Source organism: Chenopodium quinoa, unplaced genomic scaffold (assembly GCF_001683475.1).
Source record: "Chenopodium quinoa cultivar QQ74 unplaced genomic scaffold, ASM168347v1, whole genome shotgun sequence".
NCBI classification, from domain to species: domain Eukaryota; kingdom Viridiplantae; phylum Streptophyta; class Magnoliopsida; order Caryophyllales; family Amaranthaceae; genus Chenopodium; species Chenopodium quinoa.
The window spans coordinates 324,327-396,415 of NW_018745063.1; the positions used below are offsets into that span (position 1 = coordinate 324,327).

General features: G+C 35.8%; 2 protein-coding genes across 2 annotated transcripts; both read left to right on the forward strand.

The window, feature by feature from the left end:
* Positions 1–21,112: 21,112 nt before the first annotated feature.
* LOC110709290 (uncharacterized mitochondrial protein AtMg00860-like) lies at positions 21,113–22,012 on the forward strand. The gene is made up of 2 exons (XM_021887505.1): positions 21,113–21,217; positions 21,449–22,012. Exons 1-2 carry the CDS (start codon positions 21,113–21,115, stop codon positions 22,010–22,012), a joined length of 669 nt encoding a protein of 222 aa, XP_021743197.1.
* Positions 22,013–23,372: 1,360 nt separating this feature from the next.
* On the forward strand, positions 23,373–29,118 carry LOC110709291. Its single transcript, XM_021887506.1, has 2 exons — positions 23,373–23,672; positions 28,936–29,118. Exons 1-2 carry the CDS (start codon positions 23,373–23,375, stop codon positions 29,116–29,118), a joined length of 483 nt encoding a protein of 160 aa, XP_021743198.1.
* The last annotated feature ends 42,971 nt before the right edge of the window (positions 29,119–72,089 follow it).

The window sequence follows — 72,089 nt, forward strand, 5'->3', positions numbered from 1 at the left end:
TCATCTATTTATATGATGTTGTTTAATACATTGATGTGATTGGATTCCACTTTCCCTAGTTTTAGTTATTTGCTCTTAGTAATATTTGGTTTAATATCTTTATATCTCACAACCTTTCCTAGTAGTCTAGTTGGCACAAATTAATACACTTAGTCCTTTTGGGTTCGACCCTTTACTTGCCACTAACTAGTTTTGTGTAAGTTTAGGTATTATAAATTTCTAATTTGGTTAGGGTTAGTAGTCACAACGACCTACTTTTACCCGCGATCAAATTTTGGCGCCGTTGCCGGGGAAGCGGCTTGTTTAGCGTCTATTTTTGCTGTTGTTAGAGTCATTTCATTTGCTTTCCTTTCTTTTATTTTACTTGTTTAATCCTACTTGTCATTGCTAATCGTGTGCTTAGCTTTGTTGTATTCAAAGTGAGATATGGCAAGACAAGAGGATGACCTTCTTTTTAGAGAGTTTGGAAACCCGGAAATCTATGAGCTCACGAGTGGTATACTTCTCCCGACCACCGAGACTAATTTCACAATCCATCCACAATATGCTAGGATGGTGCAAATTAAGCAATTTTCCAGAGGCGTAAGTGAAGACCCCATTGAGCATTTGGACCGATTCCTTGAGTTATGTGCAATGATGCAAACAAATGAAGTGAGCCAAGATTCCATTCGTATGCATCTCTTTCGGCAATCTCTCACCGGAATAGCAAAGAAATGGCTCAAGCTTTTGAAGCCCAACTCTCTCACCACATGGAAGGAAGTTGCAAAGGCCTTTCTCAAGAGGTTCGTTTCCGATGAGCAAACCGCAAAAATGAGGAGGAAGATAGCTTCCTTTGAGCAGGAACCGGATGAAACTCTTGGGGAAGCATGGGAAAGGTTTAAGGATTTGATTAGCGTTACTTCGGTTTTGGTATATATTGTGTTAGTGTTGAATAAGCTTGGGGGAGATGGCATTATTGGTATTTTTGTTTGATATTTTTTGACTTCTTGAGTTTTTTTTTAGTTTTGATATTGTGTTTAATCTCCCTTCTCTAGGCTAAACGTTTGGATAGGGAAAGGGGGTGGAAGATATGAGTTGATATTGGATGAATGATGATGGTTGGATTGAACTTATGCCATATATTGATGAAAGACATGATTTTTATTAGCTTGGGATTATTGTTGCACTCTATTTGATGTTTTCTAGTTTAAATGCATGAAAGTTATTTGAACTAGATTAGGATCACCTCTATTTTAATGATTGCATGAGAATGAGTTATTAAAGTGGAGTTTTTATTGATTGTGCTTCTTTATTCTCTTGATTTGATTGTAACTAATAGGATGCATGAGAATGATCCTTATTAGTGTAGACCTCTTTCATTGATTTGCCTAGACTATTGCATGAGAATGAATTGTTTAGGTAGAATCTTGTGTTCTTTGGCATATGTTTCATGATAATCACCATTATTCTCCTCTTTCTAATCATATTGGACACCCCCGTATCCCTAGTGTCATTTTCTATTGATTTTAATCATCATTTTCTTGCTTATTTGTAGTTTTAGTGTTCTTACTCAACAAAACCAACAAAAACAATCCCCTTTTCACTCTTGCATTAGTGATATTTGATGTTGAATTAGTGTGCTTCCCTAGTGGTTCGACCCTTTACTTGCCACTAACTAGTTTAGTGTAGGTTTAGGTACTATAAATGATTAATTTGGTTAGGGTAGTAGCTTAACAACCTATCTAACCCGCGACCAAATTTTGGCGCCGTTGCCGGGGACTAAGGTGTTCATTATTTTGTGTTGATTAGATTAGCTAGGTTCTTGTATATTATTTGATTTTTGTTTTCTTTTCTTTGTTCTTTGTATAAAAATGGCATGCTTATCTTTTCCTCAATTTGATGGTGAACCCTTCTATGCTTACTTTGAAAGACTAGATGGTTTCCTTAGTTACCATAGGTGTTCTCTTAGTGATGCTTGTGGTATAGCTTATTTAGGCATGAATGAGTATACTAGGGGAATGGTTGAGGACATGAATAATGGTAGATTTTGTCATTTGTCTATGCATGATGCTTGGGATTTCTTCACATGGCTTGCTAGGGATTCTTTAGATAGAGAATTTCATGTTTCTTGTTTTGATTCTCAATGCCAAGATTCTTTTAATTTTTGCATGAATTCTCTTGATACTTCTTATGTGCCTTGTGATGATCCAAGTATGCAAATTGACACCTTTCCCCCTTATGCTCATTTTGATGAGGTTTGTGCTAATTTTGATGATGTGCAATTTGACTTTGATCATGAACCTCAACCTAATAACATTGATGCCCAAATTCTCTCTTAAATGCAATATCTCACCCAACAACTCCAAGAGCTTCAAGAGGAACAAAAATTAAGAGAAGTGAGGCTTGCCCAAGTGATGAGTGCTATGTTTGATTTTGATGGACGTGAGGCACCTCACTTGGAGTGTGAGAGTGTTGTTGAGGATGATGTAGGGCAAGGGTGTGAAGGTGAGGGGAGATTTTCTTGTGATGAGAGGATTTTTGAGGATTTTGATCCTTTTCCTTCCCCATTTGAGTTTGAATGCCATCCTTCTCCTTATTCACCCCCTTTGAGAGCTTCCCTTGGTGAGGATGTGAGTGAGCCATCTTAATGTTTGAATGAGGGAGTTCATGAGGATGATGATGGTGAGTTTGAGAAATCAAGAGAGATTGAGAGTCCCTTGAGTGATGGTGGAAGAGTTGTGAATGAAGAAAATGTTGATTTTGAGGATTCCAACCCCCTTCCCCATCTTGATGAGTCTAACTTGCATGTTTGTGACCCTTCTATCCATGAGTCTTTGGAATCATTTGAGGTTATGGCTAGTATGTTCATTGAAGGTGTAAAAAATCATTATAGCCTTTTGAGAGAGTTCATTGTCAATGCTTCATGGGAAAGGGATGAGTTTGAGAGAAACCTTTATCCTTTCATGCATGGTTTAGAGACTCTAGGCTTTGAGGATCTTGAGGGATTTGTTGTTCATCGTTGTGATAGAGAGGAGGATGAGGTTGTTTCTATTGGAGAGTTTTTGTTTGAGGGAGATGTGAGTCATGAGTGTTCTTTTGAGGATTCTATGATTGATTTTCATGCCCTCATTGGTGATGTGAGGCTTTGTGAGACCCTTGTTTCTCCTCCCCTACCTCATGTCCCTTTCTCAAGGAAATTTGACCACATCTCCTACTATCCCATGTTCCTCCCTTCTTTTGTCAAAGAGCCTATTGAGGACCTTCTCTTGTTTGATGAGACTTTTCCTTTTCATCCTCTTATTATTGAGGAAATGGGTGATTGTGCCACCCAAAAAGATTTTGAGTAGGTTTTGCCATTTTATTCTTTTCCTTATTTTTCTCCTTCTTTCTCTTCTTATTTTCTTGATTTTTATTTTGATTTTTCTTCTTTCTTTTGGCATCATCCTCCTCACTTACGTGCAATAATCTTGTTGCACGTCCTCCTTCCTTAATTTGCCTACTTGTTATCATATGAAATGTGTAGTAGTGCATTTGATAAGCTCTTGCGTTCGTTGCAATATTATTTACTTGAGTGGTCTCTCTTGGACGTTAAACAAGCCTTTCTCGGGAAGTAAACCGAGGTTTTTATTGCTTTCATTTTCTTTTCTTTTTAGATTAGATTTTCTCTCGTGGAAATGTTTGTGTGCCTTTTGCTAGGTAAATAACTTGATGTACACTTATGCATTGGTTTGGATCGAGAATTAAGGAAGTTTAATGCCTATTTTTGCTAGCATATGGAAATCGAGATTCAATTCAAGAGGAAATTGGCTTTGAAAGGTTAAATTGGTTCATTTGCGGGTAATTACACCCACCAATATCCGGTAAAATCTTTCCTAGCTCTTTCTCTAATGGTTAGTGACTCGTTGGACTTGTGTTGGTTTGTTGGATTGATTTATTTCTTTTCCCCTCCCATGGATTATTTTGTTTATATTTGAGTATATTGTCTCACTCAAGCTTGGGGGGAGGGTATTCTATCATTTTTGGTGGGATGTTGATTCATTTATGCCATGCACTTGAGTATATGCATTTCCATGTCTTTTCTTTTATTTTGAAAAATCCAAAAAGATTTTTGTTTACTTTCAAGGTAATTTTGGCAAAATGTGTTTTGTTTGTTCTTACTTTGGACATTTTGTTTTGGGACTTGAATCCTTGAATGTTTTTCTTCCTAAATGGTAAATGTATGCATGGTTTGAGAGTGTTATTAGTTGACTCTAGGATACTATATGCTAAGGTAGTCGGGTTAAGAACTTTTAGGGGTCCATGAAGCCTTAGTTCACGGGAATGTGGTAAGATGGAGTTGCTCTCTATAGTGGATTTGAAACACTTGGTTGGTATTTGTTTGATTATAATCCCTTGTGAGCTTCATTTGTTCTAGCCTTCATCACCTTGTTGAGCGGCTATTTAGGATCCTTGACTATGCATGTCTTAATCCTTGTTTTGACCTCTAACTCCCAAGATCGTGACCGAGCCACTCTAGGGGAGGAAAAGGGCACCTTTTCTCATTTTTCTTTATCTTCTTTTTATTTTGTTACAAATTTGGTTTTCTATTTTGCATCGACCTACTTATTAACCAATTTGAGCCTAATGTTTCCAGCTCTTGTTTAAACCGCGTTACAAACCTAATGACCTATGTTTACCAACCCTTTTAGTTAGTGAAGCATTGACATGTGAGGTTTGAGTTTTGAGAGTGTTGAAATTGAACAAGACATTTTGTGAATTGGTTTAAGTACGATATTGAAAGTTGAGCTTGAAAAGAAAATGAAAAAAAAAGGTTTGAGAAGAAAGATGCAATTCAAGAAAATCATATGAAGTTTCAAGAAAAAGCCGTCCATAGTAAATAAATAAAAAAAAGGCAAGGACATCAAATAAGAGCTATAAAAAAAACACAAAAATATTTTAGTTTGGTTTCGTTTTCTTCCCTAATATAAGCATTGAGGACAATGCTTCGTTTAAGCTTGGGGGGGGGGGAGGGAGCGTTACTTCGGTTTTGGTATATATTATGTTAGTGTTGAATAAGCTTAGGGGAGATGACATTATTGGTATTTTTGTTTGATATTTTGTGACTTCTTGAGTTTGTTTTTGAGAGTAGGCCACTCTTTTGCTTCACATAGGAAATATCACCAAAATTTTAAAATTTTTACCCCTCCTTAACCCTTAGCTTTATGTTACAACCCAATAAAAGACCCTTAGTCTTTAGGGGGTTGGGTCAAAGAACGGTGGAGGGAGATAGACTTCAAACCTATGGAGAGAGTATGCATAGTTTAGATGTCGGGATTACCTTCTCAAAGTTTTTCATTTCTTTACCTTTTTTCCGGTTCCTTCGTGGAATCATGAGAAAATAGCTTAAGGGTTGATTTGAAGCTAGTGGAGAGAACGCGGCCCGATTGGTTGGGGCTAGGGTGGATTGTGTCCCCATTAGTTCTCTATGCTTAGCATATGTTATGTTTCAATCAACCATTGACATCTTGGAACGTGCATATATTTGTCTATTTAGAAAGGTTTGCATTCATTGGTGCTTGTTCCTATCTCTCGTCCAAATATGAACTTTGTGTTTTCTTTCTCTTTTTATGTTTCTTTTTCTTTTCTTTTTATTGCCTTGCCTTGGTTTTTTTTAGAGTTGTGGGTTAAACTCTTAGGACACCCTCATGAGAGCACACTCGTCCTCTAGGGCGATCTAGGGATTTAAAGGTTTTGTCTTTAGTTGCTAAAATTGACCGTGATTCCTACGAAAGTGAGTTAGTGTATATTCTTTCTATTTTTAGCTTTTCTTGCATGAATAATTCACTCTCCTTCTCCCGTGTTTCATGTTAATTTGCTTGAGCACGAGCAAAAGGTTAGCTTGGGGGAGTTTCATAAGTAAATTTTATGTCACCTTTAGGGTGTTTATTGAGTCGCTTTTCGGCTTATTTTCCAATATTTTAACTTTTTTTATCCTTTATTTCTATTATTTTCTTATTCTTGTCTTTTGTCTTTTATTTGAGTGTTTTGGTAATTTTTATTGTTTTTGTGTTTACTATCTTTATTTAATTAGTTTTAGTTTTTTTTCTTATTTTTATTTTATTTGATTTTATTGTTTATCTTTATTTTTTTTAGTCTTTAGTTTTATTCTTTTGTCGTAATTTTATTTTAGTTTATTTAGTTTCTTTTTATTATTTATTTTCTTTTATTTGTCTCGGTTTCATCCTCGGGTTTGTTTATGTGTAGGTTCGAGTTCGAGGTCCAAGCAAATTTCCCAAGCCTTTTTCATCCTCCTAGCTGCTCCCTCAATTCACCAAAACACCACGCACACCAGCCCACAACCCCCTACGACCACCATTCACTCAATAACAACAACAACAACTCAACTCAGCGCACCCAAACCACCTGAACCACCAACACCACCGCAACAACCAATTCCCCTGCTCCCTCACTTCACGCAACAAAAACAACAACCCAAATCACCACCAACACCCCGCAACTCCAATCAACCACCACGCAGCCACCCAAACCACCTGAACCACCAACACCACCGCAACAACCAATTCCCCCGCTCTCTCACTTCACGGAACAACAACAACCACCCAAATTACCACCAACACCCCGCAACTCCAATCAACCACCATGCAGCCACCTGTAGGGAATATTTCAAGCGCTAACCCCTAGCTTGAACCCTACTGTGATCATACATTAATGTACGGTGGCTTCCAATGGGAAAGAAGATAGAGCAAAAGAGTCGCCAACAAGTTTTTTAGGAACTTATAAACCGTTCACGAGGTGAAGGTTACACCCCTTAACGATCCAAGAGATCGTCAACTCCATAAGGTCTTGAACCAAATAGGGTTCGGGGATGAAGGTACAAATCCAACCTAAAAGAGATTGAACATGCCCAAATAATAGGCCTCTACTTTATTCAGATCGTATTCATGTGCGCTTTCTGACTAACATGCAATCAATAGGATTAACCCTAAACCTGTTTATCTATGTTGGTTGAATATTAATGCACAAATAAACTATTATTGGCGATCACTTGAATTATAATCAAATTAACCTTAAATAAGATTATTAATTATCTTATTAAGCGTGATTACAAGTACCAATTTCCTTTAAACATGCATAAAAAGTGTGATCAAGTAATAACAATAAATATAATCAAGCAACATAATAAATAATCATAATAAATAACAATTATAACAATCATAAAATTATAATCATAATCAAAACAATTATAAAAATAATCATGAATCATGTTAAAGCGTAATAATAATAGCAAGACCTAGGCATGATACTAACAAGATTAATAACAAACCCTAGCATGTCACTAAACAATAAAAATCAAAGCTTTAGCCCTAACATGATACTAACATGAATATTAGGAAAGAAAATAGAAGGCATCATAACAATCATACTTAATATTAAATTTACCCTAGACATGATACTAGGAATCATAATAACAACCTAAGCATGAACTCTATATCATAACATCAATAAAAACCATTAAAGTACTTACTTTGATGCCTCATACCTCTTTCTAATAACAAAATACACGCGTTAGTAACTTCAAGGAAAATAATAAACAAAACAATTAAATTAATAATTGAAAGAGAGATTTGGGACCAAACCCTCAGAAATTAAACCTTTCACGTCTAGGACGAAGGCAACTTCGAATATGGCTAGGTGTATCTAAATATAATGAATGCGGAATTTTTATATTTGAGAGAAGGCTAGTTTAAAAAAGAGAGAGAGAGAGAGTAATCAAGAGAATCTTGATGAGAGTTGGTGAGAATTTGTCCATCAAAACGGAGTTTTTACGGCGTTATTTATAAAGAAAATCAGCCAAAAAGATAAAATTTCAAAAACAGAGTTCTGACGCAAAAAAGGGAGTTGGAGCCAGACGCTGACCTTAGCGCCAGACGCTAAGGTTGGCGCCAGGCGCCAAGTCTAGCGCCAGGCGCCAAGTCTAGCGCCAGGCACCAATCGTAGAGTCAGGCGCTACAGCTGGCGTTTGGCGCTGACTCAGAAATCAACACGTTTTCTTAAAATCAGATTAAAATTGCCGTACAGGAGGATAAAATCGTATTTTCCTTAAAAAATTTTCTTTGATTCTAATTAAAACTCTAAAAAGTCAACAAAAGTCAACTTATCAATGCTAATTGAATTAGGAATGAAAAGAACCTTCTAGAAGAATCTAAAAGACTAAAACCATTCCTAATTGCATTAGTAATGATAAATCTGTATTAGGCCCTCCTCTAGATCATTGGGCCGCATATAAGGCTCAAACCGGGCCCAGTTCAGTAAATTGACCATAACTTCCTCAATATTCATCGGAATTGGGCTTATAATATATCGTTGGAAGGCTCTTGTCAAGCCCCATCCAACTACACTACTATTGGACCCATATCATGGACCAACCAAACTGGATTGGCTTTTTTCTTAAAAGAAAAGAAATTAAAACTATCCGCAACACTAGACTTTCCACACTTTCACTTCATTCGATTATGATTCGACGCAAAAGGTACTCATCACTGGGTTTGGTTTTGGGGAGACACAAATGGGTGTCTATAGAAGCCCCCACTTTGACTGAGTTTGGAGAAACACAAGTTTCAAAAAGGAAAGTCAAAGTATCGATAGGGATGGAGAATGATTCAGAACGTTCTGCGATCCTAAATCACTCTTGTAACGCCGATACCTGCAAACTAGCGTTAGTCAAACAGATAAGAGAGTTAAGAAACGCGAATCTTGCTCCGTCGAGCACACGTCTCTGAAAGTAACCGATTTTGTACTGTATTCTGTTTTGATGACCTCCTGCCAAGAGAATGTCATCCCTCTTGAAAACTGCTACGCTTGTAATTGCTTCCAATATTGAAGATTGCTTCGCTTGAAACGATCCTCTTCCGCTTTGATAATACTCCACATCCAAGGGAATACTATCGAAGATTGCTTCGCTTGAAACAATCCTCTTCCGTTTTATGACCATCTTCCACGTCTAAGGGAACATGATCGAAGACAATTTCGCTTGAAATCACCTTCAGTTGTTTTTAACAACTCTCCACAATCTAGGGAACGTCATCTCGTTGTTTCAATGTTCACTCGTCTCTGAACAAAGAGCTTCTTTTTGTTTATGTTCACGCGCCTCTGAACAAAGAGCTTCTTCTTTTTTTGGATATGTGCACGAGTCTCTTAGAAAAAGAGCTTGAAAGAAATGTCCACACGTCTATGAACAAAAGAGCTTTTTTTAGATATGTCCATACGTCTCTGAACAATAGAGCTTGATAATAGGATGCCCACGCGTCTCTGAGCAAAAGATCTTGAAAGAAATGTCCATGCATCTCTAAACAAAAGAGCTTTGGTCGATATTCCCACGCGTCTCTGAACAATAGAGCTTCTCTATTTTTTTTAATATGAACTTCTGAATGATGTGTCCACGCGTCTCTGAACAATAGAGCTTGATAATAGGATGCCCACGCGTCTCTAAGCAAAAGATCTTGAAAGAAATGTCCACGCGTCTCTGAACAAAAGAGCTTCGATGATAATATTCCGAAGAAAAATTTCCGAAGACCAACGCTTTCCGAACTCTAAAGCTCGCTTGAACTTTGCTTCCGTTATGCCCGTACGTTGGCGATTTGCTGCTTGTGAACCATTATGTCCGTGATAAGCCATTGCTTAGGAGCTTTAAGCTAAGTGAGACGATCTTTCGTCAGGTCGATCACTTATTGCGACTATAATCAAACCGACTACTTAATCATGTCAAATTGCTCATAGGGGCTAACTGGCGTGCCAAGGAACCCGAAATTGCTGTATGAGGTCGAAATCACCTTTCTGAGAGGCTTCGAGCTCTGTTGCTGCTGAAATATCTCTGGCGCCAAGAATTGTCTCTATCGCCAGACGCTGGGATCTAGCGCCAGGCGCTGAAACCTGCTGCCAGACGCTAGATGTTGTCATCTGGCGCTGGAGTAGGGTCTTCCTTATTCTGCTGCACATGTATTTATTTTTTACTATAGAACTTTGATAATCTCTTTAGTTATCTTAGGGTTGACCTAAGTTTTAATGTCGCTTGACTCATTGACTTGACACGACTCAAGGTATAAACTTGACTCTCTGTGACTGACTCAAGGTTGACTCGACTCGAAGTGAAATGACATGTGTGACTCATGACCCGTGTGTGCATTGTATTATGATTGTGCGACTCAAAAATTCTAAAAAGCAAAAATTTTCCATCATTTTTGAGGAGGGTACCGATTTTCTCCCGAAAAAGAAAGACGCAAAAAAAAAAAAAAGAAAAGAAAGAAGCGAAGTTTTTGAAGGTGCATGTTGAATGAGCTTAGTCAAATGTTGTTTCTCATAGTACAAGGATGGTAACATCTTAGACTATCCTAGTTGACTCGATAATGAAAGTATTTAGGTAACTTAGGCACGGAGGCTAAGCACTTCATACTTCGATATGCAATGATGATTATGAGTGATGTTGGGCATTTTGACATGACAAGGCATGCTTCAGTGTTATGTTAAGATTTCATGACAAAGGGTTCCTAAGGGAAGTATATTTGGTCATGTATCTGTGCGGTGTGTGAAAGTGATACAAAAGTTAGGCCGCAAAGGCTAATTGTGTAGGAAAATATATTGAAAAGAGTCAGATGGTGGTGACTCTTTAAGCTAGGTAGGCTAATGATGTAAGGATCAAGCCCCCCAAGTCTAGCTCTAAATGAATAGGGATGAGCATAGGGGATCCCTTGATATGATCATGGTGTGAGTGTGAATGAATGCATGTTTATTACGGCCGCACCTCAATGTGAGGTTGCCTACGTATCTGTTAGGAATCAGGCCGAACGTAGCTCTAGCCGAACCTCGCACAAGTGTGTGTATACCTTAAAAAGGTCTTTTTAAGGGTTGTAATGTGGTTAGCCTAAAGGTTGAAGAAGAAGGGGAAAAAAGGCTCAAGACCCTAGATAAGCCCCCAAGGTGTGCAACCTTGCTTTTGAATCTTTACTTTTATGCTTGAGTTTCTACTCTTTTTTTTTAGCTTTTTCTTTTGGTTTAGCATTTATCTTATTTTTTTATAAGTGTGGGCAATCTCGATCATGCGGTCTATCACTCACTTGGCATTCATGTTTCTCAGGCACAGTACCGAGCACTCGATAAGAGACGTAATCCGAGACGTATTTGTATCAAAGACATGTTCATGTCAAAGACATTCGAACACTTGCCCTTTTGTACACTTTTATTATTATTTTTGCTTATTTTTTTGCTATTTTAATCTTTTGAAGTCATTCAAGATTTTTTTGATATTGAAAATTATATAAGTTGCACACCATCCCATCCCAAGGTTAGGTAGATATGGCTTGAAAAATGAAGGGTCTATCGTTAGACGAGGCTCAAAGTGGTCAATGAAGAAAGGATTATAAATTTGAAGGGTGAAAGGTAATATGATGTGGTTAGAAGGGGTGCCTTAAATCATTGGTATACCTTGTGCTTAATTCGACATAGTTTTTTTTATTTTTTTTTATTTTTTATTTTTTTATGCAATATAATGAAATGATCATATGTAAGAGAATAAATGCTCATTTTATTAAAAAGGGAAAAGAAAGAATCTACAAAATTAATCCAAGGGAAAAGAAAGATGCCTATGCTAGACTTATTGGGGAAAGGATAAATAAAGAAAAAAGATGTCATGAAATCTCGTCGTTGAAGCTCGCTTCTTGTCTTGTGCTGTTTACTTTATCATCACTCGCTCTTATTGTTAACTGGAGGTATGGGAAGCTTGTTATTATCAATCAAATGTTGGATAGCCTCCTTTAGCTTCGAACATCTCTCAGTAGCATGACCCCTACCTTGATGGTACTTGCAGCGCACATTTGGATTCCAACTAGGCAACCTCTTCTCAAGCGGGGGATCTTGAAGAGGTCCAATAGGAGTAATGAGTCCCTTGGCGTGGAGTCGATCGAAAGCGTCATCGTAGCTAATTCCAATAGGGGTAAAATCCTTTTTCAGTTGCTTTCTAAATTCTCGATTATCCATGGCTAAGATCTCATTAAGGTTGAAAGTACCAACACTGTTACTAGAGTAGGTGTTTTCGGAAGAAGAAGGATAGTCGTTCTTCTTCCCTTTACAGCCACTGTTACTATCGTTACTAATCTTGGCCTTCTTGTCGCGCGGAGGAACATGGAGGAGATTTGAAACATGAAGTCTTGAACACGATCCTTGAGGGCGAGACATTTTTCGGTAGTGTGACCGCGACCTCTATGGTATCGACAATAGGAATTTGGATCCCAATTGGGAAAACGTTTTCAGGTGGAGAGTCTTGACTGGGACCAATGGAGTGAATATGACCTTGATCGTGAAGACAGTCAAAAGCTTCATTGTAAGTCATTCCTATTGGTGTGTATTCTTCAATGGTCCGTTTTGCTCGTGGCTTAGGAGCATTGAGTTCTTCATTAAACCCTTGGCGAGAATTTTGTTCGATGGCCATCACCGATTTGCTAATCCTTCTACCACGTTCAAGAGCATGGCAATGACATCTTGCAGTTTTCGAACGTCCTCTTTTAGACTTGACGAGTCTTCCCTGGTATTATCTAAGAAAAGACTTTCATCCTCCCCAATCATGGCCACTTCATCGAGAGAGGTTATATAAGTTGTCTCGATCATGGGCTCTCCTACAGGTGTGATGAGAATTGATGGATCGACGGATGCTTGATCTTCTTCGATGGCTAGAATTTCGGAAGTTTCATTGTTATCGATTAGATCTTGAATAGCTTCTTTGAGTTTCCAACACTCCTCGGTGTCGTGACCCTTTCCTTGGTGATATTTGCAGTGCTTATTAGGATCCCATTTTGGTGACCTGGCTTCTGGAACTGGATCTTTGATGGGCCCTATGGGCATGACTAGTCCTTTATGGTGTAGCTTTTCAAAAGCTGTTTCATAACTCATACCAAGTGGAGTGAACACTCTTTTTGACCTTTGGATTCGCGATTTAGAGGCGTTCGTAGCATGTACCTCATTAATGGGAGAGTAAGAAGAAGGATGGTCGTTCTTCTTTCCTCTCGCACTATTATCTTTGAGAAGATCATCTTCAATGTCAATGTCTATATTATACACAGCCTTGAAAGTATTCAAGTTGTGTTGGTATTTTAAGTGCTTTGAATACTTCCCTTGGAGATTCTTGATAAACATCCTCACAGATTCTTTTTCGATAGGAGCCTTGACCATATTAGCGGAAGTTTCCTTCCATTTGTTGAAGAAAGAAGTGAACCCTTCGTTTTCTTTTTGTTTTAACATCTCGAGTTGTCTGTGGTCTGTTTCGTCTTGAATGTTACATTTATATTTATCTATGAAAGCATTTGTTATGGACTCCCAGGTGGAGGTTTTCCCTTTCTCAGAGAGAAAAGAACCATTGCTGGCAAAAGGTCTCGAGAGATAGTGAGAATAGAGAGGGGAAAACCTTCTTATCGATACCCTTAATGCTCATTATAGTTTTAAAAGCTCTTAGATGGAAGTAAGGGTTATTTGTTGCCTTAAATTTAGGAATGTCAGTGGCGTTGAACTTATACGGAAGAAGTTCCTTGTCCAGCAAGACCCCTTGTGAACTAATTCCCTGAAATTTATAGTCACTAGATAGTTTGCTCAAACTTTCTTGCATTAGGTTTATTTGTTGTTGCTTCACAGGGTCATCAATTTTGAGGGTTAAAGCCTTTAACACCTCAGTCACGTCATTCAATTGATTCCTAAGTTCATTGACCTCTTCTTGACTTGCCATTATCTTTTTAGCCTTCCTCTTTTAACGAATTGGTTTATCAAAAAGTGAGACTTGAATAAAGAGATTGTCCTTAATTAACCGCCCTTCTCTCCTCGACCAAGTACTGTGGAAAAGGAATTTGGGGATATTCATTGTTAATTATTTGAATCAAACTTTATTCAACATGCAATGGATGGAGGAAGTGAAGAAATATTGGAATAGAATGTGAAGAAAAATGATATAGATGGAGGGATATGAAGAATTAGGAATAGAATGTACCCCCAACTCAAATGACGGAAAAAACCGACTCATGCATGAACCTAAGACATGGTCATGGTGATATGTACTCAAAGTGCGTGCTAAGACTAGTGAGTGTAGGTGACATGTTGAGACTCGTGTCATGACCATGTGGCTAGACTATGTGATTAGACTCAATTAATGAATTAACAAGGTATTATTGATAGTAAAATTTAACCGAATAAATTAGTAAACTGGTTAATTAGACACACAGTGATGACTCGATCAATAATCCGAACTGTCGTTAAAACGACAGGACTGGCGCCTCTCTTTGCAGTGTGGCGCCAGACGACGGAACTGTCGCCAGGCGCTACACTCCACAGAGTGGCGCTACAGTTCAGACTTTGGAGCCATTGCTGGAGCTTCAATCTGGAACTGTTTTCGGTGTTATTAATCAACAGGGGTATGCCTAAAGTCGTACTAGGTCAATTCTGGTTAAAATATTAGACTTTATTTACTCAAATTAATTAATTAATTAATTAATTAGGTAAAGCTCTTTAAGTCATTAATTTATTTAATCTCAACACAAGTCAAACAAACGGTTAAGAAAAACATGGTATATGCACAACAAATAATGCACAATTAGTCAAGTAGGCACAATATGATGTACCCTTTGTTGCTCAGAGCGTTCAATCAGGTAGTTGGAGCATGAATTCCCAGAGGGTTATGTTCATATTTAGAACACATATGGGTTTTATAAAAGTGAGAAAAACTCAATCAGGAAGTAGGATCGAGCAAACAATACGAAAAACTGGTCGAAATTAGAACGCATATTTCTGGCTCGGTATTGGAAGAATTTGGCGCTAGCAAACAGAGATTGGCGGCGCCAGGCTTTAGCTGTAGCGCCTGGCGACAGAACTGTCGTTTGGCGCTACAGTTAAAAGTCTGGCGCTAATACTCTGGTCGCTGACGCAAATTCCAACATGCCTCAGCAGCTTTCTGTGCTCGATAAAATTTTCCATTTTTCGCGCAGTGTTATTTGGGTCCTAGTTGTGAAAGATAATTCTCAAATTTCCTACGTGTAAAATCCTATGTTTTAACTCATTACGGATGGTCTTTCCAATGAGATCTTTTTTATGCATATGGGAATAATGTTAATCAAAATTACGCACATGAAATACTTAGAACGTTTCGAGTCTCATCCACTCATTCTAAATCAATGCCAAAATAAATTTTAGGAACTAAAATAGAAATCCTCCCCAGTGGAGTCGCCAAAAACTGTAGGGAATATTTCAAGCGTTAACCCCTAGCTTGAACCCCACTGTGATCATACACTAAAGTACGGTGGCGTCCAAAGGGAAAGAAGATAGAGCAAAAGAGTCGCCAACAAGTTTTTTAGGAACTTGTAAACCGTTCACGAGGTGAAGGTTACACCCCTTAACGATCCAAGAGATCATCAACTCCATAAGGTCTTGAACCAAATAGGGTTCGGGGATGAAGGTACAAATCCAACCTAAAAGAGATTGAACATGCCCTAATAATAGGCCTCTACTTTATTCAGATCGTATTCATGTGCGCTTTCTGACTAACATGCAATCAGTAGGATTAACACTAAAACTGTTTATCTATGTTGGTTGAATATTAATGCACAAATAAACTATTATTGACGATCACTTGAATTATAATCAAATTAACCTTAAATAAGATTATTAATTATCTTATTAAGCGTGATTACAAGTACCAATTTCCTTTAAACATACATAAAAGGTGTGATCAAGCAATAAATATAATCAAGCAACATAATAAATAATCATAATAAATAATAATTATAACAATCATCAAATTATAATCATAATCAAAACAATTATAAAAATAATCATGAATCATGTTAAAGCATAATAATAATAGCAAGATCCTAGGCATGATACTAACAAGATTAATAACAAACCTTAGCATGTCACTAAACAATAAAAATCAAAGCTTTAGCCCTAAAATGATACTAACATGAATATTAGGAAAGAAAATAGAAGGCATCATAACAATCATACTTAGTATTAAATTAACCCTAGACATGATACTAGGAATCATAATAACAACCTAAGCATGAACTCGATATCACAACATCAATAAAAACCATTAAAGTACTTACTTTGATGCCTCGTACCTCTTTCTAATAGCAAAATACACGCGTTAGTAACTTCAAGGAAAATAATAAACAAAAAAATTAAATTAAATAATTGAAAGAGAGATTTGGGACCTGTAGGCGTCGCTCGAAGTGCCCCTACGTAAAAGCATGTGGTGAATATGCTTGGCACTCATAGGAAGTGGGATTTGACATAATACGATTAGGGACACATAAAGTAGGGAGCCTCCAACAAGTTTTTAAGGAACTTGTAAACCGTTCAAGGATCATAAAAAGGCAACCACGATAAGGGACAACGATAGGCAACAATGATTGACCCGTGAAGGTTACACCCCATTCATAATCCATGAGATTACTAACTCCATATGGTTCGGAACCACGAAAGGAGGATCGGGGATGATGGTACGAAGTGAGTCATGGAGTCACATTCGCCTGTATTGGCCTCTACTCGATTCTTATAGTGACAAACATTCCTGCGATCTCAAAGGCATACAAACAAAATATTTAATTCGCTCCAAACTATTATTAAGCTAAATTGGTTGAATATTAATGCAACACGTAATTCTAAAATATTTGTGACCACTTGAATTAATTAACAAGGTTAAAAAAAGGAACCTAAACCGGTTGTCCAAATTATCTTATTAGGCGTGGTTGTCAATTACATATTCCCTTTAAACATGCAATGTGGTGATCAATAAATATAATAGAATATACATTAATATTGGAAACAATTTAACCATAACTCCAACAATATAAAATCGTTTGAAAAATAATAGAAATAAAAGGAACATAATTATCACCTTGCTTCTGTTTGTTTGCAACTACAAAATAATAAACGAGTTAGTAACTTTAAGGAAATAATAATAAAACAACAATTAAATTAAATTAAATAAAGTAGAGTTGATTTGGGGCCAAACCCTCAAACAATCTTACCTTTCACGCCTTGGCTTAAGGACAAAACCACGAGTAAAGTATGGACTCCTTGGAGTACTTGAGGAAGGAATTTTGAAATAAGAAGGGTAGGCTAGTGTTTAGGCTAAAGTATAGAAGAGAGAAAAATAGTGAATTAATTGGTGCTCCGTACATCAGAAATAAGGGGGTATTTAAAGAGAAAATGTGCTGAGGGAACACACGAGACCCTAAAATAATAAAAACCCTAAAAAAGTATCCCGCGAAACAGAAAACTCTACCGCGACACGGGAAGTCCCACCGTCAGACGGGAAACATTCCCGTGACACGGTGCAAATTTAGAGTGACGCGGGAAATTTTTAGTAAATGGGAAAGAAAAAGCGTTAAGGGTTTACGCGGAAAGGACACGAAAATTCCCATGTCACGGGAAATCCCACCGTCAGACGGGAATGGATCCCGTGACACGGTGGGTACCTTCCGTGGCGCGGGAATTTTTAGCCCGCTTTTCCGTCTAAATACATTTTTAACCCTAATTTCGTTCAGCATTTCAAGTGCCGTTTTATAATTTCAGGCTTTTTTCTGATTTATTATTATTTGGGCTAAAATAGGAAAATAAATAAATAAAATAAATAGAATGTTTGGGCCAAAAATAAATAATAAAACAATAAAATAAAAAAGGTTCGGGCTGAAATTAAATAATAAATTTGGGCTGAAATTAAAACTATGCTTTTACCAAACATCAAGACTAATCCATGGACTGTTCAAAAATACGAATTTAATCAAATACGATTTTTTAAGCACTCTCGGGATTAAATACTGAACCCGACCAATAGTGGCGGTAAAAGGTTGTTCATCATCGGGTTTGGTTTTGGGGAGACATTTTTAGGTGTCTACAGGACCAAACCCTCAGAAATTAAACCTTTCACGTCTAGGGCGAAGGCAACTTCGAATATGGCTAGGTGTATCTAAATCTAATGAATGCGGAATTTTTATACTTGAGAGAAGGCTAGTTTAGAAAAAAGAGAGAGAGAGAGAGAGTAATCAAGAGAATCTTGATGAGAGTTGGTGCGAATTTGTCCATCAAAACGGAGTGTTTACGACGTTATTTATAAAGAAAATCAGCCAAAAAGATAAAATATCAAAAACAGATTTCTGACGCAAAAAACCGAGTTGGCGCCAGACGCTGACCTTAGCGCCATACGCTAAGGTTGGCGCCAGGCGCTACAGCTGGCGTTTGGCGCTGACTTAGAAATCCATGCGTTTTCTTAAAATCAAATAAAAATTGCCGTGCAGGAGGATAAAATCGTTTTTTCCTCAAAAAATATTCTTTGATTCTAATTAAAACTCTAAAAAGTCAACAAAATTCAATTTATCAATGCTAATTGAATTAGGAATGAAAAGAACCTTCTAGAAGAATCTAGAAGACTAAAACCATTCCTAATTGCATTAGGAATGATAAATTTATATTCGGCCCTCCCCTAGATCATTGGGCCGCATATAAGGCTCAAACTGGGCCCAGTTCAGTAAATTGGGCATAACTTCCTCAATATTCATTGCAATAGGGCTTATAATATAGCGTTGGAAAGCTCTTGTCAAGCCCCATCCAACTACACTACTATTTGACCCATATTATTGACCAACCAAACTGGATTGGATGTTTTCTTAAAATAAGTTTTCTAAAACAGAGAGAAGAGAAAAGAAATTAAAACTATCCGCAACACTAGACTTTCCACACTTTCACTTCATTCGATTATGATTCGACGCGAAAGGTACTCATCACTAGGTTTGGTTTTGGGGAGACACAAATGGGTGTCTACACCACCCAAACCACCTGAACCACTAATCACCCCCCGTAACAACCACCAGCCCTTCACCCATAATCAACCACCAAACTACAACCTAATTACTCACCAATTAATCCACGCAACTCACAGCAACCCAAACTCACAGAGCAGCCAATTCGCGGCCACGCAGCCCTGTCAGAAAGCGCACAAATTGTAGTCCAAAATCAGAGTTGAGGCAGTAGCTTTGCGCGACCTGTGCGTGACTTATGTGTGGGCGCGCAAATGTGGGTCAATCACGAGCTTTTCACGTGATTTTAAAGAAAATCGGACGGCCACGATTCCTTCAATTAATCCAAAGGCCGAGATTTGGTGATGCTAGATGATGATAATGTTGATGAACGGTGATTATGATGATTGTTTGCTGATTGATAATGGTGAAATGAAAGCAGCAATTTTCGAAGAAGAAGAGAGAGGGGGTCTGTTGGTTTTCGTGGGTTTGGACGGGTTTAGGGGGTTTTGGGGTTTCTTTTTCCTTTTCATTTTCTTTTATTTTATTTTATTGTAGTTTTGTTTTTTTTTGTTTTTAGTTTAGTTATTTTAATTGTTTTATTTCTTTTTAATTTATTTTATTTTTATTTAACTTGTATTATGAATACCCCTTTGGGGTTATTTTCTCACAGCTTTCAATCAACATTTTTTGAGATTGATTCGATTAGTTTAGCCTATATTTTCTCTCTCTTAGGGTTAAATTAGGATTTTCTCTCTTTAGTTTAGGAGTAGTGTAGAGAGAGAAAGCTTGGATTTCCATAGAGTTTTTGAGAGGTTGAAGAAGCAACTTTGTGGAACTTCTTCTCATCTATTCAATGAGTATTTTCTAACTTTATCTAATCTTTATTTCTTTGCTTAATCCTTAGTTTTTGCTTTTTGTTTGTTGATTTGAGTAGATTAATTAGTTTGTTTGTTTAATCTTGTTTTTATTCTTATTTTACCTTGTTTTCTATGTCTTTCTTCATTATGTTAGCTTAGGTCTTGTTCTAGGGAATTGGATGAAGGTTATATTAATGAATTGAATGATTGATTCTGATTAGTATGAAATTGTTTCTTGATTATTGTGTATGGGTGATGCTTTTATGGATTAGAATCTTTCTAGCTAATCGATTCTATGCTCTTAATTGTGTTTTCAATCAATTATGCGAGAGTGAGTTGGTTGAGAGCCCTAATTCTTCCATACCTTTACTAGGCTAGTTGCACGAGAGTGAATTAGTTTAGTAAGATAATTAACATGCTTAATTGTGCGAGAGTGAGTTAAATGTGTTGATGTTCCTAATCGAGATCATTTTCATCTATTTGTATGATGTTGTTTAATACATTGATGTGATTGGATTCCACTTTCCCTAGTTTTAGTTATTTGCTCTTAGTAGTATTTGGTTTAATCTCTCTATAACTCACAAACTTTCCTAGTAGTCTAGTTAGCACAAATTAATACACTTAGTCCTTTTGGGTTCGACCCTTTACTTGCCACTAACTAGTTTAATGTAAGTTTAGGTATTATAAATTCCTAATTTGGTTAGGGTTAGTAGTCCCAACGACCTAGTTTTACTCGCGATCAAAAGTCTTGTTTGATTCAGGGGCGTCGCATTCTTTTATTTCAAGGAAGTTGTTGGGAGTCTCGGGTTAGAGAGTCCTGAGTCAGTTTCTCTAGATGTGTCTATTCCGTCTGGGGAAGTGAGGAGTTGTTCGAGGTTGTTTTTGAGTGTGCCTATTTCCATCTCTAGGGTTGAGTTTCTGGCTGATTTGATCGAGTTTGACTTAAATGACTTTGATGTGATTCTAGGTATGGATTGGTTGGGAAAGTATGAAGCAAAAATTGATTGTGCGGCTGAAAAGGTCACCTTGACTAGCCTAAGTAAGACCAAAGTGGTGTATAAAAAGGAAGGGAAAAGCTCGGGGTTGAGAATTGTGTCTGCAATGAAACTATAGAAGCTGGTTAAGAAGGGTTGTCCTTTGTTTTTGTGTAGTGTTCAAGAGGTTGAAAGTGAGGAAAAGAAAGGTGAAGAGGGTATTCCTATTGTAGAAGAGTTTCCAGATGTGTTTCCGGATGAGATTCCTGGTATGCCACCAGTGAGGGATGTTGAGTTCACTATCGATCTAGTGCCTAGGACTGGACCTATTTCTAAGGCTCCATATAGGATGGCTCCAGCTGACTTGAGGGAGTTGAAGACGTAGTTAGATTATTTGGTGGAGAAAGGTTATATTAGGCCTAGTTCATCACCCTGGGGAGCTCTAGTATTGTTTGTGAAGAAGAAAGATGGAAGTATGAGGTTGTGTATAGATTATCGAGAGTTGAACAAGGTGACAGTGAAGAATAAGTATCCATTACCAAGGATCGATAATTTGTTTGACCAGTTGAAAGGAGCAGGGGTATTCTCAAAGATAGATTTGAGATCGGGTTATCACTAGTTGAGAATTGCGGAGCAAGATATTGCAAAGAGTGCTTTCAGGACCCGTTATGGTCATTATGAGTTTGCAATTATGCCATTTGGCTTGACCAATGCACCTGCAGTGTTCATGGACTTGATGCATAGGATTTTCAGGCCATACTAGTACAAGTTTTTAGTGGTGTTTATTGATGATATTTTGATATATTCAAAGGATGAAGAAGAGCATAAGAAGCATTTGAGACAAGTGTTGTCATGTTTAAGAGAGCATCAGTTGTATGCCAAGTTGTCTAAGTGTGAGTTTTGGTTGGAGAAAGTAGCATTTTTGGGCCATGTGATTTCCAAGGACGGAGTTTCAGTGGACCCAAGCAAGATTCGAGCTGTGAGTGATTGGCCAACCCTAAAGAATGTGTCGGATGTAAGGAGTTTCTTGGGTTTAGCAGGCTATTACAGAAGGTTTGTGAAGGATTTTTCAATGATCGCGAAGACCATGACAAGTTTGATGAAGAAGGAGCATAAGTTCTCATGGACCCAAGAGTGTGAGGAGGCATTTAAGATCTTGAAAGAAAGGTTGACCACAACACCTGTGCTGGCTTTGCCGAAAGGGAGTGATCTATATGACGTGTATAGTGATGCATCGAGGTTGGGATTGGGATGTGTGTTGATGCAGAATCAAAGGGTGATTGCGTATGCCTCGAGGCAGTTGAAGGTTCACGAAGGGAATTACCCAACCCATGATTTGGAGTTAGCTGCAATAGTGTTTTCCTTGAAGACTTAGAGACATTACTTGTATGAGGTGACTTGTAGGATTTTCACGGATCATAAGAGTTTGAAGTACATTTTCACCTAGACGCACTTGAATGGGAGACATAGACGATGGTTGGAGTATATGGGTGATTATACATTGGATATTCAATATCATGAAGGAAAGGCTAATGTGGTGGAAGATGCTTTGAGCTGAAAGTCAGAACATACGGTGAATGTGATGGTAGTCCCAGATCAGTTGTGTGTGGAATTTCAGAAGTTGAACTTGGAGGTGATGGAACATGGTGGAGTGGCAAGGATGTTGAATGCCTTGGTGGTTCAACTATCCATTTATGATGATATAAGGGATAGAAATTGGAAGATGAGAAGTTGAAAGCAATCAAGAAGAAGATTGATGAAGGGAAAGTGTTGGATTTCACCATTGGTAATGAGGGAAGTATTCCTTTTAAGGGAAGATGGTGTATACCGTAGAATCGTGGTGATTTGAAGCAAAGATTGATGGAAGAAGCCCATAATTCTCCCTATTCAATGCATCCTAGAGGGGATAAGTTGTATAAGGACATGAAGAAGACATTTTGGTGGCCCAATATGAAGAGAGAAGTGGTTGAATTTGTGGCTAAGTGTTTGACATGCCAGAAGGTGAAGATTGAGCATCACAGGCCTCAAGGAAAGGTCCAATCCTTGGAGGTGCCCAAGTGGAAATGGGATTCGATTTCTATGGATTTTGTGGGAGCCTTGCCAAAGACCAAGGCAGGGAATGACACTATTTGGGTAATAGTGGACAGGTTGACGAAGTCAGCAGCGTTCATACCCATGAGAAGTACTTGGACCATGGATCAGTTAGGAAGAGCTTATGTGAAGTTTGTGGTGAAGTACCATGGGGTACCCACGGATATCATTTCGGATAGAGATTCAAGGTTTTTGTCTAACTTTTGGCAAAGTTTGCAAAAGGCGATGGGAACTAAGTTGTTAATGAGCACAATATTTCATCCTACGACAGATGGTCAGACAGAAAGAACGATTCAGACATTAGAGGAAATGTTAAGAGCTTGTGTGATGGAGTATCAAGGGTCTTGGGAAGACCACTTGGATTTGATAGAGTTCTCTTATAACAACAGTTACCATGCAAGCATTGGGATGGCATCGTTTAAAGCTTTGTATGATCGAAAGTGTAGAAGCCCAATATGTTGGAATGATATGTAAGTGAAACTATGGTACTTGGACCAGAAATGATTGAGGATATGGTGAAGCAGGTCAAGTTGATCCAAGAAAAGATTAAAGCAGCCCAAGATCGATAGAAAAGTTATGCTGATTTTAAAAGGAAGGTAGAGGAATATGAAGTAGGAGAGAAAGTTTTGTTAAAGATTTCACCCATGAAAGGTGTGATGAGGTACGGGAAGAAAGGGAAATTAAGCCCAAAGTACATAGGGGCTTATGAGATCATTCAGAAAGTGGGAAAAGTGGCTTTTAAGTTGGATTTGCCTAACGAGCTTGAAAGGGTTCACAATGTGTTCCATGTGAGCCAAATTCGAAAGTATATTCTTAATGTGACACATGTGTTACAACCAGAAACCATTGAGATGGATGAGAATTTGACTTATGAGGAAAGACCAGTAAAGATTCTTGACTCTAAGGTCAGGAGCACAAGGAACAATGATGTGAGCATTGTGAAAGTATTGTGGTCAAATTAGAAAACTGAAGAGGCTACATGGGAAGCTGAGGCTGATATGAGGAAATATTACCCAAAACTGTTTGTCTAAGGTTAATGGTCGAGTTACGGGGGCATAACTCCTCTTAAGGGGGGTAGAGGGCGATAGAGTTTCGCGCGTCTACTTTTCGAGTCATTTTTGAGTGATTTCGAGTCTTATTTAAGTTTAGTTGGAGTCTTGAGTCAAGTTAGGATGTGCATGAACCAATAATTTAAAAATAATTTTCGTTTCTTATGGCTAAGTTTCGGGTCGAAACTTATTTTAAGGGGGGTAGACTGTAATACCCCGTATCTTCGTATGTATTTTCCTAATTAATTATTGTTTTCTAAAAAGGGTATTTTAGTAATTCAACTTACTATTTAAATCTTTGAGCCAAAATGATATTTGAATTTCGGCGCCAAAAATATTTTGAAAACTAATCATTATTTTGGATAAGATTTATTATCCATTATTCTATTTTAAAAACCGGATTATTTATATATTTCGGATATTTTAATTAAGGAAAAAGCTAAATTTTATTATTATTTTAATAGGTCCAAAAATCCCAATTAATTAGCTAATAATTTCGGATTTTCCTATGTGAAAATCTGATTTATATTTAGTTAAATTATTTGGTGAATATTTGGCATTTTATTATTTAATTTTTTATTATAATAAATATTATTTACACAATTATTTTTAATTCCTTAAAACTAGCAAAAATTTATTCCTAAATACTAAATAGGAGGCCTGAAAATATGAGATTAGGAAAGCTCAAAAATTTCGGCCATCCCATGAAGATTTTGGGAAAATATTTTGGTAATTTGTATTTTTAATTATCTTCTTAAAATCTCCTATTTTCCATAATTCTAATTCTCCATCTTTTTGATATCCAATCATTAAATTTTCTTGCCATTCATTCTTCTTAATTATTCCCCAAGTAATTCCAATTTCCTTAATATTTTTCATGACATACATACCTTCCCTATTCAATTATACACAATCCCTTCAAATATCAAAACTTTCCTTAAATCTTTGCTCACTTCTCCAAGTAATCTGTTAAATGCTAATTACCATAATTCTTCCTACATTTTCCTACCATAATTCATGCTCATACTAGCCTATAAATACCCCTTCATACCTCTCACATTCTTCACACCAATTCTCTTCTTTTCTTCTCCTCAATTTTACACAAATCATCCTGTTCATCTTTGAAGCCAATTTTCGGGAACTTCTGGTCAGTTTTTGGGGTATTGATGTTTCACAAAAAGTTTTTCCTCTCAAACAATCCTTGAGGTTAGGCTCAAACATAACTCAATTCGGAACTATATAGAAGGAGTTATAGCCTCTGAAAGTTCTGCCTATTATTTCCTGTGCAAATCCAATTCTTTTCTTCTCCTTTTCTCTTATTCAATTATTATTATTATTATGAGAGATTAATATAAAATTATTATGAGTAGTTTTAATTATATAAAATCAGATTTTAATAATGTTCATGTTGAATTAATTTAAGAGGTTCATGTACATATAGTTGGGAGGGTTTAATTTAATTTTTTGTGATTATTTGTTAACCTTATATTGATTAAGGTTATATTTATTTGTAGGGTGTTTTTGATCAAGCTAATTTAGAGTTCTTTTGAAGTGTTGTTGGCTAAGCGAAGATCAAGGTACGTTAGGTGGCTAGATACCTTGAAAGTGATCGATTTGAATGAAAATGTTTGAATGATTTATGTTGCTTGAATTAAATTGACTTGAATTGTGGTTTATGAAATAAAAGTATGTTTAAAAGGTTGGTTTTAGTAATTGAATTGGAGTATTAATTTTTATAACATGTTTTGATTAAGTAATTTATTATTCATGTTTGAAAAGGATTGATTTTGAAAGCAAGTTGGATTTATTGAAAAGGAGTTTGGATTGTTTTCATTAAAGGTTGAATTATTGGATTTAAAAGAGTATTTATTGAATCATTGATTTATTATTATGCTTTATAAGCATGTTGGTAATCACACTATGTGGATTTGGTTTATTGATAAGGCCTTGGACTTTGCATGACTGGGTCTTTCCTCAAGAATAGCCTTGTAACCTAAGGAGACTAACTTGGGGGGTGTGCACACTTGGGAGAGAAATTGGTTTTAATATGAGGAATCGTTTTTTTTTTTTTTTTTAAAATAATTGGAATTGGTTTTATTGATTATTGATATTGGATTTATTGTAAATTGGTTTTACACCATGAGTTTGGTATTATTGGATTATTTATTGGAAACTGGTTTTAAAGCATGTTTGCTAATAAATTAAGTTTAATTATCTTGCACTTATCGTACTTAGCATATTTTGCTAACTCGTACTTCTTATTTGCTTTGGTTTGCCCTGTTTACCGTAATGGTAAGCAGTGTTGCTTATTTTCAGGTTGGAGTCAATAAATGATGCATTGGAGTCCCGGGATTGGTTTTCACTAAATTAGGAATTTGGTCTTGTATCTATTTTGAGTACTCATAACATTGGTTACTATTATGGTTATTATTAATAAATAAGAGTATTTGAGTTTCCGCTGCAAAGTATTGTTATTTTTAGTAAGTTGAGTAGCCTTGCGTAATCACGCGACGGTAATACGCCTAAGTCTATCTCTACGGTTTAATTATACGGATAATACTAGTATTTCCGTAGAAGAAGATTTGGGGGTGTTACATTTACAAGTAAAGGTGTTCTGGGTGATGTCAATTCATGAGAAGAGATCGGTTTTAAAGGGATAAAAGGGAATGATTTCCTCTCAATTGTGCCATCGTTGGTCTAAAGTCCCTCGATATGTCATTGAAACTTTAGCCTGACTTTAATAATGTAAAAAAGATGAAAAGGGGTTTTCGGTATTCGAGCCGAAATGGTCTGGTATTCAAGCCGGATGTCCACAAGATAGAAATACACGTCTTAGGACTGGAGGCATATATCCAAAATCAAGTGAGAGGGAAGAAAGTCAGCAACTCTCTCGGTAGTTTTGTCCACAAGATGAGTACACGTATCTCAAGACTGGGGGCACGTGACTACATAGGTGCGACATCGTCTCGTCGCTTCTTTATACAGGGGGTTGTCTGACACCTTAAATGTCCGGTAAGTTAGCAAGCGCACTAACTACCGTATTTGCTTCCATTCAAGAAGTGCCTGTTCCTGATGGTTCGGCGCGCCTGTCGACTCGTGAGCTAACGCCTACAGTAATTCTCTACCTTTTAGTTCCGAGAGGTAGATCTCGCAAAGCTTGGGTTGAAGTGAAATTTTACACAACACCTACGCCGTACAATTTTACGCTGTACGATACGCCATTTGCATTTTTACACTGCATGAAAACGCCTTCCTTTTTGCTCCGGACGTGAAAAAAGAAGAAAACCCGGACATTTGTAACGTTAGTAAAGTAAAATGACAAACCTGTCCATGAGTGCTTTTACGTAAAGCACCACCATGGAACGTCTTAAGGCACTCTTACGAAAAATGTTCAAAACGTATGCTTGGGGAAGGCACAAAGCACGGTGTGCATGCAAGAATGATGCAAAAAACTAACAAAGAAGAAAACAAACTACAATATGCAAAGAAATTTAAAAATATTTTGATAATTTGCATGCCATTACGTCTAATAACGAGCAAAAACCGTTAAAAATAATCAAACGGATCAAAATCAAGATTTCGGTCATTTTAGTGACCAGTATCCGCACTCAACTCAGTAGGTCGCGCTGGCCAGACGCGCGCATCTTTCTGAGTTGCGCTTGCCTGTCACGCGCAACTGATTCAGTTGCCCACGACACTCAGTTCAGCAAAAAGAAAATCGCAAAACGCGATTTTTCATTTCGCTTTCTCTCTCCTTCCTTCATCTATTTTCGCCTCTTTCTCTCTCTAAAGAGCTCGGTTTCTTATGTTTTTGAAGCTAAAGGAAGTAAATTTCATCCTTAATTCATATTTGCCATAATCCAATGTAAGTTTTTAGCTAAAACTTGTTATTTTTCGGCTGAATTGAACGTTTTTCGAATCGTTAAACCCCTAAATTTCGAATTTGGGGGTTTTTGATTCGGAAAACTTTTGTATACACCCGGTTTTGAGTAATTTACTGAACATCGGGTACCCTTTTGTCAGATTTAGTGTCACTTTTGTCAAATTTAGTGTCACTTTTGTCAAATTTATCAATGAAGCATAAATAACTTTTATATATGTCAGGGTAACTTTTGTGCGTTTTAGTGTAACTTTTGCACATTTTATTGTTACTTTATACCGGATGTTCGGTAATTTACTGAACATCCGTTTTATTTAAAAGTTTGTCTTTCTTAAAATTGTTTGCTCGACGTTGTCATGCTATGTTTAAGGAGTGTTTTGCAACAAATTTCATGAAAAATGGTTAATTATTGAACCTTGTATGAGCATTTCTTTGTTTGAGTGCGTTTTTGCAATTCTACTCGAATTTGGTTTGATTTTCTGTTATTTTGTTTGCTTATTTTTGTTATACTTGTCAATCATGCAGTAATTGTAGTATTGTAACTAGTTTTACTTCAATAACTAATATTTTGAAAATTTTGAATCCGAAAAAATTGGCGCGAAGTGTATACTTAGCCTATTTTTGCCATATTCAAACTTCAAGATTGTTTGGTAGACGATAATTGTGTTTATATTACTTTTATTCGACTAGAAGTAGTTGATTCTTTGAGATTTTGAAATACAATCCCTTGAATACTTAGTTAAAACTGGTATAGGATGGCTTTTATGGGTGTTAGAAGCCCCCATTTACCGAGTTTAACTGCAGGTATTGTAGCCCCCAAGTATGGGTGGCATTCGATTTTCGTGTTTGCCCTATCGGCAGCTGTTATGCTGCCGAAATGGGTCTAGAATACGTATATTAGTTTAGATTAGGAAATAAATTAAACTAATAAAGAGACTTTATCCATCATAGCATGGATTCGCCTCCATTTATCGATGCTGAGGAGATTCTAAGTGGTCCTAACGAGGCGGTTCGCCGTCGGAAGAGGATGACCCGTCCTCGAGAGGAGGTTCGAGAGCGATGCGTTGCAGCCGATCGACGTCGCTATGAGGATGTGGTTTGGGAGGCTCCTCCCAACTAGGACCCTACGGTCCTTAAGTGGGACCCAGATCATCATGTCTCGATCAGAGGGTGGCGCGGCATCGTGAGTTCTTCGCGCCTTTGTCTCTTTCATCTTTTGTCTCTTCTCCTTTTTAAACCATAACCGTTTTTTATTTTTATTCTTTTTATTTTCCTTAGAGTGGGCCTAGCATGCGTTTATACGGCTCTGGTGACCTGCGAGCCCGTTTTGAAAGTTTGTCCGAGCTTGCAAAAGAGATTGTGGCACTTTTTGGGATTGACTCCCAGCAGGCGGCTCTTCGGGATTTATCAAGTCAGCCTGCATCGTCAGCTTTCCTCCGTGGATTGCTGGAGTTTTGGTAGGATTCCACCAACACTTTCTACTTTCTATGGGGAGAGATGACAATTACCCCTTTCGATTTCTCTATGATTACGGGTTTTCCTTTTGGAGGTGAGCCCGTAGTCATAGAGTTTGATAAAGGGTCAGACAAGAGACTGCGCGACCTTGTGGGGGACCGTCTTGCGTCGGCCTTTCACGTGTACGTGCAGTCTTGTCCGTACTCGGTTCTTGTCGACGAGTTGTCGGCTGACGAGCTTGATCGGCAGTGTACACCTGAGCAGCTGGCTCGGATATACATTGCTCACGTTCTTTCCGTCACTATATTAAGTGATCGAGGAGAGCATTTCGCCATTGGGTTACTTATTTGCCTTAGTGATTTGGGGCAAGTAGGTGACCTCAGGTTTGCGGAGGTATTGTATGCCCGTATGCTTACAGCTTTGGGCAAGGCGACTCGGGTGATGGATTCCGCAGCAGGTACTAAGGTGCCTCGGATCTCCCTTACGTGGCATGGTCGTATCCTTGAGGTACGTGTTTTAAGCTTCTTTCGGTTATTACTTTTGCTTTTCTCCTTTAGGCTTATCTTGTCTTGGTTTCAGGCTTGGGGATACTCGTACCTGCCTTTCTTAGCCCACAGGATGCTTTGGGCTACTCGTTTTCTTATCGGCCATCGATTGGTCATGATTAAGAAGAGACAAGCCACTTCTGCCGGCGACTTTCGCTAGAGGATCCTTTCGCGACTCGTGCGTTGGTGAGTATTCCAACTATATGTGCATTTTTTTATTTTATTTATTTTCTGACGATTTTTCATGTGGTTGTGTTTTATAGATCGATCTTCGTCCTTGGAGTTTTATCGTTGGAGTCCTTGAGGTTATCCGGCCTGGCATGGTTTGTTACCGTTTCCGGGCCCTCTATCCGGGACTCTCGGTGCTCTAGAGGACAGACGCTAGGTTATTAGGCGAGCGTGTTCTCTGGCAGATTTCGTCCGAGGAGCCTTTGGTTCCTGCGGATCCTCCGATCTGGATGTTACGTCCGGACTTGCTGTCTACCAAGGATCGAGCTCAGGCGATCCTTGGTTATCCAGCGGAGCAGCTAGTGTTGCCAGAGGTTTCTTATCCAGCTTTTATTGCATCCAGGCTGACTTCTTTTCCAACTTTTGTTCCGGTTAGTACTCTAACTATCTCTTTTCATTGTTTCTATTTATTTTCGGAACTTTGACCCTTTTATCATTTATCATTTTTTGTCATATATTTTTTTAGCGAGTCGAGCTAGGTATACAAATGTTGTTGGATCGGTAATTCATGAGACCCTTCCAGCAACGGAGGATGATGAGGGGATACCGTGTGTACCTGAGACGGTTGAGTCGGTATGTCTTTTGAGTATATGTACTTAAACATTTCTATTTATTTTTTGTTTCATATACATTTGTTTACTAACTTTCCTTGTATTATTGGAACAGGTTCCGCGGGAAACCATGAACGGCATGATAAGGACTATACGTGCTTTCCGAGCTGCTTATCAGAGAGCCCTCGTGACTTTATCATGTCGTGATCATCGGATGATCGCGATAAGTTTTATTTCTTTTCTAATCAACGAAGTTATTATATTTCATGTATTAATCTTCGTTTTTGATTTTGAAGGATGTGCAGCAACCGTCTAGCAGTTGTTGAGCACCCTGATTCCTTTTGTACACATATTGTTATTTATTTTAGGAAACAGATGTATATATTTTTTTTTTGCATTTTTGTACATATGACACATTTGTATATATGTCATCATTATTTTTATTTTTTTGTTTACATGTGTACGTATTTATTATTATTTTTATTTTTTATCTTTATTTATTATTATTTTATTTTTTTTATTTTTTTAAAAAAAAAGCAAAAAAAATTTTTTTTGAGGGAGGGAAAGGGTTCCTGACTTACCCCCCCTCGAAAAAAATAACCAAAACTCAAAAAAAAATGAAGGAGAAAAGAAAGCAAAAAGGAAGAAAAAGAGAAAAAAGAAAATAAGAAAAGAAAATAAGGAATTTAATAAAAAAAAGAAAATAAAAAGAAAATAATAAAGTAGGAAAGAAAAGGGACACAAAGGGTTAAAAGGCAAGGGCATGATCTGTCTTAAGATTTCGTGAAGATTTCTTCCTTATGTAAGCAAAAATAAGGAAATAAATCTAATTCACATGCTGCGACAGGGGAGACTCGCGCAACTAAATGAGTTGCACGCGGTTGTCGCACGCATGTGAATTGGATGCACGCGGATGTCGCGCGCAACTCATGAGTCAAATTTGCCGAAAATTTGCCCCTCTTGGGTCTATTTAAACGTGGTTTTGTGTAGGATTTTGATCATCTCGCATTCATTCGCTTAGTAATATCATAAGAAATTAAAAAGAATTAATCTCTCTAAATTCTCACTCTTTTTTTTTTGAACAATGGCGAAGACCTTTGAACAACATTTGAAGCAATGGGTCACTTCCCTTTCAACCGAAGACAAACTAGCTTTCAAAATTTACCACCTATACCCTCTATTGAATTATATGCAACTAGTGATTAATTTTGATTTTCTTCATGCCGCAGTCAACCATTGGGACTCTAACCACCATATTTTCTTGTTTAAAGGGGACGAAATTGTCCCCCTACCCGGTGAGTTCGAGGCCTTGCTAGGCTTCCCTACAAATACTCTCCCTGTGACTTATTCGCCTACCTTGTTGGATCCCAAACCTATATTCCAAAGAATTTTCGGCTTGTCCGACAATGATATGACTAATATTGGAACTGAAGAAGGCGTGAACTTGATTTAATTTATTAAACATTTCGTCGCCCCTTGTGACAACATGACTAAACAACGCTTTAAAATTCGTGCTTTATGTTATTGTCTTGTTGTTAATTGTTTACTTAGCACAGGCAAAGAATACGGAGATTATTCCATGGTTTCCATAGTAGAGCAAATAGAGGGATGTTATTCACCCGCTCCTTTGGCTTTGGCGGAAACCGTTCTATGTTGAATCGCCTTAGAGGAGACCCTAATGAAAACAGTTTCACGGGAAGTCCACTCTTATTACACGTACGTTTTTTTTTTCGTCGTTTATCAGCGCAAGTTACGAAGTTGCGCTGGCATGACCAGCGCAATCTTCTGCGCTGCGCGCAGATGGCGCGTACAACTGGTTTTGTTGCACGCGCCACCTGCTTGTGTAAAAAATCGCAAACTATTTTTTTTTTTAATTTTTAGATTTGGCTCATGGAGTGTTTGCGAATTGTTAATCAGCCACAAAACCTTGAGGCTAATGGAGTAAGGACATTCCCTGGACGTCGAATCCTTTATAAGCATAAGAATGAAGAGGAATGGATGTCGTTTTTCTATCATGGGGTTCCTAACATATGCTTTGTGATTCCTTGGTGGAACATAAATAGTATGGTTGGGAATAGTCTCAATTGCCCTTATATTAGGCTTTTAGTCCTATCTAGTACTACTTATATTTTTCCTTGCAGGGTAATGAGACAATACGGGATGAAACAAACTATTCCCCCGCAAGATTGTGATGCCCCTAAAGATGTGATTTTTAAACCCGAGCGAATTTTTCGTTGGATGGAATATTGGTCAAGTCTTCCTAGATGGGTAGTACAAAATCCTACTACGAGTATTGCATTATCTTCCTTTTAGAAAGCTTGGATGAATGCGGCGGATAAGGGTGAATTAAACAAGGCTCAATCTCAATATCAAGCCGCCACGGCTCGTAATCCACCTAAGCCTTTGATGCATTCCCAAATTGAAGAACAATGTATGGGTCAAGAAGAAGAGCGTAGGATAAAGCTCTAAGGTTTATGAAAATACTGCGATGGAAACTACTCCTCCATCGTCCGTGACAATTGAGGACATAGTAAAACCTTAGAGTGTTACACAGTTTCGCTATTAGTTTTAAATTGAATAAAGTGTAATCACTACTATGTTTTTTTTTTGTTTACAATACAATGTCTCTCTTTTCTTTGAAATTTGAATGAAATAAAATGAGCTTTATATTTTTATATTTTGATATGACCGAATCATAAAGATTGCCTACGTATTCGCATTACAAAATCAGGTCTTTGCGTAGTTCTAATGTTTTTTTTATGTATATTTTTTATTTTTCTTTAATCTCTTGGGTAGAAATTAAATGAAAAATTAATCAAACCTTGTTCAAAAAGAATTAAATCAAAGTTTAATTTTATTTTCCGAGTATATGTTATATTTAAGAAACACCCTCTTTTAGCCGCAAGTAGAAGTCGCAACTTCGTTCAAACCTAAAAATTCGGGTTCGCAGTTCATCATCAGGTGGTGCGCGCAACGAAATCTGTTGCACGTGACATCCGCGCGCAAATACTCCAGTTGCGTGTGATACCTGTGCTACGAATGTCTCGAAAAAAAAAATTAATTATGTATTATTACCCCCCAAGGGTAAAGATTTTTTCGTGATGTTCTATAAAAATCCGAACACTTAGAACGGTTTATTATTTCTAAATTACCCCCCAAGTGTTATGTATTTTACCATGTTATTTGGTAAAATGCATAACACTTAGAATCTTTCAATTGAATGCTAATTAAAATTGGTTGTATGAGTGAACGAGTTTATCCGGATTTCATATGTAATATTTCTTAAGTCGATCAATGTTTATTAATTGGCTAATTTATTCTCCTTCGATATCCATTAATTTGACGACTCTTCTCGATAGGATTTCAATTATGCGGTAGGGACCTATCCAATTAGGTTTGAATTTCCCTCTTGGATCGGTTGGTGGACCCCTAACCTCCTTTAGTACAAAATCACCTTCTTTTATATTTCCGGGTTTTACCCTTTTATTGAAATGACGCGCAATGCGTCTTTGGTAGACTTGTACATGATGGAAAGCTCTTAATTGTCGTTCATCGAGGAATAAAAGCTCTTCATACCTCGCTCTTACCCATTCAGCTTCCGGTAGCTTACTTGCGAGTATGATGCGTAGGGATGGTATTTCCAGTTTGACTGGTTGAACTGCGTCCATTCCGAAAACTAAGGAGTATGGAGTTACTCCTATTGATGTTTGTATAGACATTCTATAACCCCATAATCCTAAGTGTAGTTTATTTGGTCAGTCTTTATAATTTTCTACCATTTTCTTAATGATGACCGTTATATTTTTATTTGCCGACTTTACAGCTCCATTTATTTGAGGTCTGTATAGGGATGAGTGATGATGTTTTACTTTATAACGAGTTAAGAGGGTCTCACTTCAACTTTGAATTGAGATCCCTGTTCACTAATTAGTTCATGTGGAACTCCATATCTACAAAATATGTTTTGTTCGAGAAACTTTGCGACATGTATAGAAGTGATATTCATGTAAGAAGCAACCTTAATCCACTTAGTGAATTAATCGATGGCTACTAATACGTACTCGTGCCCTCCTGCTCCTGTTTGAGAGATTTTTCCAGTTATGTCAATTCCCCAAGTTGAAAATGGGCAAGGGGAAGTGAGATTGTATAGTTTGGATGGTGGAAGGTGGAAGGTGTTGTAAATAAGCGAACATTTAGCACTCTGGACATTTTTTAACATATTGTATGCAATCATGTTCCATAGTGGACCAATAGTACCCTTGTCGTGAAGTTATTTTTGAAAGCATTTTACCATTCATGTGAGGTCCACAAACACCTTTGTGAGTATTTTCCATAAGGCGTGTGGCTTCCGGTTGGTCTATACACAATAAACTTTGACCATTGGGTCCTTTTTTGCATAATTGATCATTTAATAGACCATATTGGGCCTCCAGTGTTCGTAAGCCTCCTTGGTCTTTCGATGAAGTATTTTCGGGATATGTGCCATGGGTAATATATTGGAGGATATGATCATACCAAGGACTGTCTCCTTCGATGTCATTTATTTCCTCTATTGCGTTGCAATATGCTGGTTCTTCTCTTCTATAAACGCATAATGGACTTATATTTAAGTAATCTGGAATGTTTATCATTGAGGCTAATTTTGCTAGCACATTGGCAAATTAATTATCATCCCTTATGAGATATTTAAATTCAATATGTTCAAAATGCTCGATGAGTTACTCTAGGTGTGCTTGGTATAATATCATTGTGGAGTTCTTTATTTTCTAATTTTTTTAGTATATGATTTATATTCAAACTAGAATCTCCATATACCTCTAATTTTTGCACACCTACACTAGCTGTTGCTTCTAACCCAATAATGCACGCTTCACATTCTGCGGCATTATTGGTAACCTCAAAGTCTAGTTTAACAGAGATTGGAGTATGTTCTCCCTCTAGACTCATGAGTAACACTCCTACGCCACATCCTTTTTGATTGGATGCACCGTTGAAGTACATTACCCATTTGTCATCTTGTGTCATGAGAATCTCTTCATCCGAAAGATGAGTAGTTTCTGCACGACTTGTTTGAATTGGATGTTGTGCCAGAAAGTCGAAAATTACTTTTCCTTTCATTGATTTTTCAGGAATATATTTTAACTCAAATTCGGCTAACATCACCAACCACTTAGATATCCTTCCTTGTATAGGTGGTTGTTGAAACAAATACTTTATCGGGTTTTGTTAAGAAATCACATGAGTAGTGTATGGTAGCATATAACGTCGTAATTTTTTATAAGTTTCCCACACTGATGCTAGGCTTGTCTTTTCCAAGGTGTTATATTTTGTTTCATATTGAATGAATTTTTTTACTTATGTAATATATTGCACGCTCGACTTTTTCTACCTCTTGTGCTGACATGGCGCTTGTGGCTGTGTTTGGAACTGTAATGTATAGCCTAAGAGGTAGTTTTGGTACTGGTGGTGCTAAAATTGGTGGACTTTTGAGATGATCTTTGATTTTCTCATAGGCCTTTTGGCATTGATCGTCCCATTTATGTTTCTCCTCCTTTTCAATTTTTTAAATATTGGCTCACAAGTCATAGTCAATTTGTGATAAATCGGCTAATGTATTGTATTTTTCCAAGGAATCCCTTAATTTCTTTTTCTGTTTGAGGGGGAGGCGTGTCAACAATTGCCATTATTTTAGAGGGATCGATCTCGATACCACGTGTGCTTACTACGTATCCGAGTAACTTGCCAGAGGTTACTCCGAAGGCGCATTTTTGTGGATTCAATCGCATTTTGTATTCTTTTATGCGAGTGAAAAATTTGCGTAAAGCTTTTATATGTCCCATTTTATCTTTGGACTTTACGATCATATCATCCACATACACTTCTATTTCTTTATGCATCACATCATGCAAGAGAGTCGTAGCCGTTCTTTGGTACGTAGCTCCTGCATTTTTTAAACCAAATGGCATGACTGTGTAGCAATACGTACCCCAAGGGGCAATAAATCATGTCTTTTTCTTCGTCTTCTTTTCTTCGTCTTCATTTGAAGGGGTGATCAACGTGGTTGGGTCAAAAGATTCATCTTGAATGGCGTTTTGATTGGTGATTGTAGCGACATGATTTTGCTCTAGTCCAAATAGAAACTTAAATGCTTGCCCATCATTGAAGGAGTTATGTCTTCATCGTGTGCAATTACTAGGTATATAATTGGATCAAATTATGGAGATAATTAAGTTTGTACATTTGGGTCGTCGTTTTGCCATAGCTAGAGGTGCTAACGATCTTTGGACTAGTAAAATAGCCCAAAGCCCAATTGGACGGATCCTATAAGGTCACACAAAGGGGCTAGATCGAGCATTAGAGGGCGTGGCCCATCATGGGCCTCATCACTCTAGGTGGCCGGCCATGTAGAGGATTAGAAGGAGTTTGGGCTTCGTGCCCTAGTCTAATTATAATAGGATTATAAATAGACTAGGTGCCTAGGTTTGCAAGTAAGCAATTAATTGATCAGTGTGATCAAACCCTAATTAGCAAACACGAAACCCAACCCCTCTCAAAGTCCTCTCTCTCACACGACTCCCTCCTCCTCCTCACGCCGGTGGTGGTTCGTTGTGGTTGTGGTGGTTCGTGCAGTGGTCGATTGTCCGTAAAGGTGGTGATCGCGGTTTTCCTCAATTACTCAACCAATCTAGTATTGGTGGACGGCTCGTTCGAATCTCGTGGACTAAGTAGAGGAGCAACACTTGGGGCTCTATTCTCTCCCTGATTTTCCTGTCGAATAGCTTCGTGGAATTCACGCATCAAAGGTATGATTATATGTCTAGTGTGTTATGGATGTGATCTTGGAATTGGTACTTGATTGAATATGCTTCATGTTTTTTCCGCTGCGTAGTACCTATAAACTCCTACAGTGTATTAGTTAGCCTCTTGCATGACCGCGCTAGATCATAATAATACGATTATTTGATGTCCACGTTAATTTTATAATCAATTAAGAGGGAGAAATTAATTTAATTATGGTTCAATTATTATTTTTAATGTGATTAAATATTTGGAATCAATTAAATGTGATTTAATTATGCTCAAATAAGCATGAAGATGACCGAATTTTAGCCCTAATATGTTTGAAATTTTCGAACTCCCTAACCCTAATTTTCGAATTTTTTCGAAAATCCTAGCTCTAAAATATGATTTTTGTGCTTCATTTTGATTTAATTCGATTTATTTTATAATTCATAATTTTAATCGGATTGATTTATGCATAAAAATATTTTGTGTATGATCATCGGTTTAATTTTAAAAGTTAGACTTATATTGGGATTAATTTTATGATAAACGCTAATTTTAAAGTTGAATTTGCTTTAATTTTAATCTTATTGACTGATTTAATTTAATTATGATAAGTGTTATTTTGATTAAATTAAAACACAAAAAAAATTTTAAGTTCGGCAATCGCGGCTGGGTGGCGCAGCCACGGCGGCTGCCGACCAGGTGGAATCCGAGAGGGAGGGAGGGCAGGAGGTCGATGGTGTCTGTGGGCAGCAGCATGCAAGTGTTGCACGAATGATGGCGTTGCTGCCCTTGCGGCAGCGGCTGCCGTCAAGGCAGCCAGCCACCGTGGCTTGCGGTTTTTCCAAAAAAAATGAATATGTTTTGAAAAATTATTTCAAGATAATTATGAATTATTTTGGGATAAAGACAGTTTTATTTTGGATAAGATAAAATATTTTGAAAATATGATCTTTTATTTTAAAAGATAAAATCGGTTTTATTTGGATAAAATATTTTATTTTAGGATAAAATCAAATATTCAAAAGCTGTTATGTTTGATATTATCCATATTCAAAGTTGTTAAATTGGTAATTATCGTCATTAAAGTGGTTAATTTTGGATAAGATTGATTAGGATATTATGAACATATTTCAAAAGGATAATAATTGATTTAAATAATGTGATTATCCCATAATTAGATTAGGATATAATTGATTTTAAAATTATTTGATAGGGTAGTAATTAGGATAGAATCTCCTAAATTTGTTAGGATAATCATGGAAGATTAAATATGATTTATCTTTCTAGATTAAAATATGATTTGATTCTATCTCATGACTAAATTAAATATATGATATTTTATAAACGGTCATGAATAATATATGATATTATCTAATTATGATTAAAATATAAGATATTTTAGGAAATGCGTTGACTTTATTATGAACATTCGATGTTGTAGTTTAGACAAGCATGTTGAGTAATTTATTATATAGCACTTTTATAATATATGATATTATGTTGTTGTATATAGATTAGTCTGGCCCATAGATTCTTAAATACGATCTGCGCATCGTGATGTATTTTTGTAATCTAAATACGGTCTGCGTACCGTTAAATATTTTTGTAACTTTTATTTAAAGTAAATAGAATAGTTATTTAAATGGTGTTAGTCCATAGAAGCCCATGAAGTGAAGGCCCAAAGGAGCAAGGTGGATGGAGATCCATAATGATTCAAGTGGGAGCATTTTCATTTCTAGTTTTCTTAGGACTAAGGGGACAACTATGTCATGATTTATTTTAGTGCATTAGTATATTATGCATGTTATATTTTGTTTATGTCGATTGATGATGCGCTAAAGTTCACTAAATAACACAACATAATAAATATAGGTCCCAGTAATATTGAGATTGTTTTTCCAATTAAAAACCCGATGAAACCTTTAAAATTTATGATGGGTCATGCCAAAGCTGGGTGTCATATTATATCTTAGGGGAGTGGGGGTAAAACAAATTTTACAATTTTAATTGGTTATGCTTAACAAGGTTACCTAAAGAGTTTAGAACCTTGAAGCAAAGGGAAATAATTAAACATGAGATGATTAATTATTCAACCAAGAATTACAAGAGTTTTAATCAATAAAGAGTTTACTCACCTTGAAATTGTAATGGTTGATGGTAGGGCCAAAGTCCGGTCAATTATTGCACGAATAAAGGATCTTGGAATCACTTAAAATTCAATTGGGATCATTTAAATATTGAATAGAGTGTTTTAAAGTTACCAAATGAATGCTTTTATGGTACTTTAATTGTTAAATTAAACATAATTATTAAACTTTGCCTTATTTTGACATAGATGGGTAGCCGTAACAATGATGACAATTCTTTACCTCCAACGATGACAACAAGGCTTAACTTTCTCAACTTCAACGATTAGGAAAGCAAACTTAGAAGTGTTCTAAGGAACGAAAATCTTGAATTTCGTTTAGACTTACCAATCGAGGGAAGATTTAGTCCAGGCATGACTCTTGAGAAGCATTTGAGATATGTTTCAGATTGTGAGAGAATTGCGCATATGATGTTGTCTTGTTTTCCAGAAGATTGGGCTAAAAGATTCATGAACTATGAACCTTATCTCTTATTCAAGTGCTTACGTGATGTTTTCTATGGAATTCTGAATTCCCATGATGATGGAGAAATGGATGAAAACGTCAAGGAAATCATTAATATGGTTCCCAAGAATGACGACTCCTGGACTGGAAGTATTAGGTTTGAAACCGACAAGCTCAATGGCGAGATAATTTCAAGAAAACTCTTGGCAGGCCAGTCAGTACAGATTCATGTGGATACGATGGTTGAACTATTTGACCGCATGCTTATGTTAAGGAGACCATATGAAGATCATTAGTTTCATGATATAATTCTGCATTCTCTACATGATGGTTTTGACCTCGAGAAACTTTGTCAAGATGATGAAGATTCTGCAGTCAAACTAGTTGATTTACTCAAGAATCATGCAGAGGATTATCTGAAAGGAGAATAAGCCAGTGCTTGAACAAGGATGTCCTCACTAGGATGAAGTGACAGGTAAGAGTTACCTAACACTCTTGTTATAAACATTTTAACTTTCACTTAGATATGTGATACCAAGTTGCAGTGCTAAACATTGTGATGCTGCGCAGGAACTGCAAACAAGTGAAACTAGCAAGGAAATGGAGCTTGAAGGTGCACAAGAAGTGTTTGAGTGGCCAGAGATAGCTTCATAGTTTTAAATTTCGATTAGTTTATCATGATTTTAGAACAATTTCCAGTTTTGATGAGACAATATTTCGGTTTTCTTGTTTTGAATATTGATTTGGTTTACTTGGCTTGAACAAGTGTTGATCCATAGCTAAGGTAATAAATTGCTTTCATTTTGCTAGATATGAGTTAATTTTGTTTTATGGCATTGATATAAGTAGATCACAAAAGTAAAATTTAGATGATTCAAAATACACTTTAAGGTTAGGTCACATTAACCATTTGCACATCCAAAGTTATGGATGGACTCTTATTCTTATATGATTATGAATCACTTGAGAATTATAAGTCATGCTTGATAAGTTAGGATGACCAAGTTGCCTTTCAGTAGAAAGGGTAAAAGAAGCTAAAATGACCTTATGGAACTTATACATATGATGTATGTAGACCAATAAGTTCAAAATTAGCAAAGAGATTTAACTACTTCGTTGCTTTTACTAACGATTTAAGTAAATATATCGATAATTACTTAATGAAGTAAAGCTTGGAAACATTGAAATGTTCAAAATTCCAAAATGAAATGTAAAATCAGTTTGAGATAAACAATTTAACACCACAATATGATTGTTGTGATAAATATTTAACTCAAAAGGAATGATCATCTAAAGGGAATTGTTGAATTAATTCACAATCCAGAAACATTACAATTAAAGTGTATGTTTATGAAGAAGGAATCAAACTTTGCTTGCCATTGTTCGATCCAAGATTTAATGATTTACAAATATCATTTTGAGGATATACATTACAATAACAATTGCGAATATACTAAACAGGAAACTTATCCAAAGCAGTAAAAAAGATGTCATAAGAGTTATGATTTGCAAGTGTTCCAAAAGTTATATTTTCTAAACATGATTAAAGGTTATGAAATTAATGTAAAATGATTATAAAGATGACATAATGCACCCTAAATCAGAAAAATAGTTCTTCATGGGTTTTATCATGGAAACTAAGAGGTATTATTCCTACAATCGCGTAGAAACAAAGTGTTTGTTGCTAGCGATAGTGTCTTTATAGAAAGAATGTCTTCCTACAAAGCCAAGTGGGAGTAAAGTTAGATCTTGATGAGATTTGAGACGAGCAACAAATGGATGTGGATAATACTACATCAGTGACGAATGCGCATGAAATTAGCTAATTTGATAAAACATGTGTCAAAGCAAGCTAATTCCACTAGCGAGACTTCTATCGTCCCACTAGAATGAAAGGCTTCAAAGAGTTGAAGAGAATAATTCTATTGTCGCTCATACCTATCGTAGGTTACTTGGGATCAAAACAAACAGTTTGTTGAAATTCTAAGAAAAGTTGGATTCTAAAATTTTCCTATTGGAATGGTTAGAACCCATACCTACAAGCAAGCTTTGGATAAGTGCCAACTCAAGAAATGGCTTAAAGCCATGAAAAATCAAGTATGGATTCCATGTTTGTAAAGATGTGTTAGTCAATAATAGTCTTACAAATAGGATCAAACCTATTAGTTGGTAAGCCTATTCGGATTATTCTAGTTATGTATATCAAAATCACCTTCATAAAATGTTCTTGATGGATGGTATGTATATGATACATCCTAAGAGTTTGAAATCCAGAAATTCTAGAAAGTTTTGCAAACTTCAGAAATTCATTTAATGGATTAAAGTAAGCATCAGGGAGTTTGAACATTCATTTTGATTAGGCGATCAAACAATTTGATTTCCTTAGTCGAACGAAAAGGGAATCTTTTAGAGACAAGGTGTTTAGTGGGAGCAATTGGTCTTTTTAGTCTAGTATGTAGTTGACATTCAGTTGATTTGAAATGATATATCAATGCTTGAATAAGTCAAGCAGTGGTTAGAAAGATTGTTTCAATATGATAGACTTAGGAGATGTTGAGTACATATTGGGAATTAAGATCCATGAAGTGAATCTTGAAGAATGTTTGCAATGAATCAAGAGACTTATGTTGATAAGGATCTTGACAAGTTCATGAAGCAAGACTCTAAGAGAGAATGTCTTCCCATGTTTCATGGTATTACACTCAGTAAAACTTAGTGCCTTCAAAAGCTAATAGAGTTGAGTTGTATGGATAATGTACCTCATGCTTTTGCAAAAGGATCCATTACATGTGCCATGAAATGTACAAAGCAAGATGTTGCATATGACTTGTGCATGTGCAGCAGGTTTCAAGCAAATTCAAAATAAGCATACGGAGAATTACCAAGAACAGATCCTTGAGTACTTGAGAAGCACTAAGAGGAATTCTTCTAGCTATTGTGTTAAATGGTAATTTAAGCAAGTTGTCAAAAGGTTACACGAATGCAAGTTTTCCAAACAAGCAAGATGATTCTAGATGGTGATCTAAATGCATATTTGTGTCTGGATGGAGAAGGACAGTGAGCTTGAAGAGTTCAAAGTAGAGCACTGTTGCATACTCAATGTCGGAATATGTGTAATAAGCTATAGTCAGATAGTTAGAGAGGAAGTTCGGATTAAAATGTCATGTGACTAACAAGTCACCTTTGCCCAAGAACAAAGGAGCCAAAGCCACATCACAAATCCAAACTTATAGATATGAGATATCACCTCAATTATGAGATCATTGACCAGCGGAAGGTCATGTTCTACAAAGTTTTATTTTGAGTGAGAAATCACTAAACCCCTTCCATGGACTAAGGTATAAGAGTCATATTAAAGTCTTAGGATTGAAGCAAGTTATGTAATTTAAGTTGTATATGTTTTGAGAAAGCATATTACATGATAAATGCATCAATTTGCAGAATTATGTTTAAAATAGAAATTATTATTTCTCTTATTTATTTAGGGTTTTGGAAACTAAATAAAATTTCCAAAATAATTATGAATTGATGGGCTCATCAGGTTGATGACCTGGTGAATTGAAACCCCACGGGTGAACAAAATTCGTATATTATTTAAGTTCCTAGTTCGAGATCATTAAAGCGGACATAAATGATTTCAATAAATGAACTAGCATGTAAGATTGATTGGATAGCGCAGTTTCATGGGCTATAAAGGCATAGTGATGCTCGGTCAATCACTTGGATATTCATGAATGATGCATGATCAAACTATTGACCTAGTTTGAAGTTCAAGTATAGAGCTTCCGTATATATTAGTGGATTCCTTTAACATGAGTGGAACATTTATTTCATTCAATGGATGTTGTGACCGTGGTACACTCAAACGTCTAGCCGTAACTAGAGATTATAAAGGGTGTTTCCTGGTTATTTCAGAAGTTGAGTGGGAGTCATGTTACCACAAGATTGGATAGAGTCTACCTATTAAATTAGGAAATGTGTCATGGCCGCTTGAAGAGGGAGAATTCAGAAAATATGTGGCCGCGTTCATATGCATTACACAGTAATCATTTGGTTTTGTAATTCTAACTCAGATTTCAAGAAACGATTTGTAGATTAATATGATCTGGACATGTGATGCAATCATATTATCAAATCGAAACATATATTAACTTAAGGAATTTGAATTTTGCACCCTTGTCTCAGACAAGTAGGAGATTGAAGCAGTTATGTCTTCGTCGTGTGCAATTACTAGATATATAATTGGATCAAATTATGGAGAAATAATTAAGTTCGTACATTTGGGTCGTCGTTTTGCCATGGCTAGTGGTGCTAACGATCTTTGGACTAGTAAAATAGCCCAAAGCCCAATTGGACGGATCATATAAGGTCACACAAAGGGGCTAGATCGAGCATTAGAGGACGAGGCCCATTATGGGCCTCATCACTCTAGATGGCCGACCATGTAGAGGATTAGACGGAGTTTTGGGCTTCGTGCCCTAGTCTAATTATAATAGGATTATAAATAGACTAGGTGCCTAGTTTTGCAAATAAGCAATTAATTGATCAGTGTGATCAAACCCTAATTAGCAAACACGAAACCCAACCCCCTCTCATTGTCCTCTCTCTCACACGGCTCTCTTCTCCTCCTCACGCCGGTGGTGGTTTGTGGTGGTGGTGGTGGTTCGTGCGGTGGTTGGTTATCCGTAAAGGTGGTGATCGCGGTTTTCCTCAATCACTCGACCAATCTAGTATTGGTGGATGGCTCATTCGAATCTCGTGGACTAATTAGAGGAGTAACGCTTGGGGCTCTATTCTCTCCCTGATTTGCCTGTCGAATAGCTTTGTGGAATTCACGCATCAAAGGTATGATTATGTGTCTTGTGTGTTATGCATGTGATCTTGGGATTGGTACTTGATTGAATATGATTCATGTTTTTTCCGCTGCATAGTACCTATAAACTCCTACAATCATAGCACCCTAGAGTTGGGTATTTTAATTTAACGAAACTAAGATCGTCATCCAAGAAGTAGAAGTCATGAAATATTTCAAATCCAGGCTTCTTGATTCCTTCTAGAACTAAGGTTTCCGCAAAGTCGTAGCATGGGTAATATTCTCCCTCCCTAATGAATTGTCCATTAAGGGTTTTTTGGTAGGATGGGAGCAAAGTGACTATCCCTTTCTTATTATTGTCTCTACGTGCTTTGTTTTTCGCATCGTGAGACTCCAATTCTTCTTTGGTTGGTTTATATCCCCATCCAAAGGAGAAGCTTTTCTTTGGGATAGGAAGTAAGAGAGATTTATTCATTCCTATTCCCAAAGGCATCCCAGGAAAGTAACTACTCTTGAGTAAGATGTTGTTTACTATCCGAGTGGAATATGGATCAAGCTTGAATGGTTCTTCAAAGTCTTCTTCCATTTCAATTGTGCAGATTGGCTCCGCGGCAAATCCCCACATGTCCTCTTCATCATTATCATGGTTTATTTCTAAGAGTGATTGATCATTTATTGCTATTTTGAGTGGAAAAGCATGTATAGTCATAGGAAGCCCTTGGTAGTTCAACCTAATCATTTGATGAAGTGTATGATCACAGTGGGGTTCAAGCTAGGGATAATGCTTGAAATATTCCCTACAATTCCACAACGGCTACTGAGGTGCCTCGGATCACCATTTCGTGGCATGGTCGTATCCTCGAGGTGCGTGTTTATTTTTAACTTTTGTTATCTTTTTTCATCACCATTTTCGCCTTTTGATCACATTTTCTTTCTTTTAGGCTTGGGGGTACTCGTACCTTCCTTTCTTAGCCCCCATGATGCTTGGGGAGGCTAGCTTTCCTATCGGCCATCGTCTGGTAACGATTAAGAAGAAGCGAGCGCCTTTAGCCGGTGACTTTTGCCAGAGGACTCTTTCGGCAACTCGTGCGTTGGTGAGTATCTTAACAACACATGTATATATTTATTGTTATTATTATTTTTGTAATGATTTTTCATATGATTGTGTAAATCGATATCCACCCTTGGGGTTTGATTGTCGGAGTCTCTAAGGTTGTCCGGTCTGGCATGGTTCGTTGCCATTTCCGGGCCCTTTATCAGAAACTTTCGGTGCTCCAAAGTACAGACACTTGGTTTTTAGATGAGTGTGTTCTCTAGAAGGGTTCGTCTGAGGAGTGTTTTGTTCTTGTGGACCCTCCAGTCCGGATGCTGCGTCTAGACCTATTGTCTACCGAGGATCGAGCCCAGGTTATCCTTGGTTATCCATCGGATCTGCTGGTGCTACGGGATGCATCTTACCTGACATTCGTTGCATCCAGGCTGACTCCTTTTCCAGCTTTTGTTCTAGTTACTATTTTTACTGTATCTTTTTTCTACTTATTTATTTTATTTTCGGAACTTTGACTCTTTTATTGTATTTTCAGCGAGTCGAGCTAGGAAATTGGGTACCTCCTATGGCGGAGATCACATATATCGATGCTTTTGGGTCGGTAATTTGTGAGATTCTCCAGCAGCGAAGGATGAGGACATACCGTTTGTTCCCAAGACGGTTGAGTAGCTATGCTTATCTTTTACTTCCTCTGTTCATTTTTACTTGACCTATTTCTTTTATCATGCTTGTCAATGCAAAACTTTAGCGATCAATAACTTTAATTCTTCATAAGTAAAAATTATAAAAGTTGTATATTACGATAGTATTTATTGAGACGATTTAAAATAGATATCATATGAATATATTTTTCCTTACATATCATTCACAAAAGATGGTCAAAGGAGAGGTGGTGCATTGTGTAAAAGTCAAAGCGGGTCAAGTAAAAAAGAACGGAGGAAGTATATGTTTTTATTATTTTTTTCTTTCATATACATTATTTTGATAATTGTCCTTGTATTTGTTTTTGGAACAGGTTTCCCGAGAAACTCTGAATGGCATGGTGAGGACTTTGCGTGTTTTCCGAGCTGCTTATTTGAGAGCCCTCGTGGCTTTGTCATGCCGTGATAATCGGATGGTCACGGTAAGTCATTTCTTTCCATATTTTTTTTGTCAAAGTTATTACACATGTTGTGTATTAATCTTTGTCTTGGATTTTGCAGGATGTACTGCAGCCTTTCGGGAGTCGCCTAGCATCCTGACTTCCTTTTGTATTTTTTTTTTGGAAAACAATTGTACATTTATTATATTTTATTTGTATATATGACACACATATTTTGTGTATATATATCATATATTTATTTTGTTTCCATGAAATTCTTTTCTTCTTCTTTTTTTTTATTTTATTTTTCTCTTTTATTATTATTATTTTTTTTTAAGAGAAAAAATAGAAAAAATTTCCGAGGAAGGGAAAGGGTTCCCGACTTACGCCACCTAGAAAAAAAAACAAAAAATAAAGGGAAAAAGTAAAAGGAAAGGAAAAAGGAAAAGGAAGTGAAAAAGAAAAGGTGAGAAGGGAAAAGGAAATAAAGAAAAATAAAAAAAATATAATGTTAGTAAGAAAATAAAATAATAAAATAAAAGACATAAGGAAAGAGGAAAAGGAAAGGATATAAGTGTTAACAAAGTCAAGCATATGATTAGTTATAAGATTTCGTCAATATTCCGTTATTTTGTGTAAATAAGCCTAATAACATGTCACGATAGTCAAATTGCGCGCACATGGATGGGTTGCACGTGGTTGTCGCGCACATGTAAATTAGACGCGCGCAGCTGGCGCACACAACTCTTGAGATGCGCACGCCACCTGTGGCTAGACTTTCATTTGAGCGACAATTGCCGAAATTTATCCCCTTTTGGGTCTATTTAAACGTGGTTTCGTGTAGGCTTTTGATCATCTCACATTCATTTATTAGAAGCACTATAATAAAAAAAGAATTTATCTCTCTACTTTCTCTCTTTTTTTTTAACAATGGCGAAAACCATTGAGCAACGTTTGAAATAATGGGTCACTTCCCTTTTAATTGAGGATAAATTAGCTTTCAAAATATACCACCTAGACCCTCTATTGAACTATATGCAACTAGTTATTAATTTTTACTTCCTTCATGTCGCTGTTAATCATTGGGATTTGAATCACCATCTTTTCCTTTTCAAAGGGGATGAAATAGTCCTATTACCCGGTGAGTTTGAGGCTCTACTAGGTTTCCCTGCAAATAAAATCTCTGTGACTTATGCCCCTAACTTGTTAGATTAAAAACCAGTTTTCAAATTTTTTTTTGGTTTGAATGACAATGATATGGCCAATATGGGTACTGAAGAAGGCGTGAATTTAGTTCAATTTATTGAACACTTTGTCGCTCACCGGCCCCTAACTTGACCAAACAACGTTTTAAGATCCGTGCTATATGTTTTTGTTTACATAGGACAAGGAAAGAGTACGGAGATTATTCCATGGTGTCCATGCTGGAGAAAATAAAGGGGTGTCACTCACAGGCCCCTTTAGCTTTAGCGGAAACTATTCTTTGCTTGAATCGCCGTAGAGGAGACCCTAACGAGAACGGCTTCACAGGAAGTCCACTCCTATTACACGTACGTTTTTTTTCGTCGTGTTTTTTAGCGCAAGTAATTAAGTTGCGCTGGTCCTGCCAGCGCAATCTTCTGAGATACGCGCGGCTGGTGCGCGCAACTGGATGTGATGCGTGCGCCACCTGCTTATGTAACGTCGCAATAATTTTTTCTCTTTTTTTCTTCAGATTTGGTTGATGGCGCGTTTGCGAATCTTTGATTAGCCACAAAATCTTGAGCCTAACGGAGTGAGAACATTCCCCGGACGTCGAATCATCTACAAGCATAAGAATAAAGAAGAATGGACGTCGTTTTTTCTGTCATGGGGTTCCTAACATACGCTTTGTGATTCCTTGGTGGAATATAAGTAGTATGATTGGGAATAATTTTAATTGTCCCCACCTTTAGCTTTTAATCCTTTCTAGCACTACTTACATTTTTCCTTGCAGGGTGATGAGACAATATGGGATGAAACAAATTATTCCCCCACAAGATTGTGATGCCCCTAAGGATGTGATCTTTAAACCCGAATGAATTCCCTGTTGGATGGAATATTAGTCAAGTCTTCCTAGGTAGGTAGTGAAAAATCCCACGGCGAATATTGTTTTACCTTCTTTTTACAAAGCTTGGATGAATGCAACGGACAAGGGATTGCTAAATAAGGCCCCATCACAAAATCAAGCCACTTTGTCCCACAATCAACCTAAGCCTTTGATGCATTCAGCCACTACTATTCCTTCCAATGGCCAAAACAAAGGAGTGAGGAGAATTTTAGACTTTTCCTCATCACCTAAGGCTCATTTAAGGGAGCCAAAAAGAAAGGCTCCACCTAAACCCGCGCGAAAAGGTGTGAAGATTAAGGAACCTTCACCAAATCCTCACAAAAAGGTTCCAACAAATGACAAAGGAAAAGGGAAAAGAATTGAAAAGGCCCCTATTCCAAAGTTGAAGAAGAACGTTTGGGTTAAGAAGAAGAGCGAAGGGGAAAGCTCTAAGGTGTCCGAAAGTACTGTAATGGAAACTACTCCTCTGTCCACTGTGACAATTGTGGATATAGTAAAACCTTAGAGTGTTACACAATTATTAATAGTTTTAATTCGAACAAAGTGTCATCACTACTATGTTTTTTTTTATTAATTATTATGAAGTTTGATTATGTCTTTTAATTTTATAGAATTACGAACAGAATAAAATGAGCTGTATTTTTTTTATTTATATGACCGAATCATAAAGATTGCCTACGTACTCGTATCATGAAATCAGGTCTTTGTGTAGTTCTTTTGCAAAATTAATATATATAATTATTATTTTTCTTCCTTTGTAGAAATTAAATGAAAAATTAATCAAGCTTTGTTTATCAATCATAAATCAAAGTTTCAAGCTTTGTTTATTTTCAGAGTATACGATGTTTGAGAAATGCCCCCCTTTTATTTTGCAAGTAAAAATCGAGATTTTTTTCGAGCGTAAAATTTGGGGCTCGCAGTTTGTCATTAGGTGGCACGCGCAACGTCCAAGGTTGCGCATGCCATCTGCGCACAACTGATTTAGTTGCACGTGACATCTGTGCGCAACTGTTTTAATTGCGCGTGATGCCTGTGCTACGAGTGTTTATAATTTTTTTTACCCCCCCAAATGTGAAGAGTTTTACGTGATGTTCGAAAAAATCTAAACACTTTGAATGTTATATTGTTATTTAATTGCCCCCCCCCCCCAAGTGTTGTGAATTTTACCGTGGTGTTCTGTAAAGTGCATAACACTAAGAATCTTTATTTGAATGCTAAAAAAAGGTTTGTTTAATGAATGAACGAGTTTTCGGATTTCATATGTAATATTTTTTAAGTTGATTAATGTTTATTAATTGGTGAATTTCATCACCCCCAATATCCATTAATCTGACAGCTCCTCCTGATAGAATTTTAGTTACGCGGTAAGGTCCTATCCAATTAGGTTTAAATTTCCCTCTTGGATCGGTTGGTGGTCCTCTAACCTATTTTAGTACAAAGTTACCTTCTTTAATATTTTGGGGTCGTAACCTTTAGTTAAAATGTCGCGTAATGCGTTGTTGGTAGACTTGTACATGATGCAAAGCTCTTAATTGTCGTTCGTCAAGAAATAAAAGCTCTTCATACCTCAGTCTTACCCATTTAGCTTCTGGTAGCTTACTTTCGACTACGAAGCGTAGGGATGGTACTTCTGGTTAAACTGGTTGAATTGCGTTCATTCCGAAAACTAAGGAGTATGGAGTCACTCCTATTGAAGTTTATGGATGTTCTATAACCCCCATACAGCGAAGTGTAGTTTATTAGGCCGGTCTTTATAATTTTTTGCCATTTTCTTAATGATGACTGTTATGTTTTTATTTGCAGATTCTACAACTCCGTTCATATAAGGTTTTATTTGCAGATTCTACAACTCCGTTCATATTCTACAACTCCATATCTACAAAATATGTTTTGCTCGAGAAAATTTGCGACTTGTTTAGAAGTGATACTTATGTAAGAAGCGGTCTCAATCAACTTAGTAACGTAATCGATGGCTACTAGTACGTACTCGTGTCCTCCTATTCCCGTTGGAGAAATTTTACCAATTATGTCGATTCCCCAAGTCCCAAAAGGCCAAGGGGAAGTGAGGTTGTACAGTTCGGATGGTGGGATATGTTGTAAGTTAGCAAACATTAGGCACTCTGGACATTTCTTGACATATTGTATGCAATCATGTTCCATAGTGGACAAATAGTACCCTTGTCGTGAGATTATTTTAGCAAGCATTTTTCTGTTCATGTGAGGTCCACAAACACTTTTATGAGTGTCTTCCATAAGGCGTGTGGATTCTAGTTTGTCTATACACAATAAGCTTTGACCATTAAGTCCCTTTTTGCATAATTGACCATTTAATAGACCATATTGGGCCGCGAGTGTTCTCAAGGCTCGTTGGTCTTTCGATGAAGTAATTTCAGGATACCTTCCATGAGTAATATATTGGAGGATATGATCATACCAAGGATTGTCTCCTTCAATGTCATTTATTTCCTCTATTGCGTTGTAATATGGTTGTTCTTTTCTTCTATCAACGCACAATGGCATCATATTTAAGTGATCTGGAATGTTAATCATTGAGGCTAATTTTTCTAGCACATCGGCAAATTGATTATCATCCCTTGGGAGATATTTGAAATCAATATGTTCAAAGTGCTCGATGAGTTGCTCTAGGTGTGCTTGGTATAATATCATTATGGAGTTCTTTATTTTCCATTTTTAAGTATATGATTTATTATCAAACTAGAATCTCCATATACCTCTAATTTATGCAAACCTATGCTAGCTACTGCTTCAAGTCTAATAATGCACGCTTCATATTCCGCGGGATTATTAGTAACCTCAAAGTCTAGTTTAATAGAGATTGGAGAATGTGCTCCCTATGAACTTATGAGTAACACTCCCACAACACATCCTTTTTTAATGGATGCACCGTCGAAGTACATTACCCATTATTGGGTCATGAGAATCTCTTTATCCGGAAGATGAGTAGATTCTGCATGAATTGTTTGAATAGGATGTTGGGCCAGAAAATCAGATATGACTTTCCCTTTTATTAACTTTTCAGGGATATATTTTAGTTCGAATTCGGTCAACATTACCAACCACTTGGATGTTCTTCCTTGCATGGGTTGTTGTTCAAACAAATACTTTATCGGATTTTGTTGCGAAATCACATGTGTAGTGTGTGGTAACATATAATGTTGTAATTTTTTAGTTGCCCACACTAATGCTAAACTTGTATTTTCCAAGGTGCTATATTTTGTTTCATATTGAATGAAATTTTTACTTATGTAATATATTACACGCTCGACTTTTTCTACCTCTTTTGCTAACATAACTCCTGCGGCCGTATCTGTTAGGCCTATACAAAATCCGAGAATCCGAAAATTTGAATATCCGATCCGCAACCGATCCGAATTTTAGGATATCCAATCTAAGTTTTCATTTCGGATCGGATATCGGATCCGAAAAATCGGATATCTGATATCCGAAAAATATCAGATATCGGATATCCCAACTGATATCCGATAATTTTAAAGGATAAATATTGAAATTAAATATATTTTTGTAAAAAAAAATATTATTAAAACAAATTAATAATCAGTAGACATTTAGACAACCTATTCAATTATTCAGTATTCACCCTAGACAACCTATTCACTTTCTCTCACTACAAACCCTAAATTCCTCCCTTTCTCTCTCTACGCTCAGCCGCTCAAGGCCATGACTCCACAACGCAACCCCATGTCCACACCCCACCGCCACGAGTCCACGACGCCACCCCACCCCACCGCCACGCTCCATATCTCCTTCAGTCCACGCTCCAGATCTTCTTCACTCCTTCAGTCCACTCGTCTAGATCTACACGGTGCCACCCCAACCTATTTGCTCGGCTAATCTCCGCCTCTCCGGTATGTATTTAGGGTTGATTGCTTGCTCACTTGATTAGACACTTGTAGTTTTTAGTTGAGTTGAGGATTTAGGAGCTTGATTTTGAGAATTTATAGATGGTAAAATCAAAAGTTAATTTCGTTGATTAAGAGTTTGCCGAAATGTGGTTAGTTAGTTTGGCAGAGCTAGTTAGTTGACCAATCGACTTACATGTCATGGTTTCAAATTCTATTTGTGACTTTGTGTTAATTTCGTTGAATTTTAATTGCTTATTTTCTTAACAATATTTTGTGTGGAAACTACCTAATAAAGCCTAAATTTTGTGAGAAACTACGTAATAAAAAAAATGTTGTAATAAACTACCTAATAAAATGTTGTAATATACTACCTTGGATTGAAATTCCATCATTGACATAATTTTAGGATGTTAATCCACCTTAAAACACCCCATAAACCACCGTGAGGGTTGGTTTTCAAGGTGTTAAGGTTATTTTCGGGGTGGTTAGAGGATATTTTGAGTTGGTGAGGGTAGATTAGTGCTTCGGGATGGTGGTTTTTAGGGTTAGAGGTGGTGATTTTGGGGTTCAAAGGTGGTTTAGAAGTGGTGGAGATGATATAAAGGAAGTTGTGTTAGTTTTTGGAATGAAAGCGGTTGTTTTGGGAGTGTTTTGAGGTTGATTAACGGTGAAAATTCGGTATAAATAGTATTTTACAACATTTTACCTTTTCTTATGTAGTTTTTTACGACATTTTACCTTTATTAGGTAGTTAATTACAACATTTTTTAATTGGGTAGTTTATCACAAAAAATGGGTTTTATTAGGTAGTTTTTGACAAAAAGCCCTCTTCTTAATTTCGTGCATATTTTTTGTTTCTTAGTTTCTGAATTTCGTGGTTCTTCAGTTCTTTGTTAATATTTTATCAAATTCTTATTTTTTTGCTACTGCTTTATACTCCTTAACATAATTATGTGAGTTTAAGTTTTTGTTGGAGAATTCAGATTCTTATTTTGTAATTGTATGTGAATAATTGTAGGTTAATGGATGAAACCGTTGATATGACGAGTGAGAGTGTCACTCCTTTTAATGAGGAAGGTGCACAAATTCCAGAAAATCCAACTTCACAATCTGAACCAGAAGTTCAAGATGTTCCTAATTCCAATAAAAAACCAAACGAAGAAGCTACTCCAAGTAAAGGTAAAAAAAAAAAAAAAAAAAAAAATTGATCTTGGCTTTGGGAACATTTTGAGAAGTTCAATAAAAATGAGGTTGAAAGATCAAGATGCTTGTATTGTAAAATTGATGTTTCTTGTAGCTCTAGACTTGGCACATATGCTATGAAAAATCACCTTAGCATTTGTAAGGAATACCCCCTCTAACATTAATAAGTCACAAAGACGTATTTCTTTACATAGTGAACAAACTACCAGAGATGATAGTGTTGGTGAAAATGTGGTGGGGGAAAAGAAAGGGAAGTTAGAGTTCTGGAATTTTATGCAAGATGATGGTCATAAAGGTTTTTCAAGAATGATAATAGTGGATGAATTGCCATTTAGGTTTTCCGAGCGAGAGGGTTTTCGTTACTTTATGTCGTTTGTCCAACCAAACTTTCTCATTCCCTCTCGTATTACTGTGGCTAGGGATTGTTATCGTTTCTATGTAGATGAAAAGAAAAATGTGAAAAAAAATATTTAGTAAGTGTTCTTCACGTATTTGTCTCACCACTGAAACATGGACATCTTGTCAAAAGTTGAGTTATATGTGTTTAACAGCCCACTTCATTGATCAGAATTGGAAATTACATAAAATATTTTTGAACTTTTGTCCAATTAGTGGTCACTCTGGAGAAGTTATTGGTAAAGAAGTTGAGAAATGATTGCTTGAGTGGGGCATTACTAGAGTCTTAACCGTAACATTAGACAATGCAAGCTCAAATGATGTAGGACTTCAATATTTAAAAAGGAGGTTTCAAAAGTGGAAAGATGGAACTGTTTTGAATGTTTGGTTTGTGCATATGCATTGTGTAGCTCCTATTCTCAATCTTACTGTGAAGGAGGGTTTAAAATAATCAGATAACTCAATAAAAAGAATTTGTAATGGTGTGAGGTTTGTAAGATCTTCGCCGACAAGAATGCAAAAATTTTAAAATTGTGTAAATCAAGAGCAAATCGAGTCAAAACGTCAACTTTTGTCTAGATGTTGACACTAGATGGAACACCACTTACTTGATGTTAGATTATGCCTTGATTTATCGTAAATCATTTGATTTTCTTGAAACTTGTGAGGGTGGTAAATTTAAAAACGAGTTGTCTAAGACTTGTGGTGTTCTCGAAGATGAAGATTGGGACTGTGTTGCTTCTCTGATACCTTTTCTAAATTTTTTTTTATGATGCCACTCTTAGACTTTCTTGTTCTTTGTTTGTTACTTGTAATATGTACTTGCAAGAGCTTGTGACAATCAATAGAATGATTAAGAGAAGGTGTGATTCTCATGATCATAATGAGAAAATGATGGTTTATGGGATGAAGGCAAAGCATGATAAGTATTGGGAAAATATAGATAATATCAATTTGATGTTGTATACTGCTGTTGTGCTTGATGCTAGGCGTAACTTGGATTATGTTAAGTGGGTAATTGATGATCAATATAATTTGAATAAAGATAGGGAGTTGGATGTTAGGATTAAGGAGACTTTGACTTCTTTATATGAGCATTATGCCACACAACAATTTGAAAATCATTCCACCACTTTTGAGTTAGATGATTTGTCTTCACAAGATTTGGAAAACTATGATGAGCATGATATGGCAGTTTATGAATTTGAGAGAGATGTTGGTGCACAAAGTTTTTTTCAAAAGAAGAGTGATTTAGACAAGTAATTATAAGATGAGAGAGAACCACATGTCATTGGGAAGAGTTTTAATGCATTAGAGTGGTGGAAAAAACGTGAGGAAAGTTATCCCATAGTCTCTCTTATGGCTAGAGATGTATTATCCATTCCCGTGTCCACCGTAGCTTCGGAATATGCATTTAGCACCGGTGGTCGTTTTCCTGATCCATTTCGTAGTTCTCTCTCACCAAAAATGGTAGAAGCTTTAATTTGTGCATAAGATTGGTTGCGAATAACAAATCAACAACTTGTGGTGGAAGAGCGTATTGAAGATCTTGAGAAGATTAAAGAAGGTAATATTTTTTTTGTTTATATGACTTCAAGTATAATTTATGTTCTTTCTTTTAGCCTTGAGTTAAATGATAACTATTATTTTTTTTTTCTTTTGGTATAGAACTATCAAGTTTGGTTGAGCAGGTTTCGGTTGTTGATGACTACATTTGAGGCATTCATTTGAGGGGTATTATTGCTACTGTTTTTTTTTTTGGTACTATTTTTTTTTTGGTACTGTTTTTATTATTTAGTAAAATGTAATACTGAGACTTTAGTAAACTTTGTAATATTAAGACTTTATTAAGCTTTGTATTTTTAATTTGAGGAGTTGGATTTGTAATGCACTAAGATTGCCAGTATGCTACTGCTTGTATTTGAGGAGTTGTATGTTATTTAATAGTTTTTTTTTGTTAATTTAATTTACAAAAAAGACTACTACAATTATTGTACAGGTTTTTCAAAAAAAAAAATAGTACATGATTATCAGGTACAAGATTACAAGAATACAACCATAATTAATTTTGAGTTTTCAATAAAATTGGATAATGGATATCCAAAATATCCGATCCGAATGATATCGGATATTGGATATCCGAAATTTTTGGATCGGATTCGGATTTCAATTTCTGATATCCGATGAATCGGATATCCAATCCGTGAACAGGCCTAGTATCTGTGACTGTGATGTATAGCCTAAGAGGTAGTTTGGGTACTGCTGGTGCTAAAACAGGTGGACTTTTGAGATAATATTTGATTTTCCCAAAGGCCTTTTGGCATTGATCGTTATATTCATGTTTTTCCTCTTTTTTTTCAGTTTTTAAAATATCGGCTCACAAGTCCTAGTCAATTTGTTGATAAATCAACTTATGTACTTAAGTTTTCCAAGGAACCCCATAATTTCTTTTTCTGTTTAAGGGGGAGGCATATCAACAATTGCCTTTATTTAAGAGGGATCAATCTCAATACCGCGTGTGCTTACCATGTATCCAAGTAACTTGCCAGAAGTTACTCTGAAGACGCATTTTTTGTGGATTCAATCGTATTTTATATTCTTTTATGCGAGTGAAGAATTTTCATAAAGCTTTTATATGTCCCATTCTATCTTTGGACTATATAATCATATCATCCACATAAACTTCTATTTCATTATGCATCATATCTTGCAAGAGAGTCGTAGCCGTTCTTTGGTACTAGCTCCTGCATTTTTTAGACCAAATGACATGACTGTATAGCAATATGTACCCCACGGGGTGATAAAGCATGTCTTTTCTTCATCTTCTTTTGTCATTAGAATTTGGTTGTAACCAGCGTATCCATCCATAAAGGGTAACATCGCATGTTCAGCCGTGTTATCTACCAATATGTCAATATGAGGTAGAGGAAAATTGTCATTAGGGCTAGCCTTGTTAAGGTCCCTAAAGTCGACACAGATACAAACTCGTCCATCCTTTTCAGGGACTGGGATGATGTTTGCTACCCATTCTGGGTAATTACATACGCGAATGAATCTTGCATCTAATTGCTTATGTACTTCTTCTTTTATTTTCAAAGGACATCAGGTTTCATTCGTCGAAGTTTTTTTTACTTGTTTAGAAGTAATGTTCAAGGGAATGTCGTGTTCTGCAATTTCCCTATCTATTCCAGGCATGTCTTGGTATGACCAAGCGAACACGTCTTCGAATTCTTTGGGCGTCGATATGAGGATCGGTCGCTCTTCCGGATTTTATGTTAAGCCAATTTTGACTTCTCTTTTGTTCTCATTAGTTCCTATATTGATTGTTTTAATTTATTCAATTATAGGGTTCTTTTGTTCTCGTTCATTCATTAATTCAACCAATTTGTTAATACTATCATCTTCATTAGATTGATTGTTATAGCATTCAAAAGATTCAAGAGAAGGAATATACTCGGAAATAGAACTCATATTATTGAAATCAAAAGAAGGTACATCAAGAGAAGAATCTTTTTGGGATCTTCATCCTTAGAACTAGAAAATAAAGACTCGGTAATGGCCACAAGGCCTAAATTTTCAGCTTCCTTAAAATCTAAAGTGGACTCACCGTCAGATTCTTCAAACATCTTCCCTTTCCCAGTGATGATTTCCAGTTTAACACCATTATGAGTTGTCCATTTGAAAGATTTTCTCCATCCATTCTCGAAGGTCTCATTAGGAGGGGTGATCAACGAGTTTGGGTAAAAATCTTCATCTTGGATGGTGTTCTGATTAGTCATTGTAGCAACATGGTTTTGCTTTAGTCCAAATAGCACGTTGAATGCTTGTCTATCATAGCACCCTGGAGTTGAGTGTTTTGATTGAATAATTTTAAAATCATCATTCAAGAAGTAGCAATTGTGGAATATCTCGAATCCAGGCTTCTTGATACCTTCTAGAACTAGTGGTTCTGCAATGTCACAGCATGGGTAATCCTCTCCCTCCCTAATGAATTGTCCATTAAGGGTTCAATTGTAGGATGGGAGTGAAGTCATTATCCCGTTGTCTCTACGTGCTTTGATTTTAGCATTGTGAGATCCTAGTTCTTCTTTAGTCGGTTTGTATCCCAATCCAAAGGAGAAGATTTTCTTTGGGATAGGAAGTAAGAGAGACTTCTTCAATTCTATTCCCAAGGGCATCCTCGGAAAGTAACTACTCTGGAATAAGATGTTGTTTACTATTGAGGTGGAGTATGGATCAAGCTTGAATGGTTCTTCAAGGCTCTCCTCCCTTTCTAGTGTGCAAATTGCCTCCGCGGCGAATCCTCACATGTCCTCTTCATCATTATCATGGTTTATTTCTAAAAGTGATTGATCGTTTATTGCTATTTTGAGAGGAGAAGCATGTATAGTCTTAGGAAGACCTTGATAGTTCAACCTAACCATTTGATGAAGTGAGGATGGTATTGCACCAAGATCATGTATCCAGGGACGTCTAAGAAGAAGATTGAATGTAGATTTAATATCCATGACATGAAATTCAACCATCTTTTGAATTGGGCCTATGGTAATTGGTAGCTTAACAGTTCCACACACCGATCTCCTCGTAATGTCATAGGCCCTAATGCTTTGTGTTGTTGATTGGAAGTATTTTTCTTGATTAAGGCCTAGATATTTTGAAGTTCGTAATGGACACACATTTACAGCTGACCCATTGTCCACCAAATTAAGAGGGATGTTGTATCTCTTGCACTCCACAGTTAACTATAATGCATTGTTGTGGGTAGTGTCTTTTGAAGGCAAATCATCACTAGTAAAAATGATTGATTTGTCGGATTTCTCGCTAGTAAGAAAGCTAACGAGATCTTAGGGAGCTGTGTATGTTCTTACAGACAAAGTTGTTAAAGCAGTCATAAGAGAATTCCTATGTTCTTTACAAGTACATAGGAGATCCCAAATGCTAACATTCGCCTTGGATTGGCGAAGCTGTTTGACCAATGGATCTTCCACCTCAAGGGGAGTTGGTAATGAATTATGAGCTTGACCTTGAGTTTGATTTTGAGTGGTCAAAGATCCATTTGGTGGTGCTTTATAAACTCTCCCAGAACAAGTTAGATGATCTATCTCATTTGGGTTAGTTGTAGGACTCGTGAACAAACTTTCTGCTAGAGTCTTTGAATGTGCCTTCATTTCAAGATGTTTCATTTGTTGTGCTTGATGCCATTGTTCATCCAAGATGAGATTTGATAAATCTTGCGATTTCCCCAAGAAATGATCTCAATCAAGCGCTCTGCTTGTCTTATTTTGTAGACAAGGTAGAGGTGGGATGGCGGCGTACTTAGAGACATATAAGTCTTGAAAGTTGTCATCCCATAATCCACACACTTTGATAGTTTCCCCTACGAGTGTTGTGGCTAGAGTTTCCCTATAGGTGTGATGTAGTCTAAAGGATTAAACGTATCACTTCCCATATGTTCCTCATCAATGTGAAATACCCCTAATTGGGATACATTATTATTGGTTTTAGGCGTGGGAATTCTCCCATCGTCTACTAGATCTTGTACCTTGTGCTTTAGGACATAGCAACGTTCAGTATCATGCCCAACACCTCTATGATAAGCACAGTAAGTATTGCCATCCCATTGGGCATATCCATTTTCTGGTGGAGTGGGTGGTGTTGGCCCTGTTGATGTAAGTAAACCTTTTTCGCTGAAATTTTCTAACAACTCTTTGTAATTCACATGGAATTATGTAAATTTTTTTTCTTTTGTCCATCTTCTTCGAGGATCATTACTGTGATATTGAGTCGTGCTATTGTATTGCGTAGAAGTCGCATATACATCAATAGAGGATGAAGTGTTTTCATTCCCATTTTTGTAGTTATTCTTAGGTTGATATTGATGAGGCTTATTTGCTTTTTCTTTAGCAAGATCATCTTCAATCCTATTAGCCACAGAATATACCTTTTGAAAAGTGTCTAAACCAAGGTAATGTAGATGTTTGTTGTACTTTTCATGACAATTGTAAATGAATTTTTGTAATAACTCGAGTTCAGGTGGCCTTTGGGCAAGGTGGGCTTCCTTTTATTTCCATCTACCTTAGAAAGCAAGGAAACCTTCATCGTCGCCTTGTTTAAGCATTTCAAGTTCAACTAGAGTTGATTTGTACTCTAAGTTACTCTCATATTGGGTAATGAAAGCGAGACTACATCTTCCCATGTTATTTTGAATTTTGAATCTAGCCAATAGTACCACTCTCTCACGGTTGGGTCTAGAGATAAAGGGAAAGACAAAGCATAAAGCTTAGGATCAACTCCCTTTAAAGCCATAGTGCCATTAAAACACATTAAATGGTTTTGTGGATTATTGGTCACCTTGAATATTGGCAAGTCCGTAGCTAGGAACTTTTCTGGTAAAGTGAGTCCTGTAGGAGGAGCAAATTTTTCTGCATCAAAGTACTTGTTCCCCATTATAGAACGAAGAACAAGCTTCTCCAACGAATTCTCTTTGATGGATAATTGTTCCATCTTTTGTTACAAAGCTAAAGTTTCGGCATTTTTCTTTTCAAGTTTTTCAAGTTTCTTAATTTTTCTCTCCTCGGCCTCTTGAGCCTTTTCTTCTCTCAAGCAAGTAATCTCTTCTTGAAGTTGCACTATGGATGACATTTTTGTTGGACTAGAACTTTTTGTAGAGGGAAGGTGGTTTGAAAGGGGTGGATTGTTTGGTGGTTAACATAGAATGCGAGCACCCAGGAGCTGAGACTTTGTTCCAAAGCTTGAAAACCGGCCCTAAAAGAAGTACGAAAGCATAAGTAAATCAATACGCTTGTTTAGGAGAAAAAAGAAGAGGAAATAACGCAAAATATATTCAAACGGATAAGTCCCCCATGGAGTTGCCACTGTAAGGAAGGTGTTCCCATCGTAGGGGATCCTTCTCCTTAGATGCCAATAACCCTTTACAAGCCTAGGACTTTACACTTGTTAGGGTGTATTAGGATTTGAATTCCTAACTGTTTGGGAGACCTTGAATTAGAAATGATACTCTCATCACGCTTTTTGGTAAGGAACAAGTAGGAGTCGCCTATGAGTTTTAGAAAAACTCATAAACCGCATTCATGCCTTTTCCCCAAGTGGAGTTCAAGGGATAATTAGCACAAATCGTAAGTTTATCAATTCCTAAATTGGTCTACATAAACCAGAAATGAGTTCGGGAGAAGGGTACTAAAATACGTTCCTTTTAGGGAGGAATCACTATTCTAGCCCTAGTTACGACCTCTACTAGCTCTTCCTTTTCCACAATTTCATTACCAAACAGTATATGCAACGTGATACCTAAAAATAAGTTAGTTTGTTGTATTTACACACATTGATCACGTAAGAATTACATTGTAAAGTTGTTATTCTTTATTTAATTCAAATTCTCTGAGAAAAACAAAATAAAATATATTCGCCTTGGCTTAAGTGATCACTAAACAATTAGTTATTCAATTCTATTCCTATTTAATGCAAGATACTATGTGGAATTAATTAATTAGTTAGAAATCAATTTACAGTGATCAAACAACACTAATTAGTTAATTAAAGTTATTTTAAACAATAAAAATAAAGGTGATTAATTTAAGTGCTCGGGAATTTTCCACTTCTCTTTTCTAGATCTTTGTTTAGAACACTTATGGACTCCTTGTTCGAGAACCTCCTCCATAGTAACAAATATTAAGAGGGGTGAGTGTTTAAGACAAGAGGGTTTGGTTGCACACAAGTTTCACAAGATTTCTGCCAGCATTTTAGGATAATTTCTATCTGTTTGAGCCTCGTATTAAGCCCCTGTTTATAGGGAAGGGAAACGATTAGGGTTTAGAGCATTCTGCCGCAGCAGGTGTCGCGCGCATCTGAATGAGTTGCGCGCGACTGACTACCACAAATGATTTGGTTGCGCTATTAGAGGCAGCGCAACAGATTGTCTTGCGCGCGGTATTATGGTAAGATTCGATTTCATATTTTCATAAAATTCTGAATCTTCCGCAAGCGCATCACTGGAAATTGCGCTAGGTGTTGCACGCAACCTTGTGAGTTGCGCACGGATTTATCTGCGGAAACATCAATTTTAACTTAGGCGCCTCTAAATCCGTCATTGTTAGGGTTTCAGCTCAGGCTTAAGCCTAATTATGATCGGGCTTAGTTGATTGGACCTTAATGTTTTTGCTTTTGGGTTAGGCTAGCTTATTTTTATGTTCTTGTAATTCAATCAGTTATCCATAAGTGTTTTCACGTTAATCCAACACGAAGATGGTTTTATTTATCATCATTGCACTTGCTGTCGGGACAAGAGGCCAAAAGTAGATGTCTACGTTGGCCGATACCATTAAATTCTTGGCTAATATTATTTTATTTATTAAAATAGTTTGTACTTGACAAAGTAGTATATAAGCCAATTGATATTTCATAACACTTAGTATTAAAGATATTAATAAAAACGTATTAGCCAACAAAAGGAACTTATTAGCCAAGAAAAAGTATATATAAGCTAACAAGAGGAGTATATAAGCCAACAAAAGATACTTATATTCCAACAAGAGGAGTATATCAGCCAACAAAAGATACATATAAGCCAACAAGAGGAGTATATCAGCCAACAAAAGATACATATAAGCCAACAAGAGGAGTATTTATGCCTAAAAAGATACATATAAGCTATACGAAGAATATATTAGCAAACGAATGAAGTGTATCAACCAACAAATGAAGCATATCAGCCAATAAATGAAGTATATGAGCCAACAAATGAAGTGTTTCAGCCAACAGAAACAACATGTAAGCCAACAAAATAAACATATCAGCTAACAAAATGAAACATATAAGCCAACAATTATATTTGTATTTTCGTTGTTTATTTTGATTTCATTGTTTATCTTATTACGTGTTTTCCTATTTAGTGTTTTTTATCTTAATTTTTATTTATTAATTTTTCTTTGAATTATTCTATACAATTTAGTGTTTGATTTTGTGTTTTATTTTTATGATTTTGGTTTTTAATTTCTATTTTATGGTTTTACACTTACGAAATTCATTGTAGATGTTTTGTGCATATAGTTGCTATATTGCTTGCTATTATTAATCAAGTGGTATAATTTGTTATTGTTTTACACTAACGAAATTCATTGTAGATGTTTTCTGCATATTCTTATAAATTCATGTTTTTTAGTTTCTTCAAGTTTTAATTTTTTTTTTACTTTATGCTCTGAGTCATTTACTTTTTAGTATATCTCTAGTAGTTTTTATTAGCTTATATTTTTTAAAAAAATTTTGTTTACTTATATTTATACTTTATTTACTTTTATTTATTGTTTGTTTACTTTTTCCTTCGATTCATTTACTTTTCAGGAACATGTCTGAAAGTGCAGAGCATTGTTCTTCTTCTGTCACTACTGAAGTTAACAATGTAAGAATTTTCAAAACACCCACTCAGCCTTTGCTTCCTAAAATATATTATAATTCTGGAGGTGATAAAGAGTATATGACAGGTTGTTCTTTGGAAAACAAACTTTTTGTTGGAATGATATTTGATACTCTTCAAGATGGTATTGCCTTTTATTACAAATATGCTAATGAGTGTAGATTTAAAGTCCGTTCTAGTACTACTAAATCACAAAAGAATAAGGATGATCCTACTGGTAAAGGAGTTACTGTAATTAAATATTTATTATGTAGAAAAGAAGGGTATGTGACAAATAACAAGAAATCTGGTAAACAAGTTGAAGGTTCTTGTTTAAAGAGAAAGACTGTGAAGAGAGTTGGTTGTCCTGCTAAGATAAAATTTGGGTTTTGTACTGGTGGGAAGTACATGGTTTATTTTTTTTATGAATCTCATTCTCTTTCTTTTTCTACACCTATTACTAGGCAGGTTACTAAACATGAAGTTGGTTTAAATTTTGCTCATAAGAAGTTTATTTTTGACAACTCAAAGTTAAATATATGGGTTGTTATGTCTTATAGGATCATGAAAGAACTTTGTGGTGGGTTTGAAAATGTCAGGGGTAGTAAAAATGATTTCAAAATTTTTTCTAGGGACTTGAAAGTTTATATCTCTAATGCTGATGGTGTGATGTTGGTTCAGAACCTTGAACAAAAAGTGAAAACCAGTATAGGGGGTCATTATTTTGATTACTGTGTTGATGAAAGGCATTTGATCCGTGTCTTTTGGGCTAATGCTATTGGTAGAAGAGATTATCTATTATTAAAGGGACTCTTTATCTTTTGATTCTACCTATGATACAAATAAATATTCTTTGGTTTTTTGTCCTTTCATTGGTGTTGATAATCACAAGAGATGTGTTACATTTTGTGCTGCTCTATTATCTAAAGAAGACATAGATTCTTTTGTGCGGATATTTCAAACTTTTTTGAAGTGCATGGGAAGAGAACCCTCTTGTATTATCACTGATCAAGATCCTGCAATGGGTATTGCCATAGAAAAGGTTTTTACCAAGATTAAAAATAGGCTATGTATGTGGCACATAATGAGGAAGGTACCTGAAAAGGTTGGAACTGCTTTTTGTAATGAAATTGATTTCCTGAAAAAGCTAAGTGCAGTAGTTTGGAACTGAGAAATTGATCCTCATGTATTTGTTGATGGCTGGAATAGTGTTATGGAGGACTTTGACCTTGTCGATCATGAGTGGTTTGCATACATGTTCAAGATTAAACATCTTTGGATTTCTTGGGACTTATTTATGGATGGTTTACTGCGTTTTACTTCGAGGTCTGAAGGTGAAAAAAGTTTCTTTTGTAATTTTACAAACCTTCATGTGACTTGTGTTGAATTCATTCTTCGTTATGAAACTGCTCTTGATGCTCAAAGACATCAATAGGATGAGTTGATCAGGCTTAATAAACTTGAGCCTCAATTGGTTACTTATTTACACTTGGAAAAGCACGCTGCTATTGTTTATACGCATGCCATATTTTATGATTTTCAAGAAGAATGTGAGGGTGCTTGTTTTTCATGTGGTGTTGATAGTTGTAGTTCTCTGTATGGAGATGGTGTGGAGTTTTCTGTTATTGTTGATCATGAGAAAAGGAAAAATTTTGATGTAACTTTTGACTTGGTCACATATGAGCCAAGTTTGTACTTGTAGAATGTTTTAGAGTCAAGGCGTTTTATGAAGACACATTCTGTTTGTTATGAAAGGCAAGTTATACGTGAAATTCCCGATCCTTATATCTTGAATTGTTGGATAAAAGATGTTCTGAAGAAAGCTTATGTCGCAAATGTTGCTCTAGATGATGCTTTTAAGTATGATAAGAAGAAGCAATTGGTCAGTGATGTATGGTCCGAGATTTTCAGTTGTGTGAGTTTAACTGACAATTCTGAGGATGATTTATCTGAGCTTATTAGGACATTATCTTCATTTGAGGAGCAGATGATATCAAAGAATAATCCTGAAAATGCACCAAGTTCAAAAGAGGTGAAAGATGTTGATATTCAAGTTTTGGTTGGGTCAAATGAAGTAGATGTAAATATCTTGCCTCCAGATCAGTGTCTTAATAAAGCTTCTGCCAGAAGTTCAAAGCGGTTGAAGAGTGTAAAAGAAATAGCTACTGAACAAAAATCCAAAAAGGGCAGAACCTGTAGAGCTTGTGGGCAATCTGGTGTTTCCCATGACAGTAGAAACTATTCAAATAAGTAATTTTTCAGGTATTTTACTTTTAAATGTGTTCAATTTACATTAAAATTCTATTTATTTACTTTAACCTTTACTTCATTTACTTTTTATTTTGTGCAAGTATTATTATACCTGATAACTGTCCAAACAAGTAATTTTTCAAGTATTTTACTTTTAAATGTGTTCAATTTACTTTAAACTTCTATTTATTTACTTTAACCTTATCTTCATTTACTTTTTATTTTGTGCAAGTATTATTATACTTGATACCTTTTTTATTTGGTATTTTTTACTTTTCCTATTTACTTTAAGTTGTAATTTATGTACTTTATAATCTAATTTATTTACTTTAATTTCTCACAAATAAATGATGTTTATTTTTGTGCAGTTATTATAATACTTGGAAATTAGAAGATTTTTTTGAAGATCAAGATCAAGATTTAATGAACAATTTTTTTTTATAATTGTAATATTTTTACATTTTGATTATAAGTAATTGTACTACAGATTAAGTTCAGTTTATTTACTTTTAGCTATTATACATTAACTTTATGACAGTTTATGTTTACTTTTATATCATGTGAATTGTTTGATATATATAATATCTTTATTTACAAAATTAAACATAATATCTTGTATTACTCCTTTTGTCCTAGAATAGTTGTTACCATTTTCATTTTTTGTTCTAAAATACTTGTCACATTTTTCATGGAACCGGAATTTACAAGAGTATTTGAGACCCGATCTCGAACATGAATTGACGTGTAGATGACCTGACCTAAATGTAAACCATAGATTAATAACTTGGTGACTTCAACTTGATTATAAGTCGTAAAATTATTGACTTGAACGAAATTTGTCTAAAATTCTAGATTGACTTAACTCTCTAACTCGCTAATTATTTACTTGACTTGAATGTAACTTGACCTGTTATTAAACTCAGTTAAACCTGTACCAAACCTAATAAGATGTAAGGTCGGTTGTAATTCAACTCAAGCATGACCCAATCTGTGTTTGATCAACATAGGTTACGGTATTAATTCTTGTTGACCTAACTAGGATAGGTACGACCCATTCTTACTTAACCCAAACCAAACTCGTTCTTGCTGAAATAGTGTGGTGCATGATCTTCCAAACAACAATATTTTAAAAATTTGTATTTTCTTTAGTGTGACAAAGCATTTAACTACCACCTTCACGATTACCTCCACCCATGGATGTGGGGCATGTCTAGTAGGAGACTTGACCGATCCCCAATTTGGTGGGGGTGGGTCTCGTTTGGAGAGTGGTGGGGCGGGGATGGATGTATTTTAAGTTGTACCCGCCCCATGTCTGCCTTACCCTACCCGTTCCACTTTGTACCCACCCTATCCCCAACTCATACCCACATATATATCTTTAAAAGAAAAATTATATACTTTTATACTATTTAATAAAAGACTTATGTGAATTAAAATATTGTACCCGTTGTGGGGAAGGGGATGGTGACTGAAAGGCCAACACCGCTCTGCTCCGCCCTTATAATCGAATTAATTCCCTTTACTTATAATTAAATAACATGTTTTTGAGTTGATTTATTTTATTTATTTTTTGTTTTGACTTGAATACTTTTCCCATTTCCACCTCTACTTTAGATCCATTTTCTAATACTTTAACAGTATTTTTCTTTACTTTAAAATTTAAAACCATATTTTAGAAAGTTTTTTTTTTAAAACGTTTTTTTCTTTTACTTTAAATATAGTCTGTTTTACTTTAACACTATTTTCATTCACTTATAATCGAATAACATGTTTTTGACTTGAATTTTTTTTCTTGTTTTGACTTTAATACCTTTTTCCCATCTCCACCTCTGCTTTAGATCCATTTTTTATTAGTTTAACAGTATTTTTGTTTACTTTAAAATCGAACACCATATTTCAGAAAGGTTTTTTTTAATACATTTTTCTTTTACTTTAAACATAGTGTAAATTACTTTAACACTATTTTCATTTACTTTTTGATTGATTTCTTCTACGTTTACATCAACCACCATTTTTAACACAAAACAACACTAGTAACTCAACCTATAGATATAATATGTATACTTCATACAAACAAACTACTTAAAACTACTGATATATTCTAATATCTATGATATTTTCTAATATCTATGATATATTCTAATCTACTGATATCATTTACAATTGTTCAGATACTTTCTTCTCTTCCCAATTCTCAACATTTGTAAGCAGTGTTTGTTTCATTTGATTCTTATCATTGAGAAGTAGGTCAAGCACTGTTCTTATGTGATGGTGATTCAGTCTTGGAAATTCCTGTAAAGAAAATAAAATATTAACTTAAGTTTAAATAAATTACCAGATAAGTATAGAGTCCAAGGACTTCAAAATTAAGTATGCTAACTTACCTCTTTTATTGTTCCTAATCCTATCCCATTTTCACCATCATAAACCTTCATATGCAGCAGTAGATAGCTTGCTGAGAAATTATCTTCTTTTTATTTTTGGAATGGAAGTTCAATTATTCTCAGCTTGTAGGACAACATATCATTTGCTTGTGGATGCTTTCTTTTTTAAAACAATTTCTGTACTTGTATCACCTTCAATGCAATAAATATAAATATAATATGAGACATTGAAAAATGAATTTAAAGACATTTTTTAAATCTATTGATATTTTACCGTTTCTATGATAAAACTCTGTACAGGCTCATATTCTTCATTGGTCTCATACAAAGTGTTGTCCAGATGAACAATTGTTTCATCTTTGAAGTTTATCACAGTAAGAAAATAATGATCTTCCATCTTCAAAGGTATATATATCTCCACAAAGGTTTGTTTTACACATATTTACTTTAAACCTGTTTTTTATTACTTTAAACATATATTGTTCTACTTTAACTATTAATTATGACTTACACATTGAGTTGCATCCAAGTCCAATGATTGTGAACTGTTCCAATCAATCCATTGTTTTTGCAGACTTGTTACTCCTTTTTTCCCATGAGCATTCAAACACATTGTTAAAGCATCCTTCAAAAAACAAATTCCAAAGATTATTTCTAATATTTATTTAATGAATAATTTTAAATTATAAAATTAATTCAGAAAAACTTACCATGAACTCAAATCCAAAGAAGAATCTGACCAAGTCATTTTCAGACATGTCTTTTTGCATTTCAATGTTATTGAGATGGTTTGACCAAGCAGCGATCATATTACTTGAAACTTTCGTTTATTGAGCAAAGCGTTACAATATTGCCTTATTATTTCAATTGGATCTATAAACCATCCGACTACTTCGATGTCATTTTGAATTAAAATTAAAGTTATACTTATGGAAAACAATTTTATATATAATGCAATATGAGTATTTGTTTTTTAGCAAGTATAAAACATACCTCTTGTTTGGAAAGTTTTCATCATCATTGATTGCTAAGTAGTCAATCACTCGGTGACATGTCAAACTCATGTTATCCATTACTTCCTTGTGTTTCTTCAAGAAATCAGAAACACATATCATGTCTTCCACCCCTTTCTCCTTCTCTAGTTTCCTAACTACCCTGAACCTTGAAATTTTTCCCATAAGTTGTTTTCTTTAGGTGTTTATGTCTGCCAAAGCAAGAGTATCACATATTTCTGCACGATACACCTTTCTCCTATTTGCTAAATCAAGGTCAGAATCAAAAGTGTCTCTAGAAAAACACAGCATATGTATCATTACAAAAACACCACAATCAAGAGTATATCTTGGTGTCTTCCACTTGATGTTTACTTCATCAAACTCATATTCTAGTATTTCATCAGCTTTTTCATGATTAATTCTCTTCAGAAAGTTTGACATTTTCTCCACATATAATATTTGTAAAGCAATATATAAGTAACACAAATTTATAGTATAAATTACTTTAATAAACATATGATTTACTTTAATCAGAACATCTTTTACTTTATATTTTATATTATTTTTTTACAAATAATATAATGTATACTTTTAATAGATATTCTTTTACTTTAATAAGAATATTATTTACTTCAATCAGAACATGTTTTATTTTATATTTATCTTATTTTTTTACAGACATTATAATGTATACTTTTAATATATATTTCATTTACTTTAATAGTAGTCTTATTTACTTTAATAATTTACTTTTTATACAGCAAAAAAATCTTACGATAATAGATCAAAGTCTTCTGTAGAAAGGCTTATGCCTATCATCATACTCCCTGTTATCTAAATATTGAATTGTCTGATTAATAAAGTTAACCACTATCAAACTATAGTGGTTACTCAGACAGATTAGAACAAAAATCTGTCATTAAAATTATAGTTATTAGTCTACAAATTCAAAATTATAATGCCCTTCAATGTAGTTTAATAGACATGAATAATAAGATGTACCAATTGAGCTATCAAATTTTTCTCCTTTTCATCACATAGGCACATCCAATCATACCATGCTTGATTCAATTCTTGTGAGTGTACTAAATGAGACTTCACCTGTGCTTTATCTGTTTGTTGGGAAGCATCTTGTGGCCCAAGAGACAGCTCTAGAGGTCTCTGTGTATTAATGAGCACATAAAACATATTACTTAATGAGATCATACATGTTTAATTATCATTTAGCTTAACATTTTATTTAACTCTTACGTTGTGGACAATGCCAAAAAAGAAGCATGAAGGATCTTCTTTCAATCGAGAATCATTCATAAGAAATGACCAACATTGAACTATATTAGATTTTATCATTTGAATAGGGGCTGTTGGAGCTAGGGATGTTGTGTCATCTCTTGTTATCATGAGAAGACTTTCAAATTTCCCAATCTCTTCACTGTGCAAAATTAAATATTTATAGTAAATAAAATATTATTCAAAGTAAACTAAATATTATCTAAAGTAAATATAATATGTTTAAAATTAATAATACATTACTTACTGTTTGAATGGGTTGTATTTCACAAAGCAGTTTTCAGCCACTACTTGATAAAGCTCTGGCATTTCATGCATTCTTGATTTGTTTCCTTTCATTGTCTTTGAAACAAAATCGATTTCAACATCTTTTTCTCCACAATCTAGATTTATTTTAAGCTTTGAAACTATCTCCTGGTGAATGTCTTTTAGTTTAATGTTTGTTTCTACCTAAAGTTGTTTTTCAGCATCACCTAAAATAAAATAATAGATATAGTTTCAAAACAATGATACACTATTGACTATGGATTGATTAAATATTTACTAAAGTTAAAAACTTACTTTCAATTGTTTTTTGTTTTGGGTGATTTAGTATACTCTCAGTGACTGAGTGTACTGCACTACTAATATCAGCATCAACTGTCTGGTTATCAGCATCCTTTTCTTCTCTCTCTTCATTCTTCTCTTCTTCCTTTTTAATGTTCTCTTTCTGCTTCTCATCCTCCTTTTTCTTTTGTTCCTTCTTTGGTTCATCCACTTGTTACTCATCCTCCTTTTTTTCTTCTTCCTTGTTCTCCTCGTTCTTTTCTTTGTTGTCATTATCCTGATTTTCTTCCTTTTCTTCCTCATCCTTCTTTTTCTCATTTTCTTCCTCCTCCTTTTGATCCTCTTCTTCCTCCTCCTCTTTTTTTCATAATCTAGATCCTCTATTTTCATATCTTCATCATCATCATCCAAATTGACAGTTTCATAATCAACTGCATCTTCTTGATTAGTTTTAGGATCTGTTTCAGAATTTTTGTGTTGCTCCTCCCATGTTGACAAAATCACACTAGATACAATCTCTTAAATCATCATAAAGCCTTACTATTTCGTTCATAGCCCTTCGTACTCTAGGATCTTCCTCAGCCTTTGTGTTACAGAAACATGTTGAGAATTTGATGTACACACATTCATTTGTTGTTGTTTCATCTTCTCTCTTAAGGTAGCTATACGCTCAGCATGTATCATTGCAAAGAGTTTTAAATCTCTAGACAACAAATGTAGTTCTTCTTCAATTTCCTTCAAAATAAATAGCAACAATTTATTAATACATTATTATTGAACACAAATACTATTTACTTTTTAAGTTAATTTATTTACTTTTAAGTCTACATTATTTACTTTATGATTATCATTTACTATACATTATTAGTACTAGAAGAAGAGCAA

Coding starts and splice junctions, on each gene's coding strand:
- LOC110709290 (XM_021887505.1), top strand. CDS start 21,113: ATGAGGTTGTGTATAGATTATCGAGAGTTGAACAAGGTGACAGTGAAG. Junction 21,218..21,448: donor ACCAGTTGAAAGGAGCAGGG/GTATTCTCAAAG, acceptor ATATATTCAAAG/GATGAAGAAGAGCATAAGAA.
- LOC110709291 (XM_021887506.1), top strand. CDS start 23,373: ATGAAAGGTGTGATGAGGTACGGGAAGAAAGGGAAATTAAGCCCAAAG. Junction 23,673..28,935: donor ATGATGTGAGCATTGTGAAA/GTATTGTGGTCA, acceptor TATTTTCCTTAG/AGTGGGCCTAGCATGCGTTT.